The sequence below is a fragment of the Bos taurus genome, chromosome X (assembly GCF_002263795.3).
Source record: "Bos taurus isolate L1 Dominette 01449 registration number 42190680 breed Hereford chromosome X, ARS-UCD2.0, whole genome shotgun sequence".
In the NCBI taxonomy this organism is placed as follows: domain Eukaryota; kingdom Metazoa; phylum Chordata; class Mammalia; order Artiodactyla; family Bovidae; genus Bos; species Bos taurus.
This window is the reverse complement of record NC_037357.1, coordinates 123,834,874-123,892,485: the sequence shown is the minus strand read 5'-3', so window position 1 is coordinate 123,892,485 and position 57,612 is coordinate 123,834,874. Positions and strand designations below refer to the sequence as shown.

General features: G+C 42.4%; 1 long non-coding RNA gene across 1 annotated transcript; it reads left to right on the top strand.

Annotated features, from left to right (window-relative positions):
- Positions 1–29,552: 29,552 nt before the first annotated feature.
- Positions 29,553–46,405, top strand: LOC112445136 (uncharacterized). Its single transcript, XR_003033521.2, has 3 exons — positions 29,553–32,973; positions 44,281–44,359; positions 44,859–46,405. It is a non-coding gene; the product is annotated as an uncharacterized lncRNA (long non-coding RNA).
- Positions 46,406–57,612: the final 11,207 nt, after the last annotated feature.

Genomic DNA, 57,612 nt, shown 5'->3' with positions numbered 1-57,612 from the left:
CAGGATGGGAAACACGTGTACACCCGTGGCGGATTCATGGTGATATATGGCAAAACCAATACAATATTGTAAAGCAAAATATATATATATATATATATATATATATATATATATATATTAACTGGTTCGACCCCTTGCGATCCAAGGGCCTTTCAGGAGTCTTCTCCAGCACCATAGTTCGAAGACATTAATTCTTTGGTGTTCTGATCTCACAACCATACATGATGGCTGGGAAAACCATAGCCTTGACTATATGGACCTTTGTTGGCAGAGTAACGTCTCTGCTTTTCAATACACTGTCTAGGTTTGTCATTGCTTTCCTGCCAAGAAGCAATTGTCTTCTGAGTTCATGGCTGTAGTCACTATCTGCAGTGATTTTCGAGCCCAAGAAGAGGAAATCTGTCACTACTTCCACCTTTTCCCCCTCTATTGGTCATGCAGTAATCGTCTGGAAGGCATGACCTTAGTGTTTTGAATATTTAGTTTTAAGCCCGCTCTTTCACTATCCTCCCTCACCCTCATCAAGAGGCTCTTTAGTTCCTCTTTGCTTTCTGCCATTAGAGTGATATCATCTGCATATCTGAGGCTGTTGATGTTTCTCCTGCCTATCTTGATTCAGACTGGTAACTCATCCAGCCGGCATTTCTCCTGATGTGCTCTGCATATAGGTTAGACAGAGTGACAGCAGACAGCCCTGTCATACTCCTTTCTCAATCTTAAACCAATCAGTTGTTCCATACAGGGTTTTAACTGTTGCTTCTTGACCTGCATACAGGTTTCTCAAGAGACAGGTAAGATGGTCTGGTATTCCCATCTCTCTGAGAGCTTTCCACAGTTTGTCATGATCTGTACAGTCAAAGGCTTTCATGTAGTCGATGAAACAGAGATAGCTGTTTTGCTGAAATTCCCTTGCATTCTCTATACTCCAGCAACTGTTGGCAATTTGATCTCTAGTTCCTCTTGTTCTTCTAAACCCAGCTTGGACATCTGGAAGTTCATGATTCACCTAATTCTGAAGCCTAGCATGCAAGATTTTAAGCATGACCTTACTAGCATGGGAAATGAGTGCAATTGTCTGAAGGTTAGAACATTCTTTAGTACCACCTTTCTTGGGAATTGGGGTGAGGATTGACCTTTTCCAGTCCTGTGGCCACTGCTGGGTCTTCCAGATTTGTTGACATAATGAATGCAACATTTTGATGGCATTCTCCTTTAGAGATTTGAATAGTTCTTTTGGAATTCCATCGCATCCACTAGCTTTATTAACAGCAGTGCTTCTTAAGGCCCACTTGGCTTCGCACTCCAGAATGTCTGGGTTTGGGTGACTAACCACACCATTGTACTGATCCGGTTCATTAAGATCTTTTTTATACAGTTCTTCCGTGTATTCTTTCCATCTCTTCTTGATCTCTTCAGCATCTACTCGGTCTCTACCATGTTTATCCTTTATTGTGCCCATCTTTGGGTGGACTCCATGCTTGCAGACACCTGAATCCAAGCTCTGGGGTTTGAAGAAAAAGGGAAAAGGCTATATAAAAAGTGGTGAGTTCTAAACTCTCAAGTGATAAATTTTAGATGATTCAATACTACTGACATACTTCTAACCCTGGTAGAATCCACCTTGTTCAGGAGGAGGGACACATGCATGCACATACACACACACATGCACACATACATACAAACAATCACACACAGATACACTTTTATTTATATGCACATACACACACACCAGCCCTTGGCCAGTCACACTAGGGCAATTAGCAGACACTCATATTCTGGGATCCTTCAGGCTCAGAGCCAAGTTAAAAGACAGACCAAGTGCATAATTGCTCTGAGCCCCAATCTGTAAAGGTAATACCATTTCCAATGAAAATCAGAAATATGGTACCATTTAACTCAGATCTACATGTGTGACTACTTCTATAACCATCAACTTACAAATCAGTCCTACTTTAGTGAAGTAGACAGTAGAAATGACAAAAACCATCCTGATGCCAGTTCTACTCCCTCAGTAAGAAAAGGTTGCATTAATATTGGAAGAACAGCATCAGAAGCACATATCTAATTCTTAGTTTGCCTCAGCTGCAACATGTCTTGGTCCAGACCTGTTTGTGCAATGGGTGTTCTACTCTATTTCTAGTGCCAAAGTACCAGAGGCTTGAGCACTGCTCCCAGTCTTCTATTCCAACAACATTGTCTTCTTGAGCTCTCATGTGTGGTCCAATGCATGCAGTCCAGTGCTTGTCTCTGCACTTGGACTTTCCTTCTGATCCAGTGTGGAATTTGTGGAACAGATCTTGATTGCCTCACTGGCCTTCAGGCCTCTCCCAAATTTGACTTTACATATTAGATTTCCATTTGGGCTTGGGGTAAACTACTTTTCTCTTCTTGTTATTTGGCTATCAGACATGCTGCTAAATCTCTCTAGCCTTGGCCTGGTCTAGCCTAGCCTTTGGCCTTCCTGGGATCAGCAGCCTTCTCTGGCTTCCCAAGCATCCCAGGAATGCTTCCGGGATACCCCTGCTTGTTGAATGTTCAGTATCTGTCCTGTCCTCTGAATGTAAACTCTTTATTCAGCACTTTTTCTCTAACACTTCACACGGGCCCTGCCATGTTCAGTTCAGTTCAGTAGCTCAGTCAAGTCCAACTCTTTGTGACCCCATGCATTGCAGCATGTCAGGCCTCCCTGTCCATCACCAACTCCCGAAGTTTACTCAAACTCCTGTCCATTGAGCCAGTGATGCAATCCAACCATCTCATCCTCTGTTGTCCCCTTCTCCTCCCACCTTCAATGTTTCCCAGCATCAGGGTCTTTTCCAATGAGTCAGTTCTTTGCATCAGGTGGCCAAAGTATTAGAGTTTCAGCTTCAGCATCAGTCCTTATTCAGGACTGCATATTCAGGACTGATTTCCTTTAGGATGTACTGGTTGGATCTCCTTGCTGTCCAAGGGACTCTTAAGAGTCTTCTCCAACACCACAGTTCAAAACCATCAATTCTTCGGGGCTCAGCTTTCTTTACAGTCCAACTCTCACATCCATACATGACCACTGGAAAAACCATAGCTTTGACTAGCCGGACCTTTGTTGGTAAAGTAATGCCTCTGGTTTTTAATATGCTGTCTAAGTCGGTCATAACTTTCTTCCAAGGATTAAGCATCTTTAATTTCATGGCTGCAGTCACCATCTGCAGTGATTTTGGAGGGCCCCCCAAAAGCAAAATCTGTCACTCCCCATCCGTTTGTCATGAATTGATGGGATCAGATGCCATGATATTAATTTTCTAAATGTTGAGTTTTCTGAATGTTGAGCACCTCATGTGGGGCCTGCCATGTAGAAGGTGATAAATAAGTATTTGTCGAGTAAATAAGTGAATCTATATTTATTTAGTTTGCAGGTACATGACACTTAGGATGTGCCTGAAGATATTGTAAGGATTTTATACACATGAAACTCATTGAAATTTTTTTTAACATGCCATTTATCCCACTAGACTATTTGTTCCTTGAGGACAGAATATGTGCTGATCTCTAGTACAGTGTCTGACAATATATTTTGATTACATGACAACATCTATAGTTTTATTGTTAAAATTACATTACTGAATCTGTCTTTCTTCTGTGAGCAACATGAAAACACAGATCTCTTAACTTGTAAATGCTCATGTTTAAATGGGGAAAAAATAAAACCAAATGGGCTGTGTCATGGCCAAATTATCTTAATTTTATTTTCTTGATTGAAAATGTCTGTTGCTATAAAGTTTCATATTCTGATATTTTCTTTTGTTGATCTATCTATTGCTGTATAGTGAATTACCCCCAAATTCAGGGTAATTTTATATGTACTAAAATTTCATTTTGCTCACCACTGTGTGGGTCAGACATTCAAGGAAGTTTCAGCTGAGCAGTTCTCACTGGGGTCTCTCACACAGTTGCAGTCAAGTGTCCGTTGTGCCTACAGTCATCAGAATCTCAGCTGTGCTGGACATCCATGATGGCTTGCACAAGCCTGGCAGCTGATCCTGGCTGTCAGTTTGGGTTGTCCACCAGAATATCTACATCTGCCTCTGCATGTGTCCTGGGCTTCTCAGAGCATGGTGGGTGGGTCCCAAGTGAGAGCTATCTGGAGAGCAGATAGCAGGTATTCAGAGAGAACTAAGCAGAAGCTGCCAGGCCTTGGAAGTCACATAGCATCACTTCTCCTAAATTCTATTTCTTCCAAATAAGGGCAGCCCAGGTTCAAGGCAGAAGGGGAAAATTGGACCCTGCCAATTTATGGGAGGAGTGTCAGAGCATTTGGTGCCATCTTTTCAAATGTCCACAACAAGGTTAGCCCTGAACTGATGAATGAAAAAGTAATGCGTATGTAAGCATATTTGGAAAACATGCTCTCCCAAATTCTGACTTCTGTAAAAACTTGGATTCTTCTTTGCTTTTTGTCTGCACTGTGTCACTTGTGGGATTTTAGTTCCCTGAGCAGGATCAAACACTGGCCCTTGGCAGTGAGAGCTTGGAGTTCTAACTACTGAACCACCAGGGAACTCCCTGCATTTATTCTGAAGTGTTATTAGGTCCAAAATTAAGACATTGTTTTTATATCAAGAAAAGGTCTACTTATACAAACTTCTGGGCATAAGGTGAAAGGAAGGGGAACAAAAGAAATAGAATGAAAGTCAGAGCTGGCCTCTACTTACCTGGCAGGATCCACCACTCCAGATATTTCCTCCTTCATCTGTTTCCATTCTTGAAATCCCTCCAGTGAAGGCTTCTACCAAATCTTTAGACAACACTCACTGCGATATAGATAACACCTAGAGAAGAATAGCATTTTAGTCTTTTGAAACTATTACCCCTTGGGTGTTAAAGTGTGAATGAAGAGGCCCTGTTGATTGAACATAGATTTGTTCTTATAGGCATGATCAAAATTCTGGGAAAATTTAAAATTTTGCAAGAAAAAATGAAAAAGAACTCAGTTATTGAAGTGGAACATCCTTGTATTTGTCATCCTACAAAGGTTATATTTATGAACTGAACTTCCCATTCCCTTTAGTGATTTAGTAAATCCCAGAGCAGTGTCAAGATAAACAATAAATTGCATCTCAGAAGCAATGAGTAAACCCTAAACGGGAATGCATCAGTTCACGTCATTATCTGTTCTATGGAGACAGCTACTCTACAGTATTTATTTGTACTTATCTCTTGAGGTAACACCTTCAACTCAATAGTTCTTTTCTATTTTTAATGTCCTTCTGCCATTAACCTGTTCTTATGTCCATTTTTCTTACTGAACATAGATGTGTGCAGAGGCTTGACTGTTTTTCTAGGTTATTTTTTTTTCCTCCATAGGAACAGTTTGTATTTCATTTGAAGTGTGTTAAGTTGCATCCGGCTTTACAGATTGGCAGTGTACCTTCATTTTGAACACAAAGGAAGCCATTCTCATGTCTGCTGTGTGAAAACTGAAACTTGGGTCTTATGTATTTTTAAATTATTGTGGTAGAAAACACATAACATTCAGTCCACCATCTTAACTATTTTTAAATGTACAGCTTCAGTAGTGTTAAGCATGCTCACATTACGATATAACCTTTCGCATCCTTATATACTCTTTTGTGTGTGTACATCTTGGTCAGAGAAGCAATTAGCCTCTCGCCCTGTGTAGACAGGCTTGATCTGTTGTCTCAGGCCTCAGACATGGTTGAATGGGGAATTTAGAGTTAGGTGCTGGACCTGTAAGAAACCAGGGAGGCATTAACTCCGTTGGACCCACTGTGCATTAGAGGCAGACATGCCATTTTCTGGTTGTTACGAGGTTACAGGATGGGATATCATCTTTACTATATCACTGATTGAGTTTCAGGACACTCTGTGCAAGGGTCAAAATGGTCACCTGTGCTCCTAGTGTTACTCCTGTGAAACTTAGTCAGCTTGCACCCTTTTGCTTTTAGCCATCAGTGGATTGGTAAGACTCATCTGCGGGTGACAAAGCCAGAATACACACATGTAATTTCCAAAGCTCAGACCCTTCAGTTAAACCACATCTTACTACCACCTGTTCAAAAGGACCCAATGCATGTATTTTTAGGTGCTGATGTTCAGAAATCTGCATGTTAATAGGTTCTGAAGTTAAAGAGTGTTGGCTTGTGACTCCCCTGGAAAGTAATTTTCATTGTTAGAAACCTTACCAGCCAATGAAGTAAGAGTTGTTCCTATTTTGACATGCCAGTGATCAAATGATAGATATGAACCTGTATGAATTTTAGATTGCAACTGGTGACCTCAATTTTGCAATATCACTAAATGATTTCTTTGTTTTCTAAAGATATTTTATTTTTATTAACCTTTTCTTTTAAAAAGATTGTATAAGAAAAAATTTAAACCTAACAGAAATGTTGCTAGCATAAGTACGATGAATTCCTGATGGCCGGTACCTAGATCCACCAGTTGTTAACATGTTGCTATGTTTGCTTTTGTTCTCATTCGACATGTATTTTCTTTATTGAGGTGAAATGTACATAATATAAAATTAACCATTCTGAAGGGAACAATTCAGTAGCATTTGGTACATTCATAATATACTCATTTATATTTAGGTCCAAAGCATTTTAATTACCTCAAAGTAAAACCCATATCCAGTAAGCAGTTACTCCTCATTTGCCTTCTGCCCAGCCCCTGGCAACCATGAGTCTGCTTTCTGTCTCTATGGATTTGCCTGTTTTGGATATTTCATATAAATGGAATCATACAATATGTGACCTTTTTGTGTTTGGCTTCTCAGTGTAATATGCTTGGGCTTCATCCACAAGGTAGTGTGTATCACTAATTTTACCACAGACACTTTTCACTCACTTAACATCCTCCTGCTCCCACTTCACCCTACAAACAGACAGGATAGGAACTTGTGGTCTTGAAACTGAGCCAGACTCTGTGGGGCCTTCCTGGCAACATACCCTCCATGTCTCCTACCTCTTGTTTGTAAAAAGGATTTAGCCTCTTAGACCTTCCCCACGTTCCAAAGAGCATATTTAATCAGAGAAGTGAGAAAATACAGAAACGACAACAATATCAGTCAAGCAAGACAAAATTACAGTAGTTTAACCATAAAATAAAATCAAAGACCTTTAGTTCCTCCTTAAGGGTTATAGATAATATCCTGAGCCATACCTTGAATTGTTTTTGAGGATACTAAAACCCTACCAAGTGTCAGAGAGAAACTGCATGCTGACCACAAGCATGTAGACCCCAGACTGGTAGGAACCAGAAGGTTGATGATGTTAACTTCCAATATACCACTCAGTGACCTCACCACAACCAATTCGAAGAATGTCCACGAACTGATCATGCACCCTACAACCTTCAAACCTAATAATGTTGCCTCTAAAAACCCTTCCCTGAAATCCATCAGGGGGTTCAGGTCTTTTGAGCATGCACTACCCATTCTCCTTGCTTGGCCCTGCAATAAACACTGTCCTTTCCTTCACCCAACCCCATGTCAGTAGATTGATTTTGCTGCAAGTCAGGCAAGCAAACCCGAGTGTGGCTCAGTAACCATCTCTTAAGTCCTGTCTCATAGTTTTCTTCTTTTATTTTAAATCAAGTGCTCTTTGGGGGAAGGGTGGCTGTTTATTCAAGTATATGTGTGTCATATCCCATAGACTTATTTAATAGTTTAAATGGACATAAAGAAGCAAGTACCCAAAGATAATCACACTAAATAGCTATCTCACTCTGGATATGTCACTTAATCTCTCTTACACTTAGTTTCTTCACAACGAGACTGGATCCAAGCCCTAAGAGTCATTGTAATGAAAATTGTATGATTCTATTCCCCAGACATTCTGGCTAATTTGTTCCTTAATCTGTTATTCCAGGGAGCTACTTTTTCTCTGTGGTATAGTAAAACTGATATTGATGAACCACTGGGTGTGATCCTGGAGCTTATAAACTATAGCTTGGATGAGTTTACAATTCAATTGGAGCTAAGAAATAGGTGAGCATGTGACAACAGGGATATTTATAACCAGAGGACAAATCTTGTTAAGAGGGATTAAAAATTCATTGTTGTACAACATACGTACCCTGTAGAGAAACTGGTAAAAGTGCCAACAAGAAATATCAGTCTGCCCTCGTCTTCACGTGTCACTGCCCTCTTTGATTTGACCAGTCATCTGTGGGTCAAATGGCTACAGGATGCTTCTGAAAAGCAAGTGGCATTTTACAATTAAAGCTTACCTAGCTGGTACACCAGACAGAACATTCTCTCTTGAATTTTCATGCTCAATTTGTTTTTATTTGTTCCAAACTTTTATTATAAAACTTTTCAAACACACAGCAAAATGGGAAGAATTTTACAGTAAACCTCTATATACCTACCTCCTAGGATCTACTGTCAACAGTTTACTGTACTTGTTTTATTATATATTTATCCATCCTTCTATCCATTCATTGATCCATCTTTTTTTTTAAAGAATTTTGAAGTAAATTACAGATGTCCTTATGCATGTCATTAGAATTTTAGGCTTTGTTTATCAGTTTTTCTTTTGATGTAAAATGTAGATACAATGAAATATGTAAATCTTAAAGTATGCATTCATTGAGTTTTCACAGCTGCACACAACTGGTTAATCCAAAATCCTATCAAAGCAGATAATGTAACATTTGTTTTTTTATTTAATTTTTATTATAAATATGTTGTTCTCAAAAATGTGATAGCATAACTAGTTAAACTGAAAGACTACAGTCACCTGCCCCTTCCTCTCAATCTCCTCTTTCTGCTTCTCAAAGGCAACTACTTTCAAATCTTTTACCTACTTCTGGGAATTCTTTCTATATCCCTGTATAGAATATTATTACTTCTGTTTCTTATGTTTTCAATTTTAGAATTGTCTCTTGGTTAGCTACTTTGGAAGAATAGGATTTAGCTACCTGAAACAATTCTTTAAACATATACTTTTTCTTCCCTCCACCCCCAATATATTTATAGCATATATTTGGTTAAATTAATATTCAGTGTTTGTATTATTTCAACTATGTAAATATTGTTCATAGTAGACAGTAGATATGATCACATTCTATATCCAAACTTTGCTTTTTCTAAGTTACTAATCATAATCACCTGTTCAGCAGTCTGTTTCATTTGACATTATAGTGAACATTCTCTGTGTCAAATGCAGCGCCCCTATATCATTATCTTAAGCCGTCAAGAAAAGCCTTATTCAAACGAAACCAGACCCAGAGTGTACAGGAGGAGAAAACATGGAGTCAGGGGCCTGGGAACAAGGGACTGGAAGGGGGCTTCATGAGAACTGGGGTGGGGAGAGACGTGAATCTCAGGGGCGGGGACTCAGCATTCATTTGCATAACCAGCCTGCACTGCATGCAACGTAGTTTCCATTTATTATTTCAATTTATCATAGTTTTATTTAAAATGTAGTAGTTGAAAGAATGAGCCTTCGTCCACTTCCGTGAAAAGCTCTGCTGCAAACTCTTGACCCGGACTTACCCTTGACGTTCCTCACCCTCACTGTGTTAGGAGTGACCGTTACATAATTAATATGGTCAGAGGCTCTGCGCTATACTTACTCTTACCCTTGCTTTTACCCGGCATTGAGTCCCTGGTCCGTTACTGAGAATTCGGTCGGGTAGATCCAAGTGAGGGTAACGGGAGCTCTGCTAATTTTTGGAGGCTTTGTGGTATTAAGAAAGGCTAATATAGTTGTGTTGAAGAATAGAATTTAAAATGTGAAGGGCTTTGTGCTGTTTTTCTACACCTGCATCAGTTAAGGGTTTTATGTGTATTTATTTTAGAAAAACCGTATTCTTAATTTTTAGTAACATTTTCATAATGCTAAACAGGTTTTCCTCGATATTTTGTTTGTTTTTTGATCCTGGGAAAGAGTTGAAGACAAGAGCAGAAAGGGACAACTCATTATAGAGCACTCATTTTCTCGGTGGACATGCATTTGAACAAGCCCCAGGAGAGCTGTTTGGAGATGACTGAGGGAACGAACTGGACAATTTTTATAACCCAGGGATGGAACCAGGTCCTCTTATATTGGTAGCAGTTTTTCATTTTTTTTCTTAAATTAGTGGTTAGAGTCACCGTGGTGGCTTAGACAGTGAAGACTCTGCTTACAATGTGAGAGACAGAGGCTCGCTCGTGGGGAAGAATCTACTGGAGAAGGGAATGGCTATCCACTGCAGTATTCTTGCCTGGAGAATTCCATAGACAGAGAAGCATGGAGGGCTACAGTTGATGGGGTCACAAATAGTTTGGCACGACTGTGCACTCAGGGCATTCTGTTTTATTTGACATTATAGTGAACCTTCTCTGTGTCAAATGCAGCACTCCCATATCACTTTCTTAAGCCATCAGGAAAATTCTTTATTCGAAAGAAATAAGATGCAGAGCGTTGAGAAGAAGACATGGAGTCAGGGGCCTGGAAGTACACTTCACGAGATCTGGGGCGGGAAAGGGGCGAATCTCGGGGGTGGGACTCAGCGTTCATTTGTATAACCAGAAGGCACTGCACGCAATATGTTAAATTTATTATTTGAATTTATCGCAGATTTCCTTTAAACATAATATTTTGAAGATTGAGCTTTTGTCCACTAATGTGAAGAGCTCTGCTACAACCTCTTTACTGGGACTTACCCTTTTTTTGCTTCTCATCCTCAGTGTATTAGGTGTGAGCTTCCCCTCATCAATACATGCCCAGGCACAGTACGGTATCCGTCGTCCATTTCTTGCTGCTGCTTGAGCTTAAACTCTAGTATTGCCATGCAGACTAAGTCAAGTACGACCAAGAAAGAAGGAAATTTTACATTAGCCAACGGTTTTTGGAGGTCTTATGAGGAGAAGGCAATGGCACCCCACTCCAGTACTCTAGCCTGGAAAATCCCATGGACGGAGGAGCCTGATGGGCTGCAGTCCATGGGGTCGCGATGAGTCGGACACGACTGAGCGACTTCACTTCACTATGAGGTTAAACAAGACCGATATTCTTGTGTAGAAAAGTAGAACTTGGAAAATAAGTGATCTCGGGCGATTTTTTTTAGATTCTTGAAGCTTTCTGTGTTTACCATTTCAGATTGTGGGTTTGGTCTTTGGTGAGTTGAAAGTGAAAGTTGCTTAGTTGTGTCCGACTTTTTGTGACCCCCATGTACTATGCAGTCCCTGGAATTTTCCAGACCAGAATACTGGAGTGGTTAGCCTTCCCCTTTTGCTGGGATCTTCCCAACCCAGGGATGGAGCCCAGGTCTCCCGCATTGTAGGCGAATTCTTTCCCAGCTGAGACACAAGGGAAGCCCAATATCCATAAAACCACAATGGGGTTTTTCAAGCGAAGACAGGATGGCCGATTGGACATGGCTGAGCAAATAAACGAGCCAGATTTTTTGCTCCCCAAGGACGGAACCCGGGCCTCGGATATTGGCAGACAGGTTTTTTTTTTTTTTTTTTTTTCTTCTTTGGCTGATTAGAGTTACCCTGATGACTTAGCCTGCTCTCAGTGTGGTAGACCCAGGCTCAGTTCCTGGCGAAGGTTCTCCTGGAGAAGGGAATGGTTACCCACTGCAGAATTCTTGCCTGGGGAATCCCATGGACAGAGGAGCCAGACAGGCTCTGGTCAGACACAGCTGAGCAACTTTCAGAGAGCGAACCACCTGGGAAAAGGAGAACTCTTTTTAGGTAATCCCACGTTTTTGTCGCAGGTGTAATTGTCTTTTGGGCTGTGCTTTGTTTTCTGTAGTACCAGTCACTCAGTCCTGTGGGACTCTTAGCCAACCTATGGACTATAACCTGCCAGGCTCCTCTGTCCATGGAATTCTCCAGGCCAGAATACTGCAGTGAGTTTCCATTCCCTTCTCCAGGGACTCTTCCTGATCCAGAGATCAAACCCAAGTCTCCTGCATTGCAGGTGAATTGTTTACCATGTGAGCCACCATTTATTTTTTTTAATGGTAGTCAACTTTCATATTTGCATTATTCATATAGGTTCGTTTTCTTGGTTCATAAACTTATGGAAGTAGTTAGTAAACCTATGTAGGTAGATGTGTTCGTTCTGTTCTCACTCTTCCCACCCCAGGATATAATATTTGTAAAAATCCATAGGTCTTAGGCTTCACTGGTAGCTCAGCTGGTAAAAAATCCACCTTCCCTGCAGGAGACCTGGGTTCGATACCTGGGTTGGGAAGATCCTGTGGAGAAAAGAACAGCTACCCATTCCAGTATTCTGGCCTGGAGAATTCTATGCAGTATATAGTTCATGGGAGTCATTTTAGACTCCCTATGAGAATTGCTGATCAACGTGTATATTTAACTTTTCATTTATGTAATGCCACTTTTTGCTTTTTTTCTAAGACTGTACTGGTGTACACTCAACAGCACTATATCAACATTTCGCTGTTTCACATGCCCAGCACTCTTTTTGTTTTCAGGCTTTTCGAATTTTTGAGTGTCTGGGATGTGTGCAATCCATCATTTAAAGTATTTGCATATAATTTCACTGTTTGGAGGAGCCATGACTTGTTCAAATCAAAATTCTGGTGTAGGGCGTATAGATAGTTTCCAATTTTTCTATTTTATAATCAAAGCAGTGGTTGTCCAATTACTTCCTGAAGACAAATTCCAAGAGTGAAAATGCTGGACTAAATGTTCCACACATTGAAGTTTTTGATCCATATTACCCACCTGTCACCTGGAAAGATTTTACGATTTTACATTCTTATCTGCAGTATTTGCATATCTTTTACTCCCAAATGCGTTTCAAAAGCAACTTTAATATGTTTTGTATATACTTAATATTTTCATTTGTTTAAAAAATATATTTATTTTTAAAAATTTATTTTTTAATTGAAGGATAATTGCTTACAGAATTTAATTTTAAAGGCCAAGTGACACAAGGCTCTCAGAAGACCAAAACCCAGGATTTCTTTTTCCCATCCCAGTTCCCACTTCCTAGAAACAACCATTTTAAATCGTTAGCAGTTTCATCTGTTTGCTTCTATAACTCATAATATGCTTACACGGCTCTTTCTTCATTTTGTTCTAAACTGTAGCAGACAGGCTAGATGCCCACTCTGATATCAATTTTTCCTCAACCTTCAGAGATAGCTTAGAATTCCTGAGCCTTTCCAGGTTTCTGAAACTTTAAAGAGTCCTTGTCCCCACTTGGCTGCTGTTACCTGATCTCCTGTTTGGTCAATAAGAACATATCTTTTCTTTTTATTCCTTTACTGTCATTTAGGAGGGGTGAAATTTTATTTCAAATCAAATCCCATACCCACCAGTGATTCTTCGAGGGCTCAAACAAAGCCTTGTGCACACCAGGGCTCAGAGACTCCACAGAGACTGAGCCAGAACTGTGTTTGAGTGTCTCCTGTGGAGGTACTGGGGGTCAGCAGTGGCCTGCTGCAGGGACAGGGGCTCTGGGTGCAGGATCCCTGGTCACACAGACTGTGGCATAAGCCCTCTTGGAGGTGGTTGCCATTAACCCCAACCATAGAGCCCCCAAGCAGATGAACCACAAAGTGCAGAATAATCATACCAAAGAAATTCTCACACTGTTAAGAAGGTTCTAGGACCCACAACAGATTTACCAACCTGGCGATCTGGCAAGGGAACTGAGAACCCCCAAGGAATTTGACTCTGGAGGCCAGTGGGATTTGATTACAGAACTTACACGGGACTGGGGAACCAGACTCTTGGAGGGCACAAACAAAATCTTGTGCACACCAGGACCTGGGAGAAAGGAGCAGGGACCCCACAGGGGACTCACCCAGGCTTGCCCGTGGGTGTCTCTAGGAGTCCCTGGCAGAGGCGTTGGTCAGCAGTATACTGCTGCAGGGTCGGGGGCACTGAGTGCAGCAGTGCCTGCCTGGGACCTTTGGAAGGAGGTGGCCATTATCTTCATTACCTCCACCTTAGTTGGGTCTCAGGTCAAACAACAGGGAGGGAAACAGCCCCGCCCATCAACAGAAAATTGGATTAAACCTTTACTGGGCATGGTCCCGCCCATCAGAACAAGACCCAGTTTCCCCCCCCCAGTCAGTCTCTCCCAACAGGAAGCTTCCATAAGCTTCTTATTCTTATCTGTCCGAGGGCAGGCAGAATGAAAACCAGTGTTACAGAAAACTCGTCAAACTGATCACATGGACCACAGCCTTGTCTAACTCAATGAAACGATGAACCATGCCGTGTTCAGTTCAGTTCAGTCGCTGAGTTGTGTCCAACTTTTTGTGACCCCATGGACTGCAGCATGCCAGGGTCCCTGTTCATCACCAACTCCTGGAACTTGCTCAGAGTCATGTACATCAGGGTGGTGGTGCCATCCAACCATCTCATTCTCTGTTGTGCCCTTCTCCTCAAGCCTTCAATCTTTCCCAGCATCAGGGTCTTTTCCAATGAGTCAGTTCTTTGCATCAGGTGGCCAAAGTATTGGAGTTTCAGCTTCAGCATCAGTCCTTCCAATGAATATTCAGGACTGATTTTCTTTAGGATAGACTGGTTGGATCTCCTTGCTGTCCAAGGGACTCTCAAGAGTCTTCTCCAACACCACAGTTCAAAAGCATCAATTCTTTGGTGCTCAGTTTTATTTATGGTCCAACTCTCACATCCACACATGACTACTGGAAAAACCATAGCTTTGACTAAATGGACCTTTGTCAGCAAAGTAGTATCTCTGCTTTTTAATTGTAAATAATGCTGCTACGAACATATGAGTGCATAAATCTTTTTGAATTATAGTTCTGTCTAGATATATGCCCAGGAGTGGGATTGCTGAATCATATGGCAACTCTCGTTTTTTGAGGCACCTCTGTACTGTGAAAATAGTTGTTAAAGTCACTAAAGATGTAGGTTGTACAAACACCTCTTGAGTTCACATCTCTAGGTAAGTGAAGACTAAAAGGGGCAAGAAATGGAAAGAGAACAAGGCAACAAAAGAGAAAGAAATACTTAAAAAAAATTTTTTTTTGTATTGGGGTGCAGCCTAATTAACAATGTTGTGACAGTTTCAGGTGAACAACAAAGAGATTCATCCATACATATACATGTACCATTCTCCCCAAACTCCCCTCCCATTCAGGCTACTACATAACACTGAGCAGAGTTCCACGTGCTATACAGTAGGTCCTTGTTGTCTATCTATTTTATATACTGTAGTGTGTATATTTTCATCCCAAACTCCTAATTTATCCCTCTCTACCTTTTTCCTCTTATGAGAACCATAAGTTTGTTTTCTAAGTCTATGAATAGACTGTTCTGTAAATAAGTTCATTTGTATCATTATTTTAGATTCGACATATAAGTGATATCATATGATATTTGTCTTTGGCTTACTTCACTTTGTATGATAATCTCTAGGTCCATCCGTGTTGCTGCAAATGGCATTCTTTCATTCTTTTTAATGGCTGAGTAATATTCCATTATATATATATATATAATGGAATATATATATATTCCACCATATGTTCTTAACCCAGTCATCTGTTGATGGACATTTAGGTTGTTTGCATGTCTTGGCGATTGTAAACAGTGCTGCAGTGAACATTGGGGTGCATGTATCTTTTTGAATTATGGTTTTCTCTGGATATATGCCCAGGAGTGGAGTTGCTGGATAATATGGTAACTCTATTTTTAGTTTTTAAAGGAACCTCCAAACTGTTCTCCATAGTGTCTGTATGAATTTACATTCTTACCAACAGTGTAGGAGGGTTCCTTTTTCCACACCCTCTGCGGCATTTATCTATAGACTTTTTGTTGATGGCCATTCTGACTAGTGTGAGGTGATACCACATTGTAATTTTGGTTTGCATTTCTCTAATAATTAGTGAGCATCTTTTCATATGCCTGTATGTCTTCTTTGGAGAAATGTCTATTTAGATCTTCTGTCCATTTTTTAAAAGAAATAATTTTATTTATTTATTTTTGGCTGTGCTGGCTCTTCATTGCTGTGTGGGCTTTCTCTAGTTGCAGTGAGTGGGGGCTACTCTCTAGTTGCAGTGCACAGGTTTCTTACTGTGTGTGTCTTCTTATTGTGGTGTTATTTCTTATTGTGGTGTCTTGTCTTGTTGCAGAGCATGGGCTCTAGGGCATCTGTGCCTCAGTAGTGTTGGTTCCATGGCAACCCACTCCAGTACTCTTGCCTGGAAAATCCCATGGACGGAGGAGCCTGGTAGGCTGCAGTCCATGGGGTTGTGAAGAGTCGGACACAAATGAGCGACTTCACTTTCACTTTTCACTTTCATGCCTTGGAGAAGGAAATGGCAGCCCACTCCAGTGTTCTTGCCTGGAGAATCCCAGGGACAGGGGAGCCTGGTGGGCTGCCGTCTATGGGGTCACACAGAGTCGGATGCAACTCAAGCGACTTAGCAGCAGCAGCAGTGTTGATTCCTGGGCTCTAGGACACAGGATCAGTAGTTGCAGCCCATGGGCTTAGTTGCTCCTCGGCACATAGAACTTTCCCGGATCAGGGATCAAGCCTGCATCTCCTACAGTGGCAGGCAGATTCTTTACCACTGAGCCGCTAGGGAAGCCCTGTCCATTTTTTAGTTAGGTTGCTTGTTTGTTTGATATTGAGCTGTTTGTATATTTTGGAGATTAATCCCTTGCAGTCATATCATTTGCAAATATTTCCTCCTGTTATATAGCTTCTCTTTTTGTTTTAGTTATAGCTTCTTTTGCTGTGCAAAAGTTTTCAAGTTTAATTGGGTCCCATTTGGGATTTTTATTTATTTATTTATTTTACTTCTTATTTATTTATTTGACTGCACAGGGTCTTAGTTGTGGCACACAGGATCTTCGTTGCAGCATGCAGGACGTGTAGTTGTGAGATGTGGGATCTTTAGTTGTGGCATGCAAACTCTTAGCTGTGGCATGTTAGATCTAGTTCCCCTACCAGGGATCACATCCAGCCCCGTGCATTGGGAGCACAGTCTTAGCCACTGGACAACCAGGGAAGTCCCCTATGTGTTTATTTTTTGTTTTTATTTCCATTACTCTAGAAGATGGATCAAAAAAACAATTGCTGCGATTTATGTCAAAGTGTGTCCTGCTTGTGTTTTCCTCTAAGAGTTTTATAGTATTTGGTCTTACATCTAAGTCTTTAATCCATTTTTATTTCATTTTTGTGTGTAGTGTTAGAGAATGTTCTAATTCCATTCTTTTACATGTATCTGTCCAGTTTTCCCAGCACCTGTTGGTGATGAGACTGTCTTTTCTCCATTGCATATTTTGCTTCCTTTGTCATACATTCAGTTCAGTTTAGTTCATTCGCTCAGTTGTGTCCAACTCTTTGCAACTCCATGAATTGTACCACGCCAGGCCTCCCTGTCCTTCACAAACTCCCAGAGTTCACTCAGACTCAGGTCCATCGAGTCAGTGATGCCATCCAGCTATCTCATCCTCTGTTGTCCCCTTCTTCTCCTGCCCCCAATCCCTCCCAGCATCAGAGTCTTTTCCAATGAGTCAGCTCTTCGCATGAGGTGGCCAAAGTACTGGAGTTTCAGCTTCAGCATCATTCCCTCCAAAGAAATCCCAGGGCTGATCTCCTTCAGAATGGACTGGTTGGATCTCCTTGCAGTCCAAGGGACTCTCAAGAGTCTTCTCCAACACCACAGCTCAAAAGCATCAATTTTTCAGCACTCAGCTTTCTTCACAGTCCAACTCTCACATCCATACACGACCACAGGAAAAACCATAGCGTTGACTAGACGGACATTTGTTGGCAAAGTAATGTCTCTGCTTTTGAATATGCTATCTAGGTTGGTCATAACTTTCCTTCCAAGGAGCAAGCGTCTTTTAATTTCATGGATACAGTCACCATCTGCAGTGATTTTGGAGCCCAGAAAAATAAAGTCTGACACTGTTTCCCCATCTATTTCCCATGAAGTGATGGGCCCTGATTCTGTGATCTTCATTTTCTGAATGTTGAGCTTTAAGCCAACTTTTTCACTCTCCACTTTCACTTTCATCAAGAGGCTTTTTAGTTCCTCTTCACTTTCTGCCATAAGGGTGGTGTCATCTGCATATCTGAGGTTATTGATATTTCTCCCAGCAATCTTGGTTCCAGCTTGTGCTTCTTCCAATCCAGCATTTCTCATGATGTACTCTGCATATAAGTTAAATAAGCAGGGTGACAATATACGGCCTTGACGTACTCCTTTTCCTATTTGGAACCAGTCTGTTGTTCCATGTCCAGTTCTAACTGTTGCTTCCTGACCTGCATACAGATTTCTCAAGAGGCAGATCAGGTGGTCTGATATTCCCATCTCTTTCAGAATTTTCCACAGTTTATTATGATCCACACAGTCAAAGGTTTTGGCATAGTCAATAAAGCAGAAATATATGTTTTTCTGGACCTCTCCTGCTTTTTCCATGATCTAGCGGATGTTAGCAATTTGATCTCTGGTTCCTCTGCCTTTTCTAAAACCAGCTTGAACATCAGGAAGTTCATGGTTCACGTATTGCTGAAGCCTGGCTTGGAGAATTTTCAGCATTGCTTTACTAGCATGTGAGATGAGTGCAATTGTGCGGTAGTTTGAGCATTCTTTGGCATTGCCTTTCTTTGGGATTGGAATGAAAACTGACCTTTTCCAGTCCTGTGGCCACTGCTGAGTTTTCCAAATTTGCTCGCATATTGAGTGCAGCACTTTCACAGCATCATCTTTCAGGATTTGAAAGAGCTCAACTGGAATTCCATCACCTCCACTAGCTTTGTTCGTAGTGATGCTTCCTAAGGCCCACTTGACTTCACATTCCAGGATGTCATAGATTAAGTGACCATAGGTGCATGGGTTTATCTCTTGGCTTTCTATCCTGTTCCATTGATCTGTATTTCTGTTTTTGTGCCAGTACCATACTATTTGGATTACTGTAGCTAAATTCTATTTTATATTTAAAATGCAAATACCCATGGGAAAAAAGCTCTACTTCAGTGTAATAAAATTTTATATTAAAAGAAATGCCTGTCCCTTCCCCCAAAGGTTTCTCATGTGGATGTTTAAAAACACATTTTTCATAATTTCTTGGGTTATCCTACTCTACCCGTGGTCCTACCTACGACCCCTCTCTGTAGCTACCGAGGGTTCGTCTTTGAACACTCTGGGCTGCGTTAGTCATCAATGTGCCTTTGCAAATGCTGGTCCTTCTTCCTGCAACTGTCTTTTCTCTGCTCTCTACCTGACTCTCTCTACCCCTGGTACAATTATCACTTCCTCAGCAAGCCTTCCGCCAAGGGCCTCAGGCAGGATTCCCTTCCTTGTGCCTCTGGGTAGTTATTATTTAAGCTTGTCTCCCCGCTGAACTGTGAGCAGCTTGTCAAAGGCAGGGCATGTGCCATGTTTACTCTTCTGTCTCCAGTGTCTCACTGTCTCCAGTGATCAATAATGTTTCTTGTATTAATAAAATAATTCCCTGAGCTTCAATGTAAAGACAATAATGTTTGTTATGAATAAAATAATTTCCTGAGCTACAGTGTTAAATTAAGAGCACATAATCCTGGAGCGGCAGTTATGAACTCTACACCTCAGGGGTGCCAGAGCCATCTGGATAGAGTCCAGAAACTCTATCCCATAGGCCATATCAGCCTTTGACTTTTCTAATATTGACCATCTCCAGAAGCCTGCTTTGTATGAATTGAAATACCATGTTCTATCAAAAACTGCTCTTCTTGGGCATGGATGATAGGACTAAGGGAGAAGGGATAGAAGGAGAAAATGTCAACCTTCCATACAGAACCCTTTCCCTATCTCTAACATCCTTGGAGAGTTACATGCTTGCATGCATGCTAAGTCGCTCCAGTCGTGTCCGACTCTGCGACCCTATGGACAGCAGCCCACCAGGCTCCTCTGTCCACGGGATTCTCTAGGCAAGAATATTGGAGAAAGAATGTGGGTTGCCATTTCCTTCTTCTTGGAGAGTTACAAAGTCTCACCAAAAAGTCTTTGCTAGATTTTTAAAAGTAAGAACTACTGACATTTCACAACTGCAATTTCTCTGAAGATTAACAGTCTCTCAAGCCCACCTTCCTGGCATTCAGAAAGTGCATTTTCTGTAGCCTATAAAGCAGAGGGCAGGAAGGTGTTCTGATAGAAAATCTCAATACCAGACTCCTCTGGAGGCAGGGGCTACACTGAACAAATCAACCTAGGCAGAGTGCTTTAAAGGTCATAAAGATGAAAAAGGGTAGAGAAAACACGACCTTCAAGAAAAGAAAAAAAGAACCAGATGGGAGTCTTTGCATAACGTCATTTCAGATGACTATGGAAAAGACTGAAATAAACAGGTGTTCAGTTAAATGTCTGAATCTTTAAAAAAATTTTTCTTAACTTGAAGCTAATTACTTCACAATACTGTGGTGGCTTCCGCCTTACATTGACATGAATCAGCCATGGATGTGTGTGTGTCTCACCATCCTGAACTCCCCTCCCACCTCCATCCCCACCCCATCCCTCTGGGTTGTCCCAGAAGACCAGCTTTGAGTGTCCTACTTCATACATCAAACTTGCACTGGTCATCTGTTTTACATATGGTAATATACATGTTTCAATGCTATTCTCTCATATCGTCCCACCTTCACCTTCTCCCACATAGTCCAAAAGTCTGTGCTTTACATCTGTGTCTCTTTTGCTGTCTTTGTTACTGTCTGTCTAAATTCCATATATATGCATTAATAAACTGTATTGGTGTTTCTCTTTCTGTAGAAAAGGCTGTAGTTTCATCCACCTCATTAGAACTGACTCAAATGTGTTCTTTTTATAGCTGAGTAATATTCCATTGTGTATATGTACCACAACTTCCTGATCCATTCTTCTGCCGATGGACATCTAGGTTGCTTCCATGTCCTAGCTATTGTAAATGGTGCTGGAATGAACATTGGGGTACATGTGTCTCTTTCAATTCTGGTTTCCTCAGTGTGTATGCCCAACAGTGGGGTTTCTGGGTCATATGGCAGTTCCATGTGCAGTTTTTTAAGAAATCTCCACTCTGTCCTCCATAGTGGCTGTATTAGTTTGCATCCCCACCAATAGTGTAAGATGGTTCCCTTTTCTCCACACCCTCTGCAGCATTTACCGTTTGTAGATTTTTGGATAACAGCCATTCTGACTGGCGTGAGATGGTACCTCACTGTGGTTTTGATTTGCATTTCTCTGATAATGAGTGATGTTGAGCATCTTTTCATGTGTTTGTTAGCCATCTGTATGTCTTCTTTGGAGAAATGTCTGTTTAGTTCTTTGGCCCATTTTTTGGTTGGGTTAAATGTCTGAGTCCTAAATATGTTAAATTATTGTATCAGTCAGGATCCTGGTAGAAAACAACTTGCAAATGGGGTAAGTTGAGACATGTTTAATAAAGGGTTTAGTCATAAAGGATTGGGGACTTCCCTGGCAGTCCAGTGTTTAAGAGTCTGTGCCTCCACTGCAAGGGGCACAGGTCCAATCCCTGGTCAGGGAACTAAAATCCTGCTTGCCACATGGTGTGGCCAAAAGAAAAAAAAAAAAAAAAAAGACTGGGAAAGCACTACAGAATTCCACAGGGAGTACTTACACTGACCCACTCAGCTCCCATCCCTTACTGGTATTGCCCATTGATTGGACCCAACAGGAAGTCAGAGAGCAAGGGGGTCTATGGATGTAACTCATGCAGATCAACCTCTTGGGCCACAGGATGGGGAAGCTTGGAGAAAGCAGAGAGTGGTAACAAGATGCTCAGCACTGCAACAAACCCAAACAAATCAGGTGGGTCCCTGACCTACCTTTGAAGAACCTCTCTTCTTCATTTCCTTCTGCCTGAACAACCTGCTGATCTCCTATACATTTTACAACCATTGATTTGTGTTTGCTGTCCAGTCTCTGTGTCTTGGGCCTTTCACGGGCTTTAACCATTTGATAACCATAGGCCAGCGTGGCTTGGATGAGGAAGTGCCATTGGAATCAAGAGCGAAGAAGGTATCTGTGTAAATATCTAGGGTAAACCATTCTATGCCACAGGAAACAGCAAGTTTATAGTTCAAGTTCTGTCCCTCTGAGACAGAAAGGAGCTTGGAATGCTTGAGGGACAGAAAATTCATCCCAACATCCAGAGCTGAATGCTTAGTTACTTGTCAATGATTGGAATGATCAGACCCATCACCCCACACATAGGCACATGGAGTCCGTGACTGGATGAGAAACGGAAGCCTTGCTTTGACAAGCCATTTCAGTTCTCAGGACCTCTTTCATCTGTGAACTACAAAGCTTGACTGGGGTCTTTTGGGAGCTCACTTCCTATTCTAAAATGGTATGACTCTTCCCTGCTCAGGCTAAAATCATAACCGTCACAAACTCCTTGGGGAATTTTCTTGTGTTGTTGTGTCTATGTGCATACATGGAATCACAGTTAATCACTAAACTAAATCATCTATGTGCATGCATGGAATCACAGTTAAATCACTAGTTAGTGACATTATCTGAAAAATACTGTGTGGGCATCGACTGTGTTTTCTCCTATGGGGCCAGTGTGACTGACACCATTAACAGGAATACCTTTTGCACTCACCATCCCGTTGTTCCCCTTGCCCACTCCTGCCATGGATGTACATCCAACCTGTGTGCAAGGAAGGCCAGAGTGGCACAGAGTTGCCCTGGAGCAGCCCTGGGCCATGATGAATGAATGGGAGTAGGAGGGTCAATACCCCAGCTTCCTCTCCCTAAGATGGGACAACTCTGAGGTGTACCTCATACATTCCCCTAGAGATTCTCGGGGATATGAAACCCCAGTTGCCCACAGAGGGAGCCTGTTCTTGCACTGGCTTCTCTGTTTCTCTTCTTCTGTCTCACTTCCTCATTTCCTGACTGCTGCTCCTTCCAAATAAATGACTCGCACTTGAATTTTATTCTCAGATCAACTTCTGAGGGAGCCCTATCTAAGACAGCCAGGTGTACTGGGCAATACCAAGGAGCATAAAATATTTATCCAAACACAAAGAGCTCACCATCTGGTTACCAGTTTTTAAAGTAGACAGTAAAGCTTTGAAATACAAGTTTTGATGTAGCTGTCCAAGTTCTAAGAATACATTTTATGAAAATTATTGTAGTTGTACACAAACTTAGACACCAAAATGTTCATCTCCTGTCAAAGTATTGAAAATAATAGATAAAATTAGGAGATGTAAGTGACCTATCATAGGGAAGTGAATAAATAATGGTATATCCATATAACAAAATTTTTTCATGGGGACTGTCCTGGGCACTGGAGGATATTTCACAGCATCTGTGGATGCCAGCAATACCCCACCTCCAGTTGTAGCAAACAAAAGCATCTCTAGACATTGCCAAGTGTCTCCTGGGAGCAAAATCATTCCTGGTTCACAACCACTGGCCTAACAGAATTTCATATTGTGAAAGAGTTAATGACCACAAAGTCAAATAAGATGATTCAGAAGTTGTTTCAGATTTACATGAGTTTTTTTTTTTTTCATTTTGAAATAAACAGTGTCATATCAACATTTAACTTAAAGTTGAGCTATTTCAAATCCTAAAAGATGATGCTGTGAAAGTGCTGCACTCAATATGCCAGCAAATTTGGAAAACTCAGCAGTGGCTACAGGTCTGGAAAAGGTCAGTTTTCATTCCAATCCCAAAGAAAGGCAATGCCAAAGAATGCTCAAACTACCACACAATTGCACTCATCTCACACACTAGTGGAGTATTGCTCAAAATTCTCCAAGCCAGGCTTCAACAGTATGTGAACTGAGAACTTCCAGACGTAGAAGCTGGTTTTAGAAATGGCAGAGGAACCAGAGATCAAATTGCCAACATCCACTGGATCATCAAAAAAGCAAGAGAGTTCCAGAAAAACATCTACTTCTGCTTTATTGATTATGTCAAAGCTTTTGACTGTGTGGATCACAATAAACTATGGAAAATTCTTAAAGAGATGGAAACACCAGACCACCTGACCTGCCTATTGAGAAATCTGTATGCAGATCAGGAAGCAATAGTTAGAAATGGACATGAAAAAACAGACTGGTTCCAAATAATATATTGTCACCCTGCTTATTTAACTTATATGCAGAGTACATCATGAGAAATGCTTGGCTGGATAAGCACAAGCTGGAATCAAGATTGCTGGGAGAAATATCAATAATCTCAGATATGCAGATGACACCACCCTTATGGCAGAAAGTGAAGAACTAAAGAGCCTCTTGATGAAAGTGAAAGGGGAGAGTGAAAAAGCTGGCTTAAAGCTCAACATTCAGAAAACTAAGATCATGGCATCTGGTCCCATCACTTCATGGGAAATAAATGGGGAAAGAGTGGAAACAGTGTCAGACTTTGTTTTTCTTTTTTGGGAGGGGGGGCACCAAAATCACTGCAGATTATGGCTGCAGCCATGAAAATCAAAGATTCTTGCTCCTTGGAAGAAAAGTTATGACCAACCTAGACAGCATATTAAAAAGCAGAGACATTACTTTGCCAATGAAGGTCCATCTAGTCAAAGCTATGTATGGATGTATGGATGTGAGAGTTGGACTATAAAGAAAGCTGAGCACTGAAGAATTGATGCTTTTGAACTGTGGTGTTGGAGAAGAGTCTTGAGAATCCCTTGGACTGCAAGAAGATCCAACCAGTCCATCTGAAGGATATCAGTCCTGAATATTCATTGGAAGGACTGATGCTGAAGCTGAAACTCCAGTACTTTGGCCACCTGATGCAAAGAACTGACTCATCTGAAAAGACCCTGATGCTGGGAAAGATTGAGGGCAGGAGGAGAAGGGGATGACAGAGGATGCAATGGTTGGATGGCATCACCGACTTAATGGACATGAGTTTGAGTAAACTCTGGGAGTTGGTGATGGACAGGGAGGCCTGGTGTGCTGCAGTCCACGGGGTTGCAAAGAGTCAGACACGACTGAGCCACTGAACTGAACATTTGTGCTAGGAGAAGGGCCACTTCCTCAGACCTCTAAAACAACAGCAAATAAGAGGTTTGAAGGCATCATCTGTTCAGTTTCTAAGTTTAGGCTTTAAAAAGTTGAAGTCTTGCCAGCCTCATGGGACGTTTGTTACCCATCTGTCCAGACACCGCACGAAGAACATGAGATAAACAGAACCCCCCCCCAAATATTCTATATTAGAGACTTCCTCAGCATGATAATGTTCAGTGATTAACTGTGATTCCACGTATGAACACAGATGGAACAAGGCAAGAAAATTTCCCAAGGAGTTTGCGATACTTACGAGTTAGCCTGAGTGGTGAAGATTCCATCAAGACATGATTATTGAGCACCCACTCTGTGCCAAGCAGTGTTCCAAGGCTGTGAGGATACAGAGGGGAGCCCCTTATGCTGACCCTAGGTGAGTTCTCCATTCTAATGAGGGGTGCCAGTGATAAACACGGGCACATCTAGGCCAACAAGCTAAATCTTGGACAAGAACTAGACCCTGTGGAAAAGAGTGGCTGGATGGTGTGGAAGTGAGGGACGCCTTTAGCTGGTGCATCTGCGCAGAGATCTGGGCCTAGCCTGGTGAAAGCACACCTGCAATGAATGCCCTGAGCTGGGAATGAGTCGGAGTATTTGAGGAACAGAAAGAGAAGCAGCTGGATCAGAGCAAACAGAAGGTGAGAGGAGAGAGGCTAGGGCAGCTGGCTCCTTTGAAGATCTTTGCAGGAATTTTGGGTTGTATTTCATGACAGAAGGTGCAGGAAGAGAAGGGGAGGGACAAGGTCTGGTTTCTGCTTTGGAAAGCTCCTCTTGAGCACGTGCCAGAGTGACCTGGAGCAGGACGAGAGAAGCATCTGCTGTTTGGTCTCCTCGGGAGTCCAAGTGAGGCCAGCTGGGTTGGAGGGGTGGAGGTGAAGTGCTTGCATTTGGAAGGAGATTCGGGAGAAGTGTTGTTGGCCTATGTGGGCCTGGCAGTCCCAGTGTACTGAGCCAGCTGTGGAAAAACAGAGGCCAGAGTGAGGAGCTGGGGGCTTGGCAACGTGCTCGAGCTGCTTGAAGCTGAAGCTCCAGGGAATGAAGCAGTGACTTGTGACAGAGAGTGTGAATGCCAGGGCCTTGTAAACCCATTTTTATTTTTAAATAGGCTAACAGCCAGGGAGTAGGGCATTTTGTAACTTCCTTGGGAGTCAGAGCCAAGTGGCATCAGGAGCTGCTGCCTGTGTGAGCAGCACAGAGCAGAGGCCAAAGCACGGCTGGCTTGGGGGAGATCCTCTTATTCCTTCCTGAAAAATCCCTGTCTGGTGACTGATGCCTGAAACTCCACCAATCGAGAAATGTCTTTCAGGGTTGGGTTCGTAGTTTGGGACAAAATGTGAATTCCTTCCAGAAGGCAAAGCAGAGGCCAGCCATGAGACTGAGCCCTGAGGAACGTGACTTTCAGGACTGTCAGAAGTCAGAGGGGACAGAAGATTCTTTCTGGGTTGGAAACAGTTTTAGGGCTGTGGCACTGGAAGTCCTGAGGTGTCCAGTGGGTGACCGCTGGGTGAGCAGGTTTGGATGGGGTGAGGGGAGCTCAGAGAGAAGGAAGCCGTCCATCAGGAACTGAAAATGGGCAGGGGGCAAATATAGCCACACTTCCTGAGGCCACCCTGGCCTCTTGTGTCTGATCTGCACATCAGGAGGCCCTAGCCTCCTTCTCCCATGGCTCCTGGAACCTAACAGCTTTTCCAGGCTCCTCTAGGTGAATAACACCAACATTTAATTCAAAAACCAACATCCAGAGCATTTAAGTGACTGAAACAGTTTTGATGGCCATTGAAAACACAAATCAAAACCATTTTAATAGGCTGTAAGCCTATTTAAAAATAATTTTCTCACTGCATTTTATCCTTTAACGTGATCTTTGCTGAATTTTCTTATCTTTCAATTCACTAACTTAAAACGTCTCATCTTTGGAAGGCATTAAAATGAACAACATTGTTATTTCTGTCTTAATCACGTTTTATCCTACTTTTCACCCTACCTGTCTAACTGCAGGATACAGAAGCATTTTTTCCCTCCCTCCTTGTTCACTGGCCGCTCACAGTTTTATTCATTCTTTTCACTATTTAATACACATTTACTGAATTCCCATTATGCATCAGCTACTGTAGGAGATTCTGGAGTGATAGAAAAGTTAGATAGTTGTCCTCTGCCCTTGAGGACCTGCTAATGGTGGGAAGAAGATACAAACAAGTAATTAAAATGCCAAAGTTAAGCACTATAATTAAGATCTGCCAAAACCACTTGAAAAAATATGTACTAAAGTTTAATTTACACTTTCATTTACTAAGTAAATAAATCCTGTACGTTGATTATCACAGTATTTCCTTTTAGTCTTGTTTTTTTTTCCCCAAAATTCCTTGTGTTGGAGTACCATCTACTGAAAATGTCCTGGAAGTACAACTGCAAGGTTTTCTATTTCTTATGTTAGAGTGCCATCATGTGGAATTTTTATGTAATTGCCGGTCACCATTTTTCCATTCCTTATGTTAGAGTGCCATCATGTGGACTATTTATGTAATTGTGGTTCATCCTTGGTGTTTTTTTTTTTTTTTTTTTCCCATTTTTTATGTTAGAGTGCCATCTTTTGGAATTTTCTTGTAACTACAGAATGGATTATCTGTAGTTTTTGTTTCTTTGTTACAGTGCCGCCAATTGTTTTTGTTACATAATTGCAAAGTGTTGAACATGACTTGCTGACTAAGCAACAAATATTTTTCTTACTTATCAGGTAAGAGTGTCACCAGGTAGAATTTTCATGTAATTGTACACAGATATGTTTTTCTTGTTATTCTGGTTAGAATATCACTCGATTTTTTTCCTGCAATTGCAGATCAGATTTTTCATGTTTCTCACGGTAGCGTGCCCCCCAGTGGAATTACTGTGTAACCGCAGAACTTGTTTTTCTTATTACAGGTATTGCCTACTTTCTGAAAATTATTATTACTCCATTGTGTTTTATGAAACACCTAATTAGTAGGAGATGCTATTGAAAATAATACCTAATTTTCAGTAATCAAAATAAATCTGAAGAGGATTTTTGCTTTCACACACACAAAAAGAGCCATTACTGACTGTATTGATGTTGGTCTTTTGTTACAGTTAAGTGGCATTATTGAAACTTCTAGAAATCTGGGATTCTCTATACCCCATTTCTGTTTACAAAATGTTTTACAGGAACTTTGCTTTCAGATAGTGGGAAAACCTGTAATAGGATTGAAAAATGTGTTCTGCACTTACTTGATAATTCCACCACGTGGCGCCCAGATCACCATGGGGGTGGAAATACCATATAATTGCAAAACAAGTTTCTTATTATTCAGGTTAAGATGCCACCCAGTATAATTTTCCTGCAATTGTATAACAGATGTGCTTTCAATTTCTTATGTAAAGTGGCACCTTGCAGGATTACCCAGCAGTGGCAGGAAAAAACGTTTTCATTTTCTTGTGAGAGTTCCACCTAGTGGAATTGTTCTTTGTTATAAAGTACACTGAGACATCTGAATAACCTGGAGAATTTCTTAAAACAAAAATTTCGTGTCCCCATCCCCAGAGTTTCTTATTCAGGAGGTTTGGGATGGGGCGTGGGGATTTGCATTTCCAACAATCTTTCCAGTTTATCAGTTCAGTTCAGTTCAGTCGCTCAGTCGTGTCCAACTCTTCGCGACCCCATGAATCGCAGCACGCCAGGCCTCCCTGTCCATCACCAACTCCCAGAGTTCACTCCAACTCACGTCCATCTAGTTGGTGATGCCATCCAGCCATCTCATCCTCTGGCATCCCCTTCTCCTCCTGCCCCCAATCCCTCCCAGCATCAGAGTCTTTTGCAATGAGTCAACTCTTTTCATGAGGTGGCCAAAGTACTCGCATCAGGTGGCCAAAGTACTGGAGTTTCAGCTTTAGCATCATTCCTTCCAAAGAACACCCAGGACTGATCTCCTTTAGAATGGACTGGTTGGATCTCCTTGCAGTCCAAGGGACTCTCAAGAGTCTTCTCCAACACCACAGTTCAAAAGCATCAATTCTTCAGCCTCAGCTTTCTTCACAGTCCAACTCTCACATCCATACATGACTACTAGAAAAACCAGTTTATGCTGATGCTAATTATCTGAGACTACCCTTTGAGAACCGCTGAAATACCTACTCCTTAAATCTTAGTTTCACACATAACTGAGAATTTTTTTCCTGTATAATTTCTAGAATTGTTTCAGTTCCAAAGAGCTGTAAGGATTGGAAACCTTTGCTCTCCTGAATCCTTCCAAAGAACTTAGGATACCTGTTGATTAGATGTACCAGTTGCTTTTGATATCAGTTTTTGCAAACTTACCTAAGCCACATTACAATGTGCAATGAATTCTGTTTGTTTTCTGTACCACAGTACCACAGACCACAGGCACTCCCTGCATATCTGTTGGATGAACAAACATGGGCCTTCAGCATTGCCAGGTTGTTAGGATAAACATGGCAGCTTTCCACTACTGAAATAGGACGCTTAGTTTCCTTGTCTGCAGCTTCACTATCATGTGACAGTGAAAGAAGCTGCAGGCAGAAATCGGTAAACATCATTTATTCACATGCAAGCACAAACCTTGCCCTACCGCCTGTGCCTAGAAGCAGCCAAGGGCCTGCTCTGTCTCTTCAGGCACCATGACAAGCTTCTTCCTGAAGTGTTAAATCAAGGCAGAGATAACAGAGTCTCCGTAAGAGCTGAACATGGACTGCTATTTCAGAGCTGTTATCCCTCTGACTTGTCAGATGCTTATCCTTCATGCAAGAGTGGGTCCCTCATTATCTTTGTAGCCAGTCACATGTTTTGAACACCACTCATTTCACCAATGAAAAAGTTTTCCTTATATTTGTTAGGTGAAGTAATAAACTCTGGTGCAGATGGAGATGGGATATTTGCAAGTCCTCTACAATATGGAATCCCTATCAGGGTTCTTCTGATGTTAACAAGCTAACCTGCAGCATGGCTCCCTGATTAGGGTGCATCACAGGTTGACTGACTGCCCCTCTGGTAGAAAAGACTAATGTGAATTTATACACATCTATATAGGCTTCCCTGCTGGCTCAGACAGTAAAGCGTCTGCCTGCAGTGTGGGAGACCTGGGTTTGATCCCTGGGTTGGGAAGATCCCCTGGAGAAGTCAATGGCACCCCACTCCAGTACTCTTGCCTGGAAAATTCCATGGACTGAGAAGCCTGGTAGGCTACAGTCCATGGGGTAGCAAAGAGTCGGACACGACTGAGCAACTTTGCTACTATATGGATGTGAGAATTGGACTGTGAAGAAAGATGAGCACCGAAGAATTGATGCTTTTGAACTGTGGTGTTGGAGAAGACTCTTGAGAGTCCCTTGGACTGCAAGGAGATCCAACCAGTCCATCCTAAAGGAGATCAGTCCTGGGTGTTTATTGGAAGGACTGATGCTGAAGCTGAAACTCCAATACTTTGGCCACCTGATGTGAAGAGTTGACTCACTGGAAAAGACCCTGATGCTGGGAGGGATTGGAGGCAGGAGGAGAAGGGGACGCCAGAGGATGAGATGGCTGGACTGCATCACCGACTGGATGGGCATGAGTTTGAGTCAACTCCGGGAGTTGGTGATGGACAGGGAGGCCTGGCATGCTGCGATTCATGGGGTTGCAAAGAGTCAGACACGACTGAGCGACGGAACTGAGCTGATACCACTTCATTTACGTTGGATTCTGTGAAAGTAAATTGCAGACAGTATAAATCCTGGAAACCAGAAAGGTTTTTTTCATGCATTTATTTACTCACTCTTTATTAAAAGTCTTAACACAAGGGAATGTAGGCTAAAAGTTGGGAATTCTGAGTTCTGGTCTCTGCTAGACAACAAGCTAGCTAGCTGTGTTATCTCAGACAAATTCCTTAACCTCGCTCAGCCTTTTTTCATTTGTGAACAAGAGGCCTGAACCAGCCATTACTAAAGCTACCTCTAACTCTAAAATGTCAAGATACCATTCTTTTGGAAAATGTCAGGACTGATTTGCAATTCATTATCCTCCAGCCTTTGTCAGCTGCAGTGAGGATTAAACCCTGATATCCCCAAGCATCCATTGTATGTAGTGAATTAACTTCTCTCTTGTAGGCCTAATATAGGAGTTCTGTACTCTCTCTGGCAGAAGGGAAAAGACAGTCACTGCTGTCATCTGTGTTCTGTGGTCCAGATGAGGAACCTGGTGTGAAAAAGCCTTGCAAAGCCCTCTGCAGATCATCCAGCACAGAACACCCAATGGGGTGCCACAGATGAGCTACGAGGAAGCCAAGGTAGACTGATCTGCTTGCCTTCGCTGGAGGCTGGAATTCCTGTGGAGGCCCAGGTTGGTGTGATAGCTGCCTGGCCGGTTGATTCCAATGAGCTGAGTAAGGAGCACTGTTTTCTCCCTGTTCTGCAACATGAACAGTGTGATAAGCACTTCTCTACTATGGAATGAACTCAAAAATGTGCAACTTAGGCCATGGGAATCATGGTCCTTACCCAAAAAGATGCCCCGTGGAGATGTGAGTCAGAGCTTGCCAAGCAGCTGAAGGGGAGGGTGGGCACACATCAGTGGGAACTCTCCTCACTCAGTGGGGTTCCCAGTTCCCAAACTCTAGTCACTGTCGAAGACAACTGTCTGTTTCAGTACAAAACTTGGTGCCGCAACACAACACGCCTTTAGTATCTCCTGTGGCTCAGGAATGCAGAAGCAGCTGAGCTGGGGAATTGGGGCTCAGGGTCTCTGGTGAGATTGTGGGCCAGGCTGCAGTCATTTGGGCCGGGAGGAGCCATCCCCAGGTCCCTGGCTGGACTGTGGGTACCCCGTGGGCCTCCCTGCAAGGCTGCTAGGGGGGCAGCTGGCTGCTCCCAGAGCCAGTGTGACCTAGCAGATGGAAAAAAGCCTAGTGCTTTTATGACCCTGTCTTAGCAGTGACATCACTGCTTCTGCCAGGGTGCAGGAGAAGGACCCGAGGGTGTGATGCCAGGGGGAGGTGCCACTGGGCCAGCGTAGGGGCCGCTGCACCTGCCTCTGCAGATCCATGATGCAGGGCAGCTGCCTAGGGAGCCATGCACATCATGGTGATACTGTCCTCTGGTGGGAAGGGAAGTCTGGTTGCCCTGTGCTCTCTCCAAGTCCTCTAACTTGCCCCTCCTTCAGTATTCTTCTCTCCAGAAAAATTCACCGTTTTCTCCCCTTACCAGCCAGACCTCCCAACCTAGACCAACCCCTGCCTTCTAGCTCCCTTTTTTCCTTGCCTTTCTTTCTTCCCTCCACTTTCTTTTTCTTCCTCATTTTCTCTTATTTATTCATTTTCCAGAAAGCACAGGAGGACTTAATTTTCAAAATGATTACAAGGAACAAGTCCAAGAAGAATGATGAAAACCAAAGTACTCTGGCCCTTTGAGACTCGAGTTTTTCTCTGTGAAAAGACACCTACTTCGGCTGCCAAAAGACACTATTCTTTCGGAGCAGAGCCTCAAAGCTGCCAAAAGGAGCAAATAGCTTTTCCCAGTGAAATCTTCTATTTAAGGCACGGAGGCTCATTTGGCAGAAACACTGAGATTTGGGAAACCTTGCCTCCCCATGGGGAGGGAGTCACCTCCAGGGAAGGATTCACGGGGACCCTTCTGTGAGGTGGTCCTGCACTGTGCTCTGTTTCCTTTAGAAAAGTGCCAAAGTCCTTGAAATCCAGGCCCTTTGGAAACTTCTCAGAGCATCGTGGTCTCATAACGTGAGACTGGTGAATACAGCTCACATAGGCAAAGATTTAAAGTCGAGTTTGAACTTCTCCCCCATCAAGCCACGTCAGCATCACTTGGGAGATGCCAAGTCAGCCCCGCCCAGAAGTCCTGGATGTGAAACCCTCGGGGCTGGACCACCAAGTCCAAGGAGGGATGCTGGGGCATTGAATTAAAGGACCACTGGTTTGAGAAAAGCGGGAGTCAAAAGTACACATTGGGACTCTGCCATGAATGGAGTAAAAGACCTGGGAGAGACCAGCAGGTGAGACAGAAAAAATAAGGGGATGTGACATGCTGAAATTTTCTAGGTACGAACAAATACCTAGAAAATTTGGGGGTTGCCATTCTTTCCCTTGCCTCTGACTGCCTCCCCCGCCTCCCCACTTTCTGCTCTATCCCCCCTGCTCAAGCACCAGCTCACTAACAGGAACCAGCCCTGTTTGAGTCTGGGCGGGTCGGGGGTGGGGTGAGAAAGGGATCATTTCCTTAACCACATTTTGGAGCCAAAAGCTTTTAAAAGAGCCGCTGGCTATGAAGCATTTGCTCGAGTTCGCCAATAGGGGACGCCAGCAAGTTGCTCTCAAGCCTATCACAACCCATTGCCAGCTTTTTAAAACAACTGTTTTTTAAGCATCCTCTTGGACTGTGAAAAAGGCTGAGTGCCGAAGAATTGATGCTTTTGAACTGTGGTGTTGGAGAAGAGTCTTGAGAGTCCCTTGGACTGCAAGGAGATCCAACCAGTCCATTCTGAAGGAGATCAGCCCTGGGATTTCTTTGGAAGGAATGATGCTAAAGCTGAAACTCCAGTACTTTGGCCACCTCATGCGAAGAATTGACTCATTGGAAAAGACTCTGATGCTGGGAGGGATTGGGGGCAGGAGGAGAAGGGGACGACAGAGAATGAGATGGCTGGATGGCATCACTGACTCGATGGACGTGAGTCTGAGTGAACTCCGGGAGTTGGTGATGGACAAGGAGGCCTGGTGTGCTGCAATTCATGGGGTCGCCAAGAGTCGGACACAACTGAGCGACTGATCTGATCTGATCTGATCTTTAGAATCCTTAAGTGTAATTCACAGGTAATAATACTTAACTTCACACATAATTTTTAGATTTTTTAAAGACTATAATACAAGCAAGAAATCAAAACAGTGTGTTATAAACTAATATGTATGCTTGAACAACATTAGAGTCACAACGAAGTGGTTGGATGTTTGGTCGTGATCGCTGTGACTGCGGTGCCTGCGGGCATAGACCAAAGTGGGGTGTTAAATCAGTGGCTTGAATACCACTAGTAGCATTGCCGCTGGTGATAGGACTTTTCTGCAGTGGTAAACAACTCATGAAAAACCTGGAAAAAAGCAAGTTATCAACACAGCCCTCAATTTACTTACTAGATACTTTTGTATTCCTGGGAAGTTCATTCAAAAGCTATTTTTTATTTTTCTGTAGAATGGTGATAGGATCTAAGTCCAGATATTGCATGCAGGTTTTAGATGCAGGATTCCACCTACATAAATGTCCAGAGGAACATTTGAAAGTCATGTGAGAAGTAGACAACATTGCCATCACACAGGATGTCAGGAGTCAAAGTTCAAGGGTACCCCCACATCCTTGTCACAGCAAACCCTCGCCCACAGAGATGCCCACTGTGAGCCATAGAGGACAGCGCAGCGCCCATTGAGAATCACTGGAAAGAGAGGAGCAAAGGCAAGAGAGGAGAGACTAAGGAATGTACTTGCAGGCTCAAGATGGGCCAAGGAGCATAGTCTTCTGGCAGATGCAGCAACGTGGGGTCCACGTGGGCTAGGGTGCACATGCGTGCCGTGTTGCCTGTTTGGGTGGCAGGGAAACACCATTCACTTGTGTCTTCCTCCCACGTTTTAGCCCCTCTACCACCACCCTTGGAGTCAAAAAAGTATTTAAATATCTAGAAATCCTTTTTAAAAAGTTCTACCTGTTTATTGCTACCAGCCCATCTCCCTCCACCCTGGTCACACGTGCATGCTCTGTCGTGTAACCTCATGGTTTGTCATCCGCCAGGCTCCTGTGTCCATGGAATTTTCCAGGCAAGAATACTGGAGTGGGTTGCCATCTCCTTCTCCTAAAAACCTTTTTTAAAAATAGATGTAATGTTCTTTTTTGGCCCCAAGTGGATTTCTGAGAATGAATCTAATGCTTCTTAAGGGGCAAAGTAAGATTATGAATCAGATCCCTGAAATGTTTGCATATTGTTGGACCCAGCAACTTCACCTCGAGAAACTTGGTCCTCATGTTGATGTATGGCAAAACCAATACAATATTGTAAAGTAATTAACCTCCAATTAAAATACAGTTAATAAAAAAATAATAATTTGGATGAGGTGATAGTTACAAATACACTCAAGCATTGTTTATAATTGTAAAACAGAAAACCATCTAATTGGGCAACAATGAGGGAATCAGTGGAATAAGTTACAGCTACAGTGGAATATTAGGAGTTGAAAATCAGGTTGTTAAAAATGTTACTTACCCATGAGAGTGGGTTACAAACTAATAGGTACCTTCTGACTTCATTCATATAAATTTTTTAAATGTGTAAATGTGTGACAAAAGTATGTAGCTGGCAGATCATACACTGACATTAGCAGTGTTTTTTGTGGCCCTGTATGGTTGGAGAATATTTTTATCTTTTAAATTTTGATTTATCTTTAGTTTCTAGAATTTCTATACAGAACATGTTTTCTTTTGTAATAAGAAAAATGCGAGTTGTAAAATGATGCAAAAAAGCTTTATGAAAGAATTCCATGATAGCTATTTGGTAAAGTCCCTAACTGCCTCCCCTTGTGTTTGATAAATACCACTTTTGGTTTCTTAAAGGCTGCTGCTACTTCTGCTAAGTCACTTTAGTCATGTCTGACTCTGTGCTACCCCATAGACGGCAGCCCACCAGGCTCCCCCGTCCCTGGGATTCTCCAGGCAAGAACACTGGAGTGGGTTGCCATTTCCTTCTCCAATGCATGAAAGTGAAAAGTGAAAGGGAAGTCGCTCAGTCATGTTTGACTCTTAGCGACCCCATGGACTGCAGCCTACCAGGCTCCTCCGTTCATGGATTTTCCAGGCAAGAGTACTGGAGTGGGGTGCCATTGCCTTCTCTGTCTTAAAGGCTGGCAAGTTGCTTAAGATTGGCAAGGTTTATTGATGGTGAAGCCAGTTGTGCACACAGTTGGTGAAGCCCAGTGGTTTTTTTAAATTAATTTTTTATTGGAGTATAGTTGTTTTACAGTGTTTCTAGTTTCTTCTGTACAGCCAAGTGACTCAGTCAAACCCATACATAGATCCACTGTTTTTCAGATTATCTTCCCACAGAGGTCATTACAGAATATTGAACATCCAGTTCCCTGTCCTATAAAGTATGTCCTTGTTTGTCATCTATTTGATACATATTCGTGTATATGTCAATCCCAGGCTCCCGTTGTATCTTCCCCCTCCTCCTCCCCGCTGCTTTCCCCTTTAGTAACCATAAGTTTGTTTTCTTTAGCTGTGACTCTATTTCTGTTCTGTTGTAGGTTCATTTGTACTATTTTTTTGATTCCACATATAAGCAAAATAACATGATATTTGTCTTTCTCTGACTTCATTCATTATGACAATCTCCAGGTCCATCCACATTGATGCAAACGGCACTATTTCATTCTGTTTTCATGTCTGAGTAACATTCCATTGTATATGTATATACCACATCTTCTTTATCCATTCCTGTATTGGTGGCCATTTAGGTTGCTTCCACGTGTTGGCTATTGTAAATAGGGCTGCAGTGAACATTGCAGTAAATGTATCTTTTCAAATTATGATTTTCTCCAGATACGTGCCCAGGAGTAGGGTTGCTGGATCATATGATCACTCTATTTTTAGCTTTTTAAGGAACCTCGGTGTGTGTGTGCACCAGGTCACTTCAGTCTGTGTCAGACTCTTTGCAACCCCATGGACTGTAACCCACCAGGCTCCTCTGTCCATGGGATTCTCCAGGCAAGAATACTGGAGTGGGTTGCCATGCCCTATTCCAGGGGATCTTCCTGACCCAGGAATTAAATCCATGCCTCTTATGTCTCCTGCATTGGCGGGCAGGTTCTTTGCCACTAGAGCTACCTGGGAAGCCCGTATAAGGCACCTCCATACTATTTTCCATAGTGGCTGTACAAATTTACATTCCCACCAGTAGTGTAAGAGGGTTCCCTTTTCTCTACACCCTCTCCAGCATTTATTGTTTGTAGGTTTTTTGATGATGCCCGTTCTGCCAAGTGTGAGGTACTACCTCATTGTAGTTTTTGATTTGCATTTCTCTCATTATTAGTGATATCAGGCATCTTTTCATGTACCTTTTAGCCATCTCTATGTCTTCTTTGGAGAAATGTCTATGTAGATCTTCCACCCATTTTCTGATTGGGTTGTTTGTTTTTTTTAATTTTGAACTGCATGAGCTGTTTGTATATTTTGGAGATTAATCCATTCTCGGTTACTTCGTTTGTAAATATTTTCTCCCATTCTGTATGTCATCTTTTCATTTTGTTTATGATTTCCTTTGCTGTGCAACAGCTTGTAAGTTTAATTAGGTCCCATTTGAGGCCTGGTGGGTTTTTGTGAGTGGAGAACCTTAACCAGAAAGAAGCTGAGCTGCAGGATGAGGTTGGAGGCCGCTGAGCACCCCGATTCCACCTGTCCTTGGACATCTGTCTTTGTTTGGCCGGTTGTTTAATTAATGATCTTTGGCTAAGCACTACACTGACACAGGTTCTCTCTGTTTATGTAGCAGCTCCTGTTGCTAGCTCCCAAACAATAGTTAACTATTGACTGTGAAGATAGCAGTCACCTCTAAAACCTGCCGAGTACCCAACTGATTCATTCTCAAAGTGTACCTAGCAGAGAAATTTCTAGAAGTTGCTCAACTAATGAGGACAATGAGGTGCCCAGAGGTTCAAAGATACTAGTATGCTGCTTGTTACGGATTGTGCACTCTTCCAAGTGCTTGACAAATGTGAATCTATATAAGTTTCATAAGGGCCCCAAGAGATGAATGTTTTCTTCCCCTTGCTTTTAATGACGAGAAAGCCCAGGCACTCAGAGGTTAGGCAACCTCTCCAGATCACAGGATTTGAAATCAGACAGATTGAGGGTCCAGATGCTATGCTGCCTGTCCACAAGCCTATTCTTAGGTTTCCAAAGGCTGCTTCTATTTGGAAATCAGCCACACAAATGACTGGCAGTAATTTAAAGCTATGACGAACTGTGTTGTTGTTGTTCAGTGGTTAAGTTGTGTCGAGCTCTTTGTGACCCCATGGACTGCAGCACACCAGGCTTCCCTGTCCTTCACTATCTCCTGAGGTTGGCTCAGATGCATGTCCATTGAGTTGGTGATGCTAACTAACCATCTCATCCTCTGCAACCCCCTTCTCCTGCCTTCAATCTTTCCCAGCATCAAGGTCTTTTCCAACGAGTCCGTTCTTCACATCAGGTGACCAAAGTATTGGAAGCTTCAGCTTCAGCATCAGTCCTTCCAATGAATATTCAGGGTTTCCTTTAGGATTGACTGGTTTGATCTCTTTGCTGTCCAAGGGACTCTCAAGTCTTCTACAGCACAATTTGAAAGCATCAATTATTTGGCTCTCAGCCCTCTTTTAGGGTTTCCCTGGTGGCTCAGATAGTAAAAGCATCTGCCTGCAATGCTGGAGACCCAGGTTCAATCCCTGGGTTGGGAAGATACCCTGGAGAAGGAAATGGCAACACACTCTAGTACTCTTGCCTGGAAAATCCCATGCACAGAGGAGCCTGGTGGGCTACAGTCCATGGGGCTGCAGAGTCGGACACGACTGAGCGACTTCACTTTCACTTTCAGCCTTCTTTATGGTCCAACGCACATATCCATACATGACTACTACTGGAAAAACCATAGCTTTGACCATATAGACCTTTGTCAGTAAAGTGATGTATTTGCTTTTTAATACACTGTCTATGTTTGTCATACCTTTTCTCCAAAGGAACAAGTGTCTTTTAATTTCATGGCTGCAGTCACCATCTGCAGTGATTTTCGAGCCCAAGAAAATAAAATCTGTCATAGCTTCACCTTTTCCCCATCTATTTGCCATGAAGTGAAAAGACTGGATGCCATCATCTTACTTTCTTGAATGTTGAGTTTTAAGGCAACTTTTCACTCTCTTCTTTGACCCTCATCAAGGGGCTCTTTAGTTCCTCTTCACTTTCTGCTGTTAGAGTGGTATCATCTGCATATCTGAGATTGTTGATATTTCTCCCCCTAGTCTTGATTCCAGCTTGTGATTCATCCAGCCCAGCATTTCACATGATGTATTCTGCATAGAAGTTAAATAAGCAGGGTAACAGTATACAGCCTTGTTGTACTTCTTTCCCAATTTGGAACCAGTCCGTTGTTCCATGTAAGATTCTAACTATTGCTTCTTGACCTGCATCCAAGTTTCTCAGGAGACAGGTAAGGTGGTCTGGTATTCCCATCTCTTTAAGAAATTTCCATAGTTTATTGTGATCCACACAGTCAAAGGTGTTAGCATAGTCAGTGAAACAGAAAGTAGATTTTTTCTGGAATTTCCTTGCTTTCTGTATGATCCAACAAATGTTGGCAATTTGATCTCTGGTTCTTCTGCCTTTTCTAAACCCAACGTTGAACATCTGAAAGTTCTCGGTTCACATACTGTTGAGTCCTAGCTTGAAGGATCTTGAGCATAACCTTACTACCATGTGAAATGAGCACTATTGTATGGTAGTTTGAACATTCTTTGGCATTGCTCTTCTTTGGGATTAGAATGAAAACTGACTTTTTCCAGTCCTGCGGCCACTGCTGAGTTTTCCAAATTTGCTGACATGTTGAGTGCAGCAATTTCACAGCATCAACTTTTAGGATTCTAACTAGCTCAACTGGAATTCCATCACCTCCACCAGCTTTGTTTGTAGTAATGCTTCATAAGGCCCACTTGACATCACACTGCAGGATGTCTGGCTGTAGGTGAGTGACCACACGCATCATGGTTATCCAGCTCATTAAGACCTTTTTAATTTAGTTCTCCTCTGTATTCTTGCCACCTCTTAGTCTCTTCTGCTGCTGTTAGGTCCTTACCATTTCTGTGCTTTATTGTGCCCATCTTTGCATGAAATGTTCCCTTGATATCTCCAGTTTTCTTGAAGAGATCTCTAGTCATTCCCATTCTGTTGTTTTCCTCTATTTCTTTGAACTGTTCACTGAAGAAAGTATTCTCATCTCTCCTTGCAGATTTCTCTGGAAATCTGCATTCAGTTGAGTATATCTTTCCCTTTCTCCCTTGCTTTTTGCTTCTCTTTTTTCCTCAGCTATGTGTAAGGCCTCCTCAGACAACCACTTTGCCTTCTTGCATTTCTTTTGCTTTGAGATGGTTTTGGTCACTGATTCCTGTACAGTGATACGAACCTCTGTCCATAGTTCTTCAGGCAGTCTGTCTAGCAGATCTAATCTCTTGAATCTCTTTGTCACCTCCACTGTGTAATCATAAGGGATTAGATTTAGTTCGTACCTGAACGGCCTAGTGGTTTTCCCTACTTTCTTCAGTTTAAGGCTGAATGTTGCAATAAGGAGCTGTTGATCTGAGCCACAGTCAGCTCCATGTCTTGTTTTCACTGACCGTATAGAGCTTCTCCATGTTTGGCTGCAAAGAATATAATCAATCTGGTTTCAATATTGACCACCTGGTGATGTTCATGCGTAGAGTCATTTCTTATGTTGTTGGAAGAGGGTGCTTGCTATGACAAGTGTGTTCTCTTGGCAAAACTCCGTTAGCCTTTGTCCTGCTTCATTTTGTACTTCAAGGCCAAACTTGCCTGTTACTCCAGGTATCGTTTGACTTCCTACTTTTGCATTCCAGTCCCCTATGATGAAAAGGACATTTTTTTTTTTTTTTGATGTTAACTATAGAATGTTTTGTAGGTCTTCATAGAACCAATCGACTTCAGTTTCTTTGGCATCTGTAGTTGAGGCATTGGCTTGGATTACTGTGATGTTGAATGGTTTGCCTCGGAAACGAACCAAGATCCCTCTGTTGTTTTTGAGATTGCACCCAAGTACTGCATTTTAGACTCTCCTGTTGACTAGGAGGGCTACTCCATTTCTTCTAAAGGATTCTTGACTATAGTGTATATAATGGTCATCTGAATTAAATTTTCCCATTCCTGTGCATTTTAGTTCACTGATTCCTAAGATGTGGATGTTCAACCTTGCCATTTCTTGCTTGACCACGTCCAATGTACCTTGACTCATGGACCTAACATTCCAGGTTCCTATGTAATATTGTTCTTTACAGCACTGGATTTTACCTTCACCACCAAACATATCCACAACTGAGTGTTGTTTCTGCTTTGTCCTAGCGTCTTCATCCTTTCTGGAGCTATTAGTAATTTCCCTCCACTCTTCCTCAGTAGCATATTGGACACCTTCCGACCTGGGCTGCTCGTCTTCCAGTATCATAACTTTTGTCATACTCTCATGGTGTTCTCACAGCAAGAATACTGGAGTGGTTTGCCATCCCCTCCTCCAGTGGACCAGGTTTTGTCAGAACTGTCCACTGTGACCTGTCTGTCTTCCGTGGTCCTGCACAGCATGGCTCATAGCGTCACTGAGTTATGCAAGCCCCTTTGCCATGACAATGCTGTGGCCAACCTAGACAGCAAGGGGATGACAAACCTAGACACCATACTAAAAAACAGAGACCTTACTTTGCCAACAAAGGTCCATCTAGTCAAAGCTATGGTTTTTCCAGTAATCATGTATGGATGTGAGAGCTGGAGCACCAAAGAATTCATGCTTTTGAATTGTGGCGCTGGAGAAGACTTTTGAGAATCCCTTGGACAGCAAGATCAAACCAGTCAATCCTAAAGGAAATCAACTCTGAATATTCATTGGAAGGACTGATGCTGAAGCCAAAGCTCCAAAACTTTGACCACATGATGCAAAGAACTGAGTCGTTGGAAAAGACGCTAATGCTGGGAAAGATTCAGGGCAGGAGGAGAAAGGGGCAACAGAGAATGAGATGATTGTATGGCTTCACCGACTCAATGGACATGAATCTGAGCAAACTCCGGGACATACTGATGGACAGGGAAACCTGGTGTGCTGCAGTCCATGGGGTTGCAAAGAGTTGGACATGATTTGGCGACTGAACAACAACAAAATTAAGGCCACACTAATCAACCATGGTCTGCGTGATGGGAAAACACGGCCAGACTTAAAGAATATGCCACATGATGCAATACATGGTTTAGTGAAAACCAACTCATACAACCGCAGATGGAAGAAAAGGCTTCCCTACTCTTGTCAGGCCACACAGAATAAGTAAAAGGCATCGCCATGGTTGAACTACAGATCTGGTGGTCCCAGCATTTCATGCTAAAATTCTCTTCAACTGGAGCACACCCACATTTCAGTAGGGAAGAGTTTATAATTTTTTTAAACACTTCTACATTGGCTATAAGAAAGAGATGATCATCAGTCAGTTCAGTCACTCAGTCGTGTCTGAGTCTTTGTGACTGCAGCACGCCAGGCCTCCCTGTCCATCACCAACTCCCGGAGCTTGCTCAAACTCACGTCCATTGAGTCAGTGATGCCATCCAATCATCTCATCCTCTGTCGTCCCCTTCTCCTCCTGCCCTTAATCTTTCCCAGCATCAGGGTCTTTTCCAATGAGTCAGTTCTTCCCATCAGGTAACCAAAGTATTGGAGTTTCAGCTTCAGCATCAGTCCTTCCAGCCCTCCATTATTCACACATTTTACCATGTTTCAGGAAACCCACACTTCCAAGAAAACACTATGGGTCTTCTTTCAATGGCTTTCTCTTGGAGCCGTGCCGTGAGTATATACATCTATCTTCCATATGTACAAAATGCAAAGCTGAAGGTAAAATCCTTCTTTGGCTTCTCACTGTTCTTAAGACAAATGTCTAAATCTTCAGTGAATTTAAAAAGGCCAGGATGATCTGCCAATCTCATTTCCATTACTCAAAAGCATCTGTGATGTGCCCTAGGACTGCCTTGGGCATGGCCTCTGATTGCCTCAGCTCAGCTGGTTACCCAGTGCAGCTCAGCTAGCAGATCGCATCTGAAAGGCTTTTCCTCAGCCTTTCCTAACCACTTCAGACCCTCAGCCCTGCATAACACCCTTTATAATAGAAATGCATTGTCGTTGTTGTTCAGTCACTCACTCTGTCTGACTCTTTGTGACCCCATGGACTGCAGCACGCCTGGCTTCGCTGTCCATCACCAACTCCTGTAGCTTACTCAAACTCATGTCCACTGAGACAGTGATGCCATCCAACCATCTCATACTGTGTCATCCCCTTCTTCTCCTGCCTTCAGTCTTGCCCAACATCAGGGTCTTTCCTAACAAGTCAGCTCTTTGCATCAGGTGGCCAAGGTATTGGAGTTTCAGCTTCACTGTCTGTCCTTCCAATGCATATTTAGGGTTGATATCCTTTACCACTGACTGGTTTGATCTCCTTGCAGTCCAAGGGACACTCAAGAGTCTTCTCCAACACCATAGTTCAAAAGCATCAGTTCTTTGGCACTCAGCCTTCTTTATGGTCCAGCTCTCACATCCATACATGACTACAGGAAAAACCATAGCTTTGACTATATGGACCTTTGTCGGCAAAGTAATGTTTCTGCTTTTTAATATGTTGTCTAAGTTTGTCATAGCTTTTCTTCCAAGGAGCAAGCATCTTTTAATCTCATGGCTGCAGTAACCATCTGTAGTCATTTTGGAACCCAAAAAATAAAGTGTGTCACTGCTTCCATTGTTTCCGCATCTATATGCCATGAAGTGATGGGACTGGATGCCATGATCTTCGTTTTCTGAATGTTGAGCTTTAAGCCAACTTTTTCACTCTCCTCTTTCACTTCCATCAAGAGGCTCTTTAGTTCTTCACTTTCTGCCATAAGGGTGGTGTCTGTAGCAAAGAGCAAAAGATGAAACGTGGATTTCCTTAAAACAACTGGAGATAATTGTTTAACATGTAATCCCTAATGTCTGGCATCTACACTACTCTTTCTGTAATGAGGAATTTCCAAACATCCACAAGAGTTCAGAGAAGTGTACAAGGAACACCTATTCAGACATCACCAGCTTAAACAACCATCAGCTCAGGTGCCAACTTGTTTCCTTGTACACATCCCCCAGCATGGCCACCACTGGCACTGAGTTATTTTAAAGCTGCTTCCAGACATCATAGCATCTCAGCCATAAAAACTTCAGTGTATCTGTAAAAGATAAGGACTTTTTATAAAAATTGTTTTAATAACATTTGCATACCTAAACAAATTAATATCATCAAATATCCAATCAGTATTGAAATTGTCCAAGTCATCTGATAAATGTTTTTTTCCAGTTGGCTTTGTATGAAATGCAGCCAGGATCCACAGGTTGCATTTATGTGACAATTCCTGTATCTTCGTTTTTTCTTTTTCATTTATCTTGCCATTTGCTTACTAAAGACACTAGGCCATCTATTCTGTAATACTTACTGCATTTTTTTGATTTTTACAGATTGCATCCTGTAAGCTGGTAGGAAGTCTGAAAGCTTGATGGGATTCCAGTGTGATATGGAAGCAAGAACATTCTGCAGGTGAGGAGACATCTGACCTTCTCCTGGGGCAGAAGTGTGGGCCGCTGGTTGAGTAGATGTTGTCAATTTGATACTACTTTATAAAGTTCTCCAGTGGCTAGATCCATCATCTCATTGAAGGTTACAAGATGGAGATATTAGAACTCTAGGATTCCTTCTTTATTAGTGAGAACTTTTCTATAAAGTACTTTCCCCCATCAGTTACTGGTTTACTTGTAATTCAGTCTGTGTAGGAAAGGGAGGATAAATTGTCAATTTTTTTCCCATTACCGGTTTTCAGAGTAATTACAATTGGGTGTCTCTTTGCTTCTATGTCTTTCCAGTAGAGAGTTAGGATGTATATATTTTTAAGAGGAAAATAGCCATGAGTTTATACTGTTATTTCGAATTCAAAATCAGTACCACCAGGCTTCTTTTCCTTTCATTTCATGCTTGTGTATCTTTTGTTTCATGTTTAAAGTCTTTGTTCCTAATGACATCAACATAACTGTATATTCAGTTTTTCAGGCTGTGAGTGTGTATCAGATCAGATCAGTCGCTCAACCGTGTCCGACTCTTTGCAACCCCATGAATCGCAGCACACCAGGCCTCCCTGTCCATCACCAACTCCCAGAGTTCACTGAGACTCACGTCCATCGAGTCAGTGATGCCATCCAGCCATCTCATCCTCTGTCGTCCTCTTCTCCTCCTGCCCCCAATCCCTCCCAGCATCAGAGTCTTTTCCAATGAGTCAACTCTTCGCATGAGGTGGCCAAAGTCCTGCAGTTTCAGCTTTAGCATCATTCCTTCCAAAGAAATCCCAGGGCTGATCTCCTTTGGAATGGACTGGTTGGATCTCCTTGCAGTCCAAGGGAGTCTCAAGAGTCTTCTCCAACACCACAGTTCAAAAGCATCAATTCTCCACTGCTGGGCATACACACCGAGGAAACCAGAAGGGAAAGAGACACGTGTACCCCAATGTTCATCGCAGCACTGTTTATAATAGCCAAGACATGGAAGCAACCTAGATGTCCATCAGCAGATGAATGGATAAGAAAGCTGTGGTACATATACACAATAGAGTATTACTCAGCCATTAAAAAGAATACATTTGAATCAGTTCTAATGAGGTGGATGAAACTGGAGCCTATTATACAGAGTGAAGTAAGCCAGAAGGAAAAACATAAATACAGTATTCTAACGCATATATATATGGAATTTAGAAAGATGGTAACAATAACCCTGTGTACGAGACAGCAAAAAAGACACTGATGTATAGAACAGTCTTATGGACTCTGTGGGAGAGGGAGAGGGTGGGAAGATTTGGGAGAATGACATTGTAACATGTAAATATCATGTAAGAAACGAATTGCCAGTCCAGGTTCGATGCACGATACTGGATGCTTGGGGCTAGTGCACTGGGACGACCCAGAGGGATGGTATGGGGAGGGAGGAGGGAGGAGGGTTCAGGATGGGGAACACATGTATACCTGTGGTGGATTCATTTTGATGTTTGGCAAAACTAATACAATTATGTAAAGTTTAAAAATAAAAAAAATTTAAAAAAAGCATCAATTCTTCGGTGCTCAGCCTTCTTCACAGTCCAACTCTCACATCCATACATGACCACAGGAAAAACCATAGCCTTGACTAGACAGACCTTTGTTGGCAAAGTAACGTCTCTGCTTTTGAATATGCTATCTAGGTTGGTCATAACTTTCCTTCCAAGGAGTAAGGGTCTTTTAATTTCATGGCTGCAGTCACCATCTGTAGTGGCACTGATAACTGAAAACAACTGAAGCTTGTTTTTTGGCAGTTCTTTTTTTCTGGCTATATTACTGTGTTGTTCAAGTCATGCCCTGTGAAGTTAGATCAACAACTTGGTATATGGTTAAATTCATTTGTTGCATTTTGTCTCCATTTGTATTCCATTTGGTGTCGTGCTTATGGAAAACACTTATGTTGCTCCAGAGTAAAAGTAGCCCCGAGTGATAATCTTTCCAACAGGGACAATCCCTTTGTCCAGTGGGTAGGACTCTGTGCTTTCACAGCTGAGGGCCCGGGTTTGATCCTTGGTTGGGAAACCAAGATCCCACAAGCAATTCAATGTGGCCAAAAATAGTAACTAAAAATAATCGTTCCAGCAGCCTGGGGTCTAGCACACCAAAAACACTCAAATATTCATTGACTTTTATGATCTGTGTATATGGTTTTTCTAAATCATCCACTAGGGGGATGGTTCTCACAAAGCCAAAGGTATGGAAAGGACAATGGAGTGCCTTAAAGTTAGCTTGATTGAGAATTTTTAGCGTGCTTTGTAAAGGAAAGGTCAGAAGGCATATTTCAATATCCCTAATCTAAATCCTCCAGCTTCACCCAGAGAAGCTGGTCCAAAATTGGCCAGGATGCTAGAGAAACAAGAGTCCCTTATTTCCAATTAATTGTACCCTGGCTCTGAAATCTTCCCCTTGTCTTTTTTTATATTATTGTAGAGACTGTCAAAGTTTATTTTTCTTTAAGAAATGAAACAGATCTTTTTTTTATTGAGGTGTAATTGACATACTATATTTCAGATACACAACATAATGATTCAATATTTGTAGCTATTGTGAAATGATCACAATAGGTCTAGAAAACATCCACCACTACACATAATTATGAGTTTTTCCTTGTGATGACAACTTTTAAGATGTACTTTTAGCATCTTTCAAATATGCTGTGTATGACATCCCCATGACTTACTTAGGAGCTTCCCAGGTGGCGCTAGTGGTAAAGAACCCACCTGTCAATGCAGGAGACATAAGAGAGCTGGGTTCGATCCCTGGGTTGGGAGGATGCCCTGGAGGAGGACATGGCAACCCACTCCAGTATTCTTGCCTGGAGAAGCCCATGGACAGAGGAGCCTGGCGGGCTCCAGTCCATAGGGGTGCAAATAGACGTGACTGAAGCGACTTAGCACAGTACACACATGACTTACTTATTTTATAAAGATGAAAAAATTAATAGCTTCACAAATAAATGGAAAGTTTCACTTGAACCAACCTGAGGATGATAACCAGGGAAACAGTCTTTTAGAAGAGCTCTGAGGACAGTTCTGAAGAGGGGAGGAGAGGGGAAGCCAGTATGTCTGTGACTTTAGAATTGGGTGGGTACAGTCAAGCACACATCTTGCTGGAAGGTTACTGCTCTTCATTCGGGAACAGACATCTGAGTTAATGGTTTTAGTGCTTTTCCAAGTATGGGAAGATGCAGGAAACTGGGTTCATAAAATTTTCACCCAAAAACGCCTAATGGTACCTGGCATCAGTTTTGTCAGTTTTCCCAGAGGACAAAATTCCTCACTCTGATCTTCACCTTGAATTCCTTTTAGGGTATAATTTAGGTCAGTGACCGCAGTGGCTCACAACTGGATTCCAGTAGGACTGGATGGTGGGCAACAATCTTTGTTTTACAAACTCCTCCCTTTAGGTCTTAACTTTGACCAAGGTTTGAGAGGCGTTTTGTGACCAATGTGGCCCACAACACTAGGAATGCTCATCCCCAGGTCAGGCCAGGATTTCTTTGATAGGACCCTGCATGTGCTATTAGGGGACTAGGCCCTCCTGACAGTAACCCCCAGCCTCTGGATGGCCTGTCTTGCTGGTCTGTTACAGTCAGGAAATGATTCCCTCTTGTTGCTTCTTCCCATAGCTAGAGTTCTGCTATTACCATCATTGATCTTTGAGAGCTATCTATTGGGTGAATGGTTTCAAGTCACTTAGTTATTGTTGCTTTTATCAGAGGCTCAGTCACACATCTGGTAATGCAAGAAACGATCATGTCGTCAAATAGGCAGGATATGAACAGTATAGCTAGTGAGACTAGTAAGGTCTTAAGCAAGTATTTAAGGTGAGAACTTCTGATAGGTATGGCTCCATACCTCCTCAGGTCCTGTGACCTGGTCTGTTCTGTACCAGTCCGTATCTTTAAGGGAAATGATCTATTGGTGTTGTGCATCAGTTTCACCAAAGCTCTATGCACATGCAGGGTACATGGCGAGTCTTGGTGATCCCATGCAGAATTGAGAGAGGCGTGTTATCTTCTAAGGAGTTTTCATGGCTGGCACTAGAAGAAGAAGAATTGATCTTTCTAGTTGAGCAGGTGTTTCTGTCGTTGGGGAGGTCAGGTTAATGCATAGTGCAGATGAACAGTGCACACTAGAGGGCAGGGAAAAACATTTCTGTTTTACTCGTCTTACCTTAAAATATTAACTTTATTCAGTCAGCCTGAAAGTTGGTACCTTTTGAGCTCCTTCACCCATTTTGCCCCTACCTCAACACAGAAAATGATCTTAAGGATTCTTGGGAAATGGAAATGAACTGATGTCACTTCCCTATTTCTATCTGTTCAAGGGCTTTCCATCCCATGCAAGGAATAATTCAATTTTCCATCTCACACAGACACACAAAAATCCCACTAGAGCTCTACTTGTCCTGGTGTCTTTTCTAATTCATTTCCCGTCTTGCTGCCTGCTCTATGCCCCTGTAGTCTCCTGCTCCTCTTGTGATTGCTGTAACCTACAAAGTTTATTTCCACCTTAGAGTTGGTATTTGTTGATTCCTCTTTGCAAAGCTCACCTTGGGTTCTTTGCACAGTACCTCCCCGCTTGCAATCCAGTCTCTGCTCCCAGGTCTCCTACTCAGAGGAGCATTTGTTTGTTTTTTATTTCTTTTAATTAATTTTTATTGGCGTATAGTTGCTTGACAGTGTTGTTTTAGTTTCTGCTGTACAGCAAAGTGAATCAGTTACTGTAGACATTTATCCATCTTTTTTGGATTTCCTTTCCATTTGCATCACAGAGGTGTGTTTCTGATCTTCCTCTGGTTGTTTAGTTTCTAAGTGATGTCTGACTCTCTTACAAACCCATGGACTGTAGTCCAGCCTCTTCTGTCCACAGGATTTCCCAGGCAAGAATACTGGAGTGGGTTGCCATTTCCTCCTCCAGGGGATCTTCCTGACCCAGGGATGGAAGTCGCATCTCCTGTATTGCAAGCGGATTCTGTACCACTAGTGCCACCAGGAAAAAGCCTCCATTCCCTTGTTGTTGTTGTTCAATTGCCAAGTCGAGTCCTACTCTTTGCAACCTTATGGACTGGATGGGAAGCCTTCAATTGATGAGTGTGGTGACCCAAGGACAAAAGAGCAGATAAAACCAAGGAGGGTCTTGGAATGCAGGAACAGAAAAACCAGATCCTTATCCTTCCCTCCCCCATGTTGTAACTATTAATGGAACAGTATAACCTGTCTCTCCTTCTACCCCATTGGGAGAAGGTATTTGCCCTACTCTTCCCCGACCCAGCATACATGCCTCATCCAATCAGCAAATGACCTGCAAGACCCCTATCCCACGCCTTGTACCCTGGGTATAAAAGTGGACTAAGGACCCCTGTTCGGTTCTCCCTTGAGCTGGCCTGCTGTTCTAACAGCGTCTCCCATTCTAATAAACCTGATTCTTTCATTCTGTCTCATGTCTGGAAATTCTTTTCCAACCTGCGCCTGGGCCACGACAATGAGGAGGTTGAAAAGCTGAAAGCTGAGTCAAATAGTCCTAAGGCTTTAGGATCTATGAGGATATCTGTGCAGAAAAACAGACTGTCATAGAGACAGTCCCTTCTTCTTAGGGGCAGTTTGAGCCCTCATTAAAGCTACAAGTAAAACTTTAAACCAACTGTCTTGTGTTTCCTGAGTTAGCTCACACGGGTGTCTTTTAATAATGTCATTAGCCTTTTCAACTTTTTCTGAAGATTGGGGTCTCCAGGAACAGTGTGATATTCTATTCCTAGAGCTTTTGCCACCCCTGAGTTATAGCAGCTTTAAAGACGGAGCCATTGTCACTCTGAACTTTAGAGTTTAAGACCCCACTTACATCATGAGAAGTCAGTATAGTAAAATTTTGCCCATTAGTAAATTTATGAGCTTTAGGCATTAGCAAAATAGTAACAATTGCCCTTATACAATGTTGCCATCGCCTTTTTTTTTCAGTAACAACTCTGATCCTGTGGGCAAGCTCAAAGTTGGAGCCTGTAAGAGAGCAGTTTGAAGAGCCTTAAAAGCTTCACTTTTCACTTTCATGCACTGGAGAAGGAAATGGCAACCCACTCCAGTGTTCTTGCCTGGAGAATCCCAGGGACAGGGGAGCCTGATGGGCTGCCATCTATGGGGTCGCACAGAGTCGGACACGACTGAAGTGACTTAGCAGCAGCAGCAGCAGCAAAAGCTTTTTGAGTCTCTGGGGACCAAACCAACTTGTTGGTTTGGGCCTACTAAGTCTCAGTTATAAGTTTATATAAAGGCTGGGCAAGATCCCTGTAACCCAGAATCCAAATGCGGCAATAGCCTGTAATGCCCAAGAATCCTTTCAATTGTCTTAGTCATATTAGGTTTATTTAGGAATTTCAGACAATAAAGTATAAGGATTAAACACTTATTATTCATGTATCTTGAACAAGTCTCCATTTATCATTTGACTTTTTTCCACCCAAAAATAGGAGTGTTGTCGGGACTGTTACAGGGAATTAATAGCCCCTGCTCCTTTAAATTCTCAATGATGGGTTTTAACCCTTCCTTAACACCTCAAGTTTAATGGATACTGCTTTTGATGTGAAAATGGGTGAGGGTCTTTGAGCTTGATAAAGATAGGAACAGCATTGTGTGCTCGACCTACAGTTTTTCCATCAGCCCACACTTTAGGATTTACATTTTGTTCAATTAATGGGAGAGAAAGAGCAGAGGCCTGGACCTTGCTCAGTATATCCCTCCCCAGAAGCGGTGAGGGATACTCTGGCACGATTAGAAACTCAAGAAAACAGCACAGAGTCCCAGTTGTAGCTTAAAGGATGACTGGCATAATAGCATTTGGCTGGTCCAGACAGTCCGATTATGGTAGTAGATCCAGAGGAAAGTGGACCAGGGGCTTCAGTGAGCACAGAGAAATTTGCCCCAGTGTCCAAAAGAAATCAACTGTTTGGCCGTCCACAGTTATTAATACACGGGGTTCCTCAGGTGTAATTAGGATGGGAGTTTGTGTGGGGACCCCTGGGCACCTTCAGTCCTGATTGTCCTAAGAGCCTGACCCCTGGGGCCTACACCTCGGAGGGCAGTCTCTTCTCCAGTATCGTCCTTTGCAGACCAGACCTGGAGCAGGGGGCAGCTTAGATGCCTGAGGGCAATCCCACTTGAGATGCCCCTCCTTTCCACAGTAATAACAAGCCCATCCCTTTTCACCTGGGTCCCTCTGGGCATTTTTCTCAGGCTGTTTCAGAGCAGGTCTAACAGCCATTGTTGAGGCGTCAGTCTTTTGCCTGGTTCTTTTTTGCCTTTTATTTTCCTCCTCATATTCTCTACCATAATATGCCATCTGAGCCAGCTGCAACAGTTTTTTAAAAAACTGATTTGGTCCAAACGCCCCTTTTTGTAACTTACGTCAGATATCTGGAGCCGACTGAGTGAGAAATCTTTTAAGATCACTTCTCCCTCTGAACTTTCAGGCTCAACATCAGTAAACTTGTAGAGAGCCTCCAATAATTATTTAGGAATTTACCAGGAGTTTCCTTCTGTCCCTATTCTTTGTCAGTAAACTTAGCCCAGTCTTAGCACGTGCTCACTTGAGTGCTTCAAGAATACATTCAGCAAAGTGGCTCTGTTATAGGAACTGCTTGGCTCCCAGTAGAGAGGAGGGCTATTTCGAGCTCCCTCTTTCCTCTTATCTCACATTCAAGCCATTCATCTCCAAAAGTAGTAGCTTCCTCCCAAACTCAAGTTTTCAAGTCAGAAGTCAGCGTCTGTCCCAAGACATGCATTACATCTCTCCAAGTAAGCTCATAGAGTAAAGTTAGTCCCATAAAGTCTTGTATGTACTTTTTGGATCCTCTTGATAGTCTCAACCACAATTGGTACTGTTTGAATTTCTACTGAGACTGAGGCAACCCCTCCTAGAAGGGTGCCCTGACTCCCAGCCTGTTCAGTTGGGAGCCTCAGGTTCAGGGGTAAAGTAAGAGAACAGGAGGCAGCTGAAGGTTTCACACCCAAATCTGTACCCTTAGGACATAAGGCTGGCATGTCTCGCAGAGAGATCAAGAGCAACACATATGGCACTTCTGCCCATTTCTCTTGTTCTCTACAGATCCGGTCTAGTTGTAAAACAGTATCATAATTGAGACACCCTTTAACAGGCCAGTGTTCCCCATCTTCTAAAGGATACCATGGCCATTCATTATCACAGAAGAAGATCAGGAGTGTCTTTTTTAAACTCCGGGGATCAAACTTGTCCCAGTTTTTAAAATACATTTTAAAAGAGTGGTTTTTGGAACTGCTAGTTCCCATCTGGAAGAGAGAAAAAAAGCGGCATCCACAGCCGTGGCTTTTTTCCACCAGAAGCGTCGTTCCGTGCTCTAGATGGGGGTGTAGACAGACTCTCCACCAAAGTTTTCCTTCCCTGGTTGGACTTAGTCGTCTCTTACTGATGCAGGCATCTTACTCATCCCTCCCAGTTCTACCACTGAGGCGGGGTGGAGATGCACCAGCGGTAGACCTGATGGCATCCCAGACTGATTGAGTTCCATACCAACAAGACCTTTGTTTGATTTGTCCTTTTCTCTGATGCCGCCTGGGTTGGACCAGAGTAGTTTTCTCAGAATGTTTCCCAAGCTAGGACTCCTAGGGGAAGCATCCATCTTTCATGTGCCTATGCACATTCCTGAGTACAGTCCTGACCGCAGTAGAAGCAGTGAGTCATAAAGGGATGAACAGCAATCACGATATCCCTTCTGAGCGTCACCACGTGACTATATGTGATAACAAAAGGAGTGGTGGAGAGTTGAGTGAGGAAAAAGTGATTTTTGTCCTCCAGTTACCAGGGCCAATCCTTCCAGTTCATTTCCACAGATTCCACAAAAGGAAAAATCTAGGGAGTTGAGACAAAAGCCATCAGAGAGCCTTCTCTGATCCACTAAGAGCTAGCATTTCCTATCTGACCAGATCCTGCAATTCCCGAGCTGTGTCCTCAAAAACCTCATGGTCACCAGTATTGGAGCTTCAGCTTCAGCATCAGTCCTTCCAATGAATGTTGAAGACTGATTTCCTTTAGAACTGACTGGTTTGATCTCCTTACAATCCAAGGGACTCTCCAGAATCTTTTCCAACACCATAGTTCAAAAGCATCAATTCTTCGGCGCTCAGCTTTCTTTCTGGTCCAACTCTCACATCCATACATGACTACTGGATAAACCAGAGCTTTGACTAGATGGACCTTTGTCAGCAAGGTAATGTCTCTTTTTAATATGCTGTCTAGGTTGGTTATAGCTTTTCTTCGAAGGAGTAAGTATCTTTAATCTCATGGCTGCATCATCATCTACAGTGATTTTGGAGCCCAAGAAAATAATGTCTGTCACTATTTCCATTGTTTCCCCATCTATTTGCCATGAGGTGATGGGAACAGATGCCGTGATCTTAGTTTTTTGAATGTTGACTATTTTTTTTAAATTTTATTTTATTTTTTAACTTTACAATATTGTATTGGTTTTGCCATATATCAAAATGAATCCGCCACAGGTATACATGTGTTCCCCATCTTGAACCCTCCTCCCTCCTCCCTCCCCATACCATCCCTCTGGGTCGTCCCAGTGCACCAGCCTCAAGCATCCAGTATCGTGCATCAAACCTGGACTGGCGACTCATTTCATATATGATATTACACATGTTTCAATGCCATTCTCCCAAATCATCCCACCCTCTCCCTCTCCCACAGAGTCGAAAAGACTGTTCTATACATCAGTGTCTCTTTTGCTGTCTCGTACACAGGGTTATTGTTACCATCTTTCTAAATTCCTTATATATGCGTTAGTATACTGTATTGCTGTTTTTCTTTCTGGCTTACTTCACTCTGTATAATAGGCTCCAGTTTCATCCACCTCATTAGAACTGATTCAAATGTATTCTTTTTAATGGCTGAGAATTACTCTATTGTGTATATGTACCACGGCTTTCTTATCCATTCATCTGCTGATGGGCATCTAGGTTGCTTCCATGTCCTGGCTATTATAAACAGTGCTGCGATGAACATTGGGGTACACGTGTCTCTTTCCCTTCTGGTTTCCTCAGTGTGTATGCCCAGCAGTGGGATTGCTGGATCATAAGGCAGTTCTATTTCCAGTTTTTTAAGGAATCTCCACACTGTTCTCCATAGTGGCTGTACTAGTTTGCATTCCCACCAACAGTGTAAGAGAGTTCCCTTTTCTCCACACCCTCTCCAGCATTTATTGCTTGTAGACTTTTGGACCGCAGCTATTCTGACTGGCGTGAAATGGTACCTCATAGTGGTTTTGATTTGCATTTCTCTGATAATGAGTGATGTTGAGCATCTTTTCATGTGTTTGTTAGCCATCTGTATGTCTTCCCTGGAGAAATGTCTATTTAGTTCTTTGGCCCATTTTTTGATTGGGTCATTTATTTTTCTGGAACTGAGCTGTAGGTGTTGCTTGTATATTTTTGAGATTAGTTGTTTGTCAGTTGCTTCATTTGCTATTATTTTCTCCCATTCTGAAGGCTGTCTTTTCACCTTGCTAATAGTTTCCTTTGTTGTGCAGAAGCTTTTAAGTTTAATTAGGTCCCATTTGTTTATTTTTGCTTTTATTTCCAATATTCTGGGAGGTGGGTCATAGAGGATCCTGCTGTGATGTATGTCAGAGAGTGTTTTGCCTATGTTCTCCTCTAGGAGTTTTCTAGTTTCTGGTCTTACATTTAGATCTTTAATCCATTTTGAGTTTATTTTTGTGTATGGTGTTAGAAAGCGTTCTAGTTTCATTGTTTTACAAGTGGTTGGCCAGTTTTCAAAGCACCACTTGTTAAAGATATTGTCTTTAATCCATTGTATATTCTTTCCTCCTTTGTCAAAGATAAGGTGTCCATATGTGTGTGGATTTATCTCTGGGCTTTCTATTTTGTTCCATTGATCTATATTTCTGTCTTTGTGCCAGTACCATACTGTCTTGATGACTATAGCTTTGTAGTAGAGCCTGAAGTCAGGCAGGTTGATTCCTCCAGTTCCATTTTTCTTTCTCAAGATTGCTTTGGCTATTCGAGGTTTTTTGTATTTCCATATAAACTGTGAAATTATTTGTTCTAGCTCTGTGAAGAATACCGTTGGTAGCTTGATAGGGATTGCATTGAATCTATAAATTGCTTTGGGTAGTATACTCATTTTCACTATATTGATTTTTCCACTCCATGAACATGGTATATTTCTTCATCTATTAGTGTCCTCTTTGATTTCTTTCACCAGTGTTTTATAGTTTTCTATATATAGGTCTTTAGTTTCTTTAGGTAGATACATCATCATCTACAGTGATTTTGGAGCCTAAGAAAATAATCTCTGTCACTATTTCCATTGTTTCCCCATCTATTTGCCATGAGGTGATGGGACCAGATGCCATGATCTTAGTTTTTGAATGTTGACTTTTAAGCCAGCTTTTTCACTCTCCTCTTTCACTTTCATCAAGAGGCTCTTTTGTTCTTCTTGACTTTCTGCCATAAGGGTGGTGTTCTCTGCATATCTCAAGTTATTGATATTTCTCCTGGCAATCTTGATTCCAGCTTGTGCTTCATCCAGCCTGGCATTTCACATCATGTGCACTGCATATGAGTTAAAGAAGCAGGGTGACAATATACAGCCTTGATGTACTCCTTTCTCAATTTGGAACAAGTCTGTTGTTCCATGTCCAGTTCTAACTGTTGCTTTTTGACCGGCATACAGGTTTCTCAGGAGCAGGTCAGGTAGTCTGGTATTCCCATCTCTTAAATTTTCCACAGTTTGTTGTGATCCACACAGTCAAAGGATTTGGCATAGTCAATGAAGCAGGAGTAGATGTTTTTCTGGAATTCCCTTCTTGCCTTTTCTATGATCCAATGGATGTTGGCAATTTGATCTCTGGTTCCTCTGCCTTTTCTGAATCCAGCTTGAACATATGGAAGTTCTTGGTTAATGTACTGTTGAAGCCTAGCTTGGAGAGTTTTGAGCATTACTTTGCCGGCATGGGAAAAGAGTGCAATTGTGCAGTAGTTTGAAAATTCTTTGGCATTGCCTTTCTTTGAGATTGGAATGAAAACTGACCTTTTCCAGTCCTGTGGCCACTGCTGAGTTTCCCAAATTTGCTGGCATATTGAGTGCAGCACTTTCACAGCATCATCTTTTAGGATTTGAAATAGCTCAGCTGCAATTCCATCACCCCCACTAGCTTTGTTCGTAGGGATGCTTTCTAAGGCCCACTTGACTTCACACTCCAAGATGTCTGGTTCTAGGTGAGTGATCACACCATTGTGGTTATCTGGGTCATTAAGATCTTTTTTGTATAGTTCTTCTGTGTATTCTTGCCACTTCTTAATATCTTCTGCATCTGTTAGGTCCATACCATTTCTGTCCTTTATTGTGCCCATCCTTGCATGAAATGTTCCCTTGGTATCTATAATTTTCTTGAAGAGCTCTCTAGTCTTTCTCATTCTGTTGTTTTCCTCTATTTTACTCAAGTATATTTTATTAACTTTAATAATATATTTTATTATTTAAAGTATAAACAATATATTTTACCTGCATATCCAGAATACTATTATTTTAACATGTGAGCAATAAAACATTATTGAAATGTTTTATAATCTTTTTTCATACTAAATTTTAAATTTCTTTGTGTATTTTATACTTATGGGACATCTAAATTTGGACTGCTGCTGCTCCTGCTAAGTCACTTCAGTCATGTCCGACTCTGTGCAACCCCATAGACGACAGCCCACCAGGCTCCCCCGTCCCTGGGATTCTCCAGGCAAGAACACTGGAGTGGGTTGCCATTTCCTTCTCCAATGCATGAAAGTGAAAAGTGAAAGGGAAGTCGCTCAGTCGTGTCCGACGTTCAACGACCCCATGGACTGCAGCCTTCCAGGCTCCTCCATCCATGGGATTTTCCAGGCAAGAGTACTGGAGTGGGGTGCCATTGCCTTCTCCGAAATTTCGACTAGTTATGTTTAAAGGCTGATAATCCCACATGCCTAGTGGCTACTGTTTTGGACAGTTCTGTTTTATGGGAAGGCCCTAGAAATCTGTATGTTTAAAAGCATCCTCAGTGATTCTTATCAAGAAAGTCTGGAAAATGCTGCTTTAGGGTATGGTGGACACTAAACAGTGAGGTTCTAGGCACTTATGTAATGTTGGAAGGGAAGAGGCTTTGGAGGTCATGTGGCACAATTTCCCC